The following is a 70,148-nucleotide window of genomic DNA, read 5'->3' on the forward strand; positions in this document are numbered from 1 at the left end:
TGTCCCTTCCTTAACTGCCTTAATCTTGGCAGCAACGAAAAAAAAATCATCCCCCATAAGTGCTGCTTTTGATTCTTTCAGAAACACTGAAAGCAGGAGAAAGAAAGAAAGAAAGAAAATCCCCCAGGATTTCTCTTTTTCCCCCCCAGTTAGTCCAGGTACAGCTCCTCTTTCAACTGACATGAAGGGGTTTTTCTCCAGGGAAACGGAGCAGCTCTGCCTCCCTCCCCCTGCTCAGGCCCTGGGAAATCATTCCCGGTAATGGGAATCCTCAGCAGGGACCTGTGGCTCCTCTTTCTGTGCTTCGCTGGCCCGGTTTGGAGGAGTTTTAATCACGGCAGAGCATTGCAAGGGGACGTGAATGGAACCAGCCGCTGGGAAATGAGGTTTTAGCCCAGGTGGGATCCAGGGCAAGGCACAGGAGTGATTTTTATCCCGCTGAATCCAGAACAAAAGCGCAGGAGAGGTTCTTACCCCCGTTTAAACACTGAAATATCCACAGGACTGATTCCTCCGTGTACGTGTCTGGGGCAGGGAAATGTGAGGGATAAACTTCAGGGACAAACTCCGTTCCCAAGGGGAGGTTGGGATGATTTAAGTGCAGCACTCGGGGGTTGGAGATGATGGGAAATCAGAGAAGCAATCAAGGCCTGGGGCTGCCACAGTGCTGAGCACAGCAGAAGCACCTGGGAGAGCAGGGAGCAGGGATTCCTGTTAAAAGGTGGAAGCCGTCCGAGGTTTGGGGGTTTTTGTGGGTTTTTTTGGTTTTTTTGTTTTGGTTTGGGGTTGGGTTTTTTTTGCCTGAGGAAGCTGTTCCTGCTCCCCCAGCCTGAGGCAGCTGCTGATCCCACCCTGCACCCCCAGCAGCAGGGATGGGAAGGGATGCAGATGCCTTCCTCCTTTCTCCTTTAGTTTCCCAGTTTTTTCTGGGCTGGGAGAAGCCGATTCCATGGGGTGGAGGCAGTTTATATATTCCCAAAGCAGGGCAGTGTGGCATTCAGGGAGCAGCAGCGTTCCCTTGCTGATTCCAGCAGCTGGGAAGGGTGACAGGGATGGAAGGTGACAAGCCAGGGAAGGGATTTCAGCTGCTGCAGCCTGGCACAGCCCAGCTGGCAGCGCCCTGCTGTGCCACAGGTTTGTCACAGGGACAGGATCCGGCCGGGCATCAGCGCTGCTGCTCAAACTCATCTCCACTCCTCCACCTGGTGGAACTGATAAATGTGGAGATGCTTCATTTCAGAGAGCTCCCTGCAGGAACAGCTCCACTGGGCTGTCCTGGCCCTGTCCTGGCCCTGCTCCCTCTGCCCAGCCCGCCTGTGCTGGGATGAGCCCACACCGAGGGCCACATCCCCAGCCAGGGACAAGGTCCTGGCGAGGGGGGACAGGCCAGCTCAGCAGGGATTGCAGTTCGGGGCTCCCTGCTGGGGTGTGCTCTGCTGAATGTCAGGAGGCACTGCTGGGCCAAGGATTTGGGGCTGGAGTGGCTCCCAGGGCCGGGTTATGGGACAGTTGGGGCTCTCCTGCACCCCACGGCAAGGTTGGGGCTGTGCCACAGAAGAGGGGATGTCACTTCTGTCCCCTGCAGAGGGACAGGGGGTTCGTTTCTTTGTTAGCTCCAAGGTTCTCTCAGGGAAGGATGTGCAGGAACTGTGGAGTTCTGCTGGTCGGAGATTTTGGTTCTGCAAATGGCATGGGGACACCTGGGAGGTGCCCAAGGCCAGGTGACATCGCAGGCTGGCAGCAGGGACGGGCTGTGTCCGCTTTGCCCCCCTCGGCAGGGAATGAGGCGGGAGCAGGACGGGGCAGGCAGGGCGGGCAGTGAGGTGAGGTTCATCCTCGGTGCTGACGAGGTGCTGTGGCGGCGGGACGTGGCGAGGTGACAGCCGGGGGTGTGGGGGATGCTGTGACTGCTCGCTTGGACCTGGCGACCACTGGGGACACGCAGGGGTCCCCAAACCCGCGGGTCTGTGCGGGAGGGGTGCGGCCCTTGCGGGTCACACCGGGGTGAACTGCGCCGGCTCCCCTTGGTCCTGGCACGGCTCCTCTGTGTCCCCGCTCTGTCCCCGCCGTGTCCCCGCCGTGTCCCCGCTCTGTCCCCGCTACCACCGAGCGACCCCGGCCCGCAGCGCCGCCCGCAGCCGCCAGAGGGCGCCACAGCGCCGCAGCGGGGGAGCGGCGAGCCCCAAAATCCGCTCCTGCTCCCCAAAATCCGCTCCTGCCACACAAAATCCCTTCCACCTCCTCCTCCCCAAAATCCCTTCCTGCTCCTCAAATCCCCTCTTGCTCCCCAAAATCCCCTCCTGCCCCCCAAAATCCCTTCCTGCTCCTCCCCAAAATCCCTTCCTGCTCCCCAAAATCCGCTCCTGCTCCCCAAAATCCCCTCCTGCTCCTCCCCAATCTTCTCACTCTCCTCATTCCTCTCCCCCACCCAATTTATCTCCTCAAATCTTCTTCCCTCTCCCCAAACCTTTCCCTCCCCTCCCCACGCCTGTTTGCCTCTGCTCAATCTCTCCCCCTCTCCCCAAACCTTTTCTCCTTAATTCTTTTACCTCTCCCCAAACCTCTTCTCCGGAAACCTTTCCTCCCCAGTTCTTTCCCCTCTCTGCAAATCTTTCCTCCACAATCCTTCTCCCCAAATCTTTTTTTCCCCATTATTTTTTCTTTTCTTCCCTTCGCTCCCCTTTCCCCAAATCTTTTCTCCCCAAACCTATTCTCCGTATATCTTTTTTTTCCTCTCCTTCCCTCCACTTCCCTGTCCCCTAATCCTTCCTCCTCGTAATTTTTCTCCCCTCCTTCCCTTCTCTCCGCCTTCCCCAGACCTTTCCCCCCCCCCCCAGATCTTTCACCTCCAAACCTTCCATCCGCAAACCCTTTCTCCCCACACCTCCATCCCTCCCTCCACTCCCCTTTCCCCGAACCTCCCCTCCCACTCTCTTCTCCCCAAACCTTTCCTCCCCTATCTCCAACCCTCCCTCCCCCCTCTTTCCACCGGCTGTCCCCTCCCTCTCTCTCCCTCTCTCGCCCACCGCAGTGTCCCCGGCTGGTCGGGGCTGTGCCCGCCCCTCTCCCGGTTCCGTCCCGCCCCGGTTCCGCCTCCTGCAGCCGCTCGCTCCGGCTGGGGCGCGCCCGGCGGCGGCGGGCGCAGGGAGCCAGCCCGGCTCGGCTCCGGCTGCGGGGACAGCAGGGACAGCAGGGACAGCACAGCGGGCAGGGAGGAGGAGGAGGAGGAAGAAGGAGGGAGGAGGAAGGAGGACGATGGGCCGGCGGCGAGCGGCGGCGGCGGAGGGGCGGCTGGCGCAGCCCGAAGCCAGCGGCATGGAGCCCGGCGCCGGTGCAGAATGAAGGGTGCCTGCCGCCCCCCCCCGCAGACATGTCTGTGCCTTTACTCAAGATTGGAGTCGTCCTCAGCACCATGGCCATGATCACCAACTGGATGTCGCAGACGCTGCCCTCTCTCGTGGGGCTCAACACCACTAAACTCACCGCGGCCACGGGCGGCACCTTGGACCGCAGCACGGGAGTAAGTGCGGGGGGACACGGGGAGGGCTGCCCGGAGCATCCCGGAGCGTCCCCGGAGCATCCCGGAGCATTCCCGCATCCCGGAGCGTCCCTGCGGCTGCCTCCCGCCGCCGCCCAGTTCCTCCCCGCCCGGGTGTCCCCCGGGCTGTCACATCTCTCCTCGCCCAGGTGTCCCCGTGGCCGGCAGGGTGGCCGCCCCTCGGGGACATCGCGGCCAAGTGTCCCCGCGCTGCTACAGGAGCGGGGATGGGGCGCTGAGGGGACAGGGAGTGCTGGCAGAGGATGGGGGTGACGGTGCAGGGAGCGTCTCTCCCTCTCCCCTCCTCTCCTCTCGTCCAGCCGTCCCTCGTTCATGGCTGGGGACGATCCGGGTGTCCCCCCGCATGGTCCCTGCAGCCAAAGGGATGCGAAGTTTCCCTCGTGGCCGCTGCAAACCCCGCCGGGGAGCGGGTGCGGGTCCCGGGGGCTCCTCCGCTGCGCTCCCTCCCCGCTCCGTGCTCGTTGGGATGGGGATGGAGATGCAGCCGGGAAATCGCCGTGTGGGAGGCTGGACGTGCCCCGTCCCTGCTCTGCTGCAGGGCTGGGGCTGTGCCTGAGCTTCCCGCTTCGGGAATGGCTGGGAAAACCATTCCGGTCTGTCCGTCTGTCTGTCTGTGCTCCCCGAGCAGGGAAAAGCGGGCACCTTTCTGCAGGCTGCTCTCTCCTGCCTTCTGACGGAGCTCCGCTGTTGCAGCTCCGCTGTTCCCAGACTGTTCCGTGCGGTGCTTGTGCTGCTGAGCGAATGAAGCTGGGATTTTTATTTTTTTTTCCCCACGTTGTCAGACTTTATGAGATCCATTTATCATTATTACTTTTTCCCCCTCGGTTGTTTTAGCCAGGGAATCCAATTTTCGTGCGTTTGCCTGGGCATGTCTGCCAACGCGGGCATTTGCAAGGTGGTTTGTTCTGTGGCGAAGCCGTTGGAAAAGAACGTTTCCACTCTGCTTGGGGACACGGCGACAAAGTGCTCCGAGGCTGGGCTGGGATTAAATAACGGCTGATGCCGTGGGATCAAAGGGAAATGAAGAGCGGAGAGGTTTGGGGAGCACGGGGGGCGCAGGGGAATGCGCTGGGTTTGAGGCAGGGCTCCCTTCCCTGGCGTGTCCTGCGAGCTCAGGCGCTGCTGGTGCATCCCATCCCTGCTGGAATTCTGCACGGGGCTCGGCTCCGGGCTTTCCCTGCCTGAAATGGAGGGAACTGGTTGTGTGTGGGGAGGCTCCTGATCCCCGGGGAATCCGGCAGGGAAAAGGGGGGAGCGAAACTCGCCGTGTCCGTGCGCTCAGCAGGGTGATCTGCTGCCGGCTCCGGGAGGGCTCTGCAGAGCAGAGAGCAGTGCTCAGCCCTCGGCAGGACGCTGTGCCCTCCCTGGGGGCTCGGCCACGTCCCTGTCGCGGTGTTAAGGACAAGGCAAGCGCTCTGTCCCCTCAGCAGGGCAGGGGGTCCCCGCCCCGGTGTGCCCGGCGCTGCCCAGCGCTCGGAATTCTCGCTGCCGGCGCCTTTCTGTGTCTCCACTCTTCCCTCTCTTCGTGTTTCCAGCTCTTGCTCTCCTTTTCAGACCCTTCTATGATTCGTCCCCGATCCATATTTTTGCATTCCGAGTGAAATTTCACCAGCTGGGCCCTCGGAGGAGCTTCCAGCTCAGCTCCCCTCTGCGCCACGTCCACCCTGCGCTCATTCCCCTCCACCTCCCACAGCCCCGCCGGGCCTCCCCTGCTTAATTAACCCACCTCTCCCTGTGTTAATTAGGTGTTGCCTACCAACCCAGAGGAAAGCTGGCAGGTGTACAGCTCTGCCCAGGACAGCGAGGGCCGTTGTATATGCACAGTGGTGGCACCTCAGCAGACGATGTGCTCGCGCGACGCCAGGACAAAGCAGCTGAGACAACTCCTAGAAAAGGTAAAAACGCTCGTGGCCTTGTGGCCGAAGTTTGGTTTGGTGAGGTGAAAAAACCTGAGCTGAGCCTTGGTTTTCAGGGAAAACCCCTTGGGAGGGCTTTGCCCTGCTGTAGTCTGTGTGTGTAGTGGGGAATGATCAGCTGCAGGCAGGAGGAGAAAGCTCTTCAATGTTTCCTGAGAGGAAAGCCTGGCCTAAGGTCGAGGGAAAACTGCTGAGATCAAAGCACCACTATTGAACTGCATCTCCAAAAACAAAAAATTAAAAAAAAAAAATTAAAAATCCCCTTTTTTCATTCTGTTGGCACAAGCAGTTTCAAAGCAGACTCAGCAACAGGAGAGGGGAGAGAATTAAAAGCCCAAAGTCAAGCTTTCCTGGGCAAGGTGGGATTCAAAAGGTCAAGTAAAACCCTGCAAAGCTGTCTCCAGCAGGTAGCACAGAGATGACACCCAGTGGTTTTCCTCCTAACGCTGACATCCCCTTGATGAGTTTTTAATAGTCTGCTGTCCAAAAAGATCAAAGAATCTCATTAGGGAAACATCCCCAATAACAAGAAATTTTCCAGATAATAGATTTCAGCAAAGTAATGCTGTTTCATGTGAAATTGTGCTCTTCCCTTGCAAATACGAGCTGGCTCCTGTGCTGGATATATAATTAAACCCCATCCCCTAATGCAAGATTGGCCTGTGCCGTGCATGACAAAAGAATTTTCCTCCTGCTGCTTTGGGGGAAGCTGCTGTATTAATTCACTCTAACAATATTAAACCTCCACTTAACTGATTTCCCCGTGTGCTGAGGACAACAAAGCCAGCCAGGAGCACGTTCAGCCCCTAAAACAATCCTTTGGGTTGTCAGAGGCTGCTAGAAATAATCCCAACTCCAGCTTTTCTCTCTCGCAGCCGTAACGCCCTGGGTGCGTTTGCTCCTGAGAGGCGGCAGGATTTATGAACAGCTCAGGAAGTGTTCCCAGAACTCTTCATGCACTCTAAACAGCCAGGGGTTGACCCAATGCCCTCTGCTGATGGGCAGGAGTCGGGAATGGGAGACCTGGGATAACACCAGGAGGGTGGAAAGTGTTCAGTGGGGGATTTTTTTGGGTTTTTTTTTTTTTTTTTTTTTTTAATGCAGCTCTCTGGCTGCCAATGGATAAAAAGTGAGGGAGGAGCAGGATTTCTGGGCATGTGTTGTGGGAGATGTTACCTGCCTGCTAATCTGGCTGCATCTCACTCCCACGCTAACCTATATGAAGAAAAAAAAAAACCAAAATAAGGAATAGGCTCTTAGTGCCAGACATCTGATCTTGATGGAGGCTGAACTGATAATCCCTGGAGGTGAGAAACAACTGCAGGGCAGAGCTCCCAGCCTCCCAGGAAGGATTTCCATCCTGAGAACTCCTTCCCTCGGCTGGCATTCTAACCCCAGCTTTGTGATGGGGGGAAAAAAAAATGCAGCTCCTGGTTCCTCCCTGGCAGCAGAGGAATGTGTCAGGGAGGTAATTGTGTGTTTGGGTTTTCCAAGGAGCGGGCGTGGAATTCACCTGTGGAAACGATGAGGTGTTGGCAAGGCATCAGCTGCGTTTGTGTGTACACAGAGCAATTGCAGCCTCTTCAGGGGAAATCAATCTTCTCCGTGCGGAATCTTTTGGAATTTTTTGAGGTTGGGAGCTGCCATCCATCCGTGCTCAGCTCATGGGGACGAGGATCTGTGTAGGAACTGTGGCAGGGGATGAGTGCTGGGAGTCCTGACAGGTTAAAGAGGGGAGGGGAGGGCAGCCAGGGCTGCACAGGGTGTTCAGCCCGTGGTTTGACCCTCGAGGTGTCTGAGCTCATCCTTGGCCGGGGTACACGGAGTCCTTCCAGCCTCACATGTGTGCTGAGCCCAGAGCTTGGACTGCACCCAAACCAAGACATCACCTCAGCCCTGCTCATCGTCGGATCGTGTTTGATCTCCAAACAGATTTTTATTTATTTATTTGTTCTGGCCCTGTTATCGGGGACGACTTCCTCCTCCGATGGCGAAACCGTTTCCTGGTTTCCTGCCAATCCTTCCTCTCAGCCAGCGCTGATTTCCAGATATAACAGTTCCTTTTGTCCCTCTGATGGGCACTCCCCGGTGTGGACAGGGGCACAGTGACATCTCAGCCATCACTGCCTCCTCCTCCTCCTCATCAGATGAACTTTTCACATCCTGAACCATCAGCTGAGTCCATTTCTCTGCTGATTTTCCCCTCCCCAGACCTTGAAAATCTCCCTCGAGATTCCTCTTGCTGTTGCTCCATCAGTTTGTGGAGCCCCCCAAGGCTAAAGGTTCACCCCAAAGCTGGGCTCAGCGCAGCCCTTTTGGAGCTGGCCTGAAAGGCTGATGCACAGGGAAGCTTGAGCAGGGCTCCAACCCATGGATCTGACCTTATAAACCTCCCTGAGGTCATCAGGCCAGTACTGACTCCCCGTTGCTCTGGTTTTAATTGTGAATCACCTCGTCAAACAGGATGACAAGAGCAGCACTGCAAGCTTCATTTGTATTAATTTCCTATTTCAGCTGCTAAAAATAACTCTTTTTTTTCCCCCCGGACAGCCACAGGTATCTGTCTCACATTATCTTGGTGGAAATGAGGTTTCGGGCTGAGAGAGAGGAGGCAAAGAGCGTTTCCAGGCGATGTTTGAGGACTGCAGCTGATGGATGGAGCTGAGGGAATTTAAGAGGCACTAGCCTTGGGCCCGAGTTCATTAGAGCACTTCTGTACATGCTTCAGCCCCAGCTCCAACAGGCTCATTGAAACCTAATCATGTGCCAAAGTACTTTGCTTTGGATCAAGGGCATAATATGCTAATGAGGGGAAACAAGCAGCTCCTCAAGCAGCTGCTGGAGCACACGGGGCTGTCAGGGCTCTCAGGCTCATTCCCTGCAAAATCTGGCCCGGATCTCGCCCGCTGGAAAACAGCACGGGCAACAAATACCCACTCTGGGCTTGTAAACCCCACCCCAGAATAGCACAGCAGCTAATTTTAGGCATCTCTGTGCACAGGCACGTGAGGAGGTTCTTTTCCTCTGCTTCAGGGAGGAGCAGAAACCTTCCAGGGGTGTTTGAGGGCAGCAGCCTGAGCGAGATGCTGTGAGAGCAGAGTGTGCCTCTCTCCCTTCCCACCAGCTGAGAAAGAGCCTAAGGAGCCCCCCAAAATCTTCCTCGGCACGCTCAGATATTGGTCTGTCGTTACAGAAAAGCTCTTTTCTGGTTATTTGCAGCTGGGGTTAGGCACTAGAGGGATAAATGGGATTAATTTTGCATGAGCCCTACGAGTCATCCCTCCCTCTGCTCCTTGGAGCGATTCTCTGCTCCACTCGAAGGATAACGGGAATAAAAGTGGCTTGGCAGCCCAGCCATGCTTGTCTAAGGCTTCCCTTCTCCTGCCTCAGGGCACGGAGAGGTCTCCAGACTCCTCCACATCCAGCCCAGGTGAATTAACACCCACTGAGAGCTCGCGTTCCCTGCGGGAGGAGCAGCTTAATGGGAGCTGACCAGGCTGGGGCTGAGCTCAGGTTTGCTCTTTTCTCCTGCAAACCTTGTGCTGCACTTCCCCGCTCCTCACACCTCCCCGAGCAGCTCCTGGAGGGGGTCAGGGTGATGCTGGTTCATCTCTGACGCTCGGAGACTGCAAATAGCTTCACCTTTGCCGAGGAACACTCTGGCGCCCGGAGCGCTTGTACAGAACGCTCCGAAGCCTGTTGGCCTTTGCCATCCAGGTCATCCATCCATTTTTAACAGATCCCTGCAATAGTTTCGGTGCCATCCTGCAGGAGCAGCAGGCACTGTGATGGTTTTTCCAAGCTGCAGCTCCCACGGTTGGCATTTGCCTGGCGCAGGTGTCCTGCCGTGCCCTGGCTCTGCCACTCCAGGTAAGTCCCAGTCCCCACAGGGGTGATGGAACAGAGACTGGACTGAGCTGGAGAATAAAGCAGGTTTTTATTGAAAGGCCTCCAGGATCCACCTTGGGCAGGACAAGAGCCTGGCCAGGGCTACACCCAAGGTGGACGCAAAATGGGCACAAAATGGAAAAACAGTCCCGAGATCTTATATTTTTATAAGTTTGGGTCCATTGGCATATTGGGGTTTAATTGTCCAGTTCCAGCTCCAGGCTGTGAGGTCCCATCCTTGTCCCTCCCTCCAGCCCACCCTTGTTTGCGCTTTTGGGCCTGAAAGTTGTCCTTGGTGTGCAGCAGGAGAAGGATTTGTTTTGTGTCCCTGCTGTGTGCAGAGCTGAGTGACACTGAGTGTGAGCTCAGAGCTGCACCCCTGGGCAGCACAGAACCTGAAATACACGAAAGATAAAACTTCAGGCATCAGTGGGGTTTGCCAGAGGAAATGCGGCACTTGGAGCACTCCTTCCTTCCCCGTGCCAGCCTTGGGGACACAGCCAGGAGGGGACCTGGCACCCAGGGAGCGGATCCATGGGGACAGGGCTGGCTCCTGCTGGGGCTTGGCTCAGCCACCCTCAGCTGAGCAGGCTGGGAGCTGCTCCAGGCTGGCCCTGACGCAGCAGCAGCAGCAGCAGCAGCAGGCTGGATGCCTGATTCACTTTCCCCACGGACGTCATCGCGGCGGTGGCAGGAGCGGCGCCCGTGGGCTGAGCCCCGTCACATCCCCGCCGTGGGACAGACACGTCCGGCCCCACCGCTGAGCCCTCAGAGACGGCTCAGTGCTAAAGAGGGGCTGACGTCAGAGCTCCCTTCTTCCCCCCACTTCTCTCCAGCCTGGAAAACAGGAGGGAATATCTTAATAAATCAGATGGCAGCCAACCTTCAAAAATCAGGTCAGCCTCGCTGGCATTTCCCTCCCCTCCTCACACCTCCAGCTCGTTTTCTCACTGTGAGCCCAGCCAAAGCTCCTTGCATCATTCCCCTGGCGAGGCCAGATGGGCTGGGAGCGGGAGGAGCAGGAATGCAGCACGGCTCGGCTCCGGGAGCTGAACCTCCCGAGCAGGAGGGCACCAGTGGGGTACCAACCATGCCCCGGTGCTTCCCGGCTCCGGGCTGCCCTCCCCGCTGCTGGATTCCTTGTGGGAGGTGCTGTGTGAGCAGGGCTGGGTGGATAATGAAGTTCTGCTGGCGGGGAGCGAGGTTTGAGCTCACGAGGAGGTGGAAATGCCTGGGCAGAAGCTTTTCCTCCCGGCCAGGTGTGCTGCTGTCACCTTTGAGCTCTCCCCGTCTGTGCCTGTCACAGAGGCCAGCCTGGGTGACGCGTTTTAACCTCACCTCCACCCCTCATTTCCATGGCAGGCTACTGAATTCTTTCTCCGCAGCCCAGCAGGGAAAAAAAAAAAAAAATCGTTTACAAAACCGTTTTTGCTGTGTTTTAGAGCACGGGGTCGTAATCTGGGAGCTGCTGTTGATGAAGCAGTAAATAATGCATGGGCTGATTGCCCTTTAGCTGTGCTGAGCCTGTGGAAAAGGTCAGCCTTGGGATGCAAGGGGGGCTGCCTCCCTGCTGGCAGCACCTTCTTAATGAGCCCCTTCTCATCTGACAGGTGCAAAACATGTCCCAGTCGATAGAGGTGTTGGACAGGAGGACTCAGAGAGACCTACAGTACGTGGAGAAGATGGAAAACCAGATGAGGGGACTGGAATCCAAATTTAAGCAAGTGGAAGAAAGCCACAAGCAGCACCTGGCAAGGCAGTTTAAGGTAGGTGTGATTTCCCAGCTGCTGTGGGAGCTTTTTGGCCGGGGAATTGTCGGGATGGGCACGGCACCGTGGCCCTGGTTGCCATCAGGGCACCAGCTGTGGGGTCTTTCCTGTCCCAAGCACAGCCAGATCCAGGTTGTGGCCTCAAATCCTCAGCCCTGCATCTTGTCATAGGGTAAAAGCACCAATCCCTGTGTTCCCACACCCGCATGGGTGCCCTAAATGGGGCAGTGCAGGGTGAATCCATCAGGGGGGTCTGCAGGGAGACACCTGAGCTCTGGGTGAGCCCTGGGTGAGCTCTGGGTGAGGTGGGTTCCCCTCTGTGGCCAGGCAGCTTCTCCATGCCATGCCCAGCACCCATTTCTTGGGGAAAACCCAGGGATTGGGGATCCCTTTCCACTCCTGCAGCACGTGGCAAACCACAGCGGGCAGTCACCAAACCGCATCTCCCCTCAGGGTGGCTGGAGAAAGGAGCTCATCCATCAAACATCACCTTCCTTTGAAAAAAAAAACCCAAAAATGCAATTATTCCAGCCGTCCTCAGGCTGGCAAACTGCACACCTGCAGGATTTTGTCCAGTTTCGGGTGTTGGCAGCAGAGGCAGCACCTGGTGCTGGGTTTTGTGGGGTGTCCTGGTGCTGGGCAGAGGGGCAGTGGAGCTGCAGCCTCTGGAATGCAGCTGCCACTGGCAGCAGTGGCCAAACCCTCAGGAAGGTGCTTGAGGATGGACGGAATTGCCAAAAATTGCCAAAAAGGGGTTCTGAGCAATGCTGGGATCTTAAATTTCAGCCGCGCTGTGGGTTAATAGATATAAAAAAAAAAAATCAAAGGGAAAAGATTTCTGGTGGAATTTGGGGGCTTTTCTGATCAGCCACCCAGCTGATTCCCACCCTCGTTTGCAGGCAGCTGGCTGGTATTTTAAAGATGATTTTTTTTTTTTTATGCTAAATACCGAAATACCACGATTACCTCATAAAAAGCTGGGAAGACGGCTCCTAAAACTTTTCACCAACTCCACCTCCTCCGCTCCCCATCTCCAGTTACTGCAGGACCCTAAATTTAGCTCTGCAGTCTGGATGGAAAGACTTGAGCATAAGTTTCTTTTATTTAATTATTTCTTTATTTCAGTTATTATTGGGTTTTTCCCACCCCCCACCACCACCGTTCTGAGGAGTTCGACCCTCCCCATTGCCTGCCAGGGAACTTTAAATGAAATAAAATTAAAGCATTCCCCACATGCAAAGCACAGGAGGGGAAAAAACAAACCACATGGTGGCTGAAATAGGAGGGGATGGATGGGAAGGTGGCTGAGGAGGATTCCCTGATCCTGTTCAGCCCCAAAAAAGCTTCAGGACACAGGCAGATGTCACAGCCCTGGGTGCTGGGAGCTTGGCCACTGTGATTTGAGCAGCACCAGGGATTTTTGGGTGTTCTAACACGCTTCATTAACGGTTAGGTGCATGCATATTAATGTCTATACTCATTAGCTGCTGGAGCAAAGCATCTGCAACAAAATGCTGCATTCTGAGCCTTTAAATGAGCAAAAAAACCAAACCAAAAAAAATTTAATTAAAAAAAAGGCAAAAAAAAAATTCATTTCTGCACAATCCATCTGATAATGAATTTTATTTTTCTCGTTTTGAAACCAGTGAGGAAATTTTTGTCTAATTTGCTGCCAAAGCAGCATTTGAAAGAACAGCCACAGCATTTTGTTCCTGCTAATGCCAGCATTAAACTGTGAGTGCTTTGCAGCTCTTGTGTTGGTTTTTTTTTTTTTCTCTCTCTCTTTAGTGCCGTAAGAGTATTTGTCTATGAATGGCTATCTATATATAAGGCAGGTTAGTGAGCTAGATCCTCAACAGTATTTCATTTTCTTGCTTACAGGGCTAACTAAAAAGCAAGTTTTTTCAATGCTGCAGTGACTGAAGAAGCAGTTCACTCCCATGTAACCATGAAAAGAGGGCCACAGAGCATTTTGCACCATGCATTGATTTTTTTTCTTTTTTTTTTTTCCTTCTTTGATCATTTTCCAAATTAGCACCATATCTCACTAAGGAACCTTGAACCACACAACCAAGATCTTCCTTTGCATGCAATTGTAGATGCATTTCATGAATAGTTTGAAACCCTTGTCAATGCATATATATCTTATTTTCTTTTATTTTTTTTTTTTTGAAAGAAAAAAAAAGAAAAAAAAAACAACAACAACAACTCTTTGTGTATGTGAATCTGAAGCATGTAACCCTAAGATGTTGCATTCTAAAAATGACAAATAAAGGCCTTTCCCAAATATTTTGGTGTTCTGCAGCCTGTTTAATATGTTCTTGCCAAGACATCATTCGGACCAAAAAAAAAAAAAAAAAAAAAAAAAAGAATAATTGAGCTAATTTTAATGCTAATAATTGTGGGATATGTGAACATTTCGCTCCCATAGGAAGCACCCAGGTCAAGGCAGAGTGTTGCAGATTTTTGCACGCATAGCACTGAACCGAGCTTATTTTAACCTTGCAGGCAATAAAAGCGAAAATGGAGGAACTTAGGCCTTTGATACCAGTGTTGGAAGAGTACAAAGCCGATGCCAAATTGGTATTGCAGTTTAAAGAGGAGGTCCAGAATCTGACGTCAGTTCTAAACGAACTCCAGGAGGAGATTGGCGCCTATGACTACGAAGAGCTTCAGAACAGAGTGTCAAATCTTGAAGAAAGGCTTCGTGCATGCATGCAAAAATTAGGTAGGCTCAGAACCCGCCATGGTGGGCCTGGCTCCGGCGCCGCCGGTCACTCCTCCCGGCCGGAGGCAGAGATGCCCCGCTGGACATCTGGTGCCGCGCTCCATCCGTGCAGCCAGGGGCGATCCTGCCAAGGGTTCTGTCACCAGGAGCGTTCCTCCCGCCGGTAGTCCTGCCCAGGATTACTGGCAGGAGCAATGCTGCTGGTGGTGGGAGCGCTTCAGGATCCTTCCCCACCTGGGCCAGGGCGGAGCGGGCGTGTGGGCGGCGCTTGCATAAGTGGGCAGCTCACGCTTATGCAAAGCCAACACTTTGCACCCCCTTTTTTTGCTTCTGCATCCCCGGACCTGGCCCGTCAGCCAAAAAGGGCTCTGCTCGTGGTGGGGGGTGTGGGGCCGTGCCTCGGTTTCCCTCGGTTTTCTTTTCTTCTTCTTCTTTTTTTTTTTTTTTTTTTTTTATTTTTTGTTGTTGTTGCATCTTGCCGATCCCCCCGGAGCAGAGCGTGACGGTGCGCGGCGTGGTCCTGCCCCTGTGCGGGGTGTGAATCCTCCCTGCCCCGTCCCCCTGAGGGAGCAGGGGAGCCATTCCCATCAGGCTGCTGCTAAAACCACCAGGGATTCGTCTCTGACCTCGTCCAGAGGGTTTGAATTGACTGGAGCTCGTGGGGCCGATGTGGGGAGGCTCAGCAGTCGCCAAACCCAACGCGTGACCCCAAAGCCAGGGGGAAGGAGGAGGGCGCTGCCTTCCACGGCTCCAAGGACTCTCTGCACCATTTGTTGGGCCAGCTCTGGCTTGATTTAATTTCTCCTTCCATTATTGACTTTCTTGCCACGCCATTTAGATAATCCAAACACATTAACTGCTCTGCAGTCTATTTTGGTAGCACATACGAAATTACACTCTCAGGTAACTTCATGGAAGATCAGATCTGTTCTGAGCATTTTAAATCCTTGGCAAGGTAACGCTTTGTTCCTCTCTTGGCCCTGCTGCTGGGGTTGCTTTTGCTTGTTTCCAGATGCCTCCACCCTGTGAGCAGCCACCTCCCCTCCGTTCCCTCTGCATTTCCATCCTCTGGTCCCTTGGACATCCCTTGTAGGCTCCATCTCACTCAGAGGGTAAAATTCCCATTTAAATGTGGATGCTCAGAGTATTTGAACAAGTCGGTCACCAAGGTGCCCTCGGGGCAGGAAAAACCCCCCTGGCCAAGAGAGATCAGAGTTTGATTTCTCCTGAATTAATGAGTGCTGGTGGCCCAAGTTTGGTTTGAGGGCAGGACAGGCTGGGGCTCTCTGCCCCTTTCTGTTGTCCCTCCCCTCACCCCGTGGTGGTCACAGGGAGGGGAATTCTGACCTTGCCCTCACCCTCTTGAACTTCCCCCTGGAAGCCCAAATGGGGACAGGAATGAGCAGGGCTGGGATCACTTGGTCCCTGATTCCTGGAGCTTTCTCAGGTGCAGGGGGAAGAAAAGGAAGGATGAAGAGATAAGAAAAGAAGATAAGAACGGAGAACAGGCCCAGGAAGGTGGGGCGGACCGAGGGCACACAGAGACCTCCTGGCAGCCCCACATGCCCAGCAAGGGCAGCTCTGCCCTGGGAATAGACCCCTCATCCCTCCCCTGCTGAAGGCAGAGGAGAAAGTCCCCAAGGAGAGATCTCCTTGCTGCACCCAGAGCCTTCAGCCCATCCCTTGAGGATGAGGAGGAGCTGTGGGTCACAGGGAGAGGGCACAGCAGCAGGAGCAGGGGTTTCAGACTTTAAACTCGGGGACAATTCTTTCGACAAAGCCATCCTGGCCCCCACAGCCCCTCTCCAACCATGGAAGCTGGGACAACCCTCCCACTGACCCTGGGCAGGTTTAAGGAGTAGCTCCCAAACCATTCAGGACTCCAAAAAAACCCTAGAATTTGCTCTTGGACCATTAACCCTTTCTACTCATCCTATCCCCTCGCGCTCAGGCCCAGCTGGGAGCAGTAGCCCAGGTAAGAAGGAGGCAGGTAGGGATGCTGAGCTCTTGCAGGTAACCTGGTCTATAAACTTTTTGGGTGTTTTTTTAAGTCTTTTTGAGTCTTTAGCTGGGTTTTTGGTTCTTCCTACCCTTACTCTCTCTCTGGGGTCAGGGCAGCCCTTTTTTTGCAGCCCTGGGTGCTCACAGAGATGGATTTTGTGCCTCCCAAAGGTTCACCCCGGAGGATTTGCTGCTCACTCAGGAGGGTGATTTATTTGGTCACTTAAAAGCAACAGCACGGATTGAATTTCCAACGCTGTTTATCTCTCTGCCGTGTAAACCACTGGAAATGGTTGTTAATTGAGTTAACTTCAGATAACAGCCTTACAAATGCTTTGCTGCCGCACAATGAGGCCCTGATTGCTGAGGATTTCACTTTTCTGCTCAGTTGGCCTCGCTGATGTCTCGAGGAGAACGTTTTAGCTGGGATGTGCTGCTCCCCTGGAGTGTGGGTGCCCCAAACAGGGTCAGGGAGCTGCTGCAACCAGCCCAGGCCAAGGGGAGGGGAGGGATGTGCCACATTCCCAGGCAATTCACCTCTCCCAGGAAGCTCTGAGCCTTGACAGCCTTTCCCTCGGCCTGTTTTGCATTTCGGGTTTCCTAAGCATTATTGATGGATCGATAGTGAAAACACTCCCTGACCCTGGCATGTGTGTGCAGGGGGAAAAAAAGAAATCAATAATGGCAGCTTCAATCTGTGTTTCTGTTTACACTCCCAAAGATCCCTGTTTATACAGGGATTTTAGCCTTCCCTTTAATGTTCCTGAGAGGAAGTGCAGGGCTTGTCATTCCTTGGATCAAGGGGGGAATTTAACTCAGGCAGGACAAGATTTCCTTGGGGAAAAACCCTGGTGTAGGAACGGGGATGGAGCCCCATCCCTGATGGTTTTGGGATGCTCCAGGGAAGATCCAGGCCCAGCTCAGCTGCCACAGCCCCATCCCTGCCGTAGAGGGCTGGGATTGGCGTGGGGGGATCAATCCTTGGCTCCCTGGGAAGCAGGAGCAGGGAAAGATCCCAGCTGCAGCAGCAGAGCCCAGAAGGAGCTGGTGGCTGTGCGTTGGTGGAGGAGCTGCCGGGAGCTGCCAAGCAGGACTTGTGGGCAGGATCCGAGATCTGGAGCGGAGGTGCTGGCATCCTGGGAGGAGGGGAGCACCCGGCCCTGCTGGAAAATTCCTGGTGCAGCTGAAGGAAGGGGCTGAGTGGGGATGCATTTCGTGGCAGGGGTGCAGGGCAGAGGCAGGTGGATGGAGAGACCCTTGGGAAGAGGCTGATTTGTGTCCTGGAAAAAGGACCTGAGCAGCCCTGGGCAAAGAGGAGTGACAGCAGCTCCTCTGCGAGGCCCTAAAATCTGCTCCTCACAGGTTCCCCCTGTTCAGGCCTCCTGGGTGAGCACCAGGATGTGGCACGTTTGTCCCTGAGTGACCTGGAATGCCCACAGCATCCCAAACTCCTGCCATCCCAACAGGAACGGGGGTTTGCCAAAGGCTCAGCCGCTGATATTCCCAGCGTGGTGTGGATCCTCAGGTGGGTGAGGATCCCAGGGACTGGAGTTGTCCATGTCTGGGTGGCAAAGCTAACTCGGGATCCTAAAGAATCCGTGTTAAATTCCCCCCAGCAGCTGAGAGCCTGGGATGGGTTTACACCAGGAGAGAGAACACGCTGCCCTGTGTGAGAACAACCCTCTTGCATTGCTGAGCGTGCCTCTAGCTAAACGTGTAGGAGATGTTGCAAACAACACTGGGTTTACCCTTATCAGCTGCTGCTGCTTGCTTTTTTTTTTTTTTTTAAACTGTTTTTCTTAAATCAATGAGCTTTTTTAGCACGCTCCTCTCCAGGGAAAAGGGAGGAAGAGATAAAGTGACAGCAATGTAGGGCTGTGATAATGGAAGGCAGCGCCGAGCAGATCTGGGATTAGGGGAAGGCTGGACCCCTGCAAAGCATTAAAATTTGTTATTTTAACCCATTGCATCTCTTTTCCAGCACTTTGCTGTCCCCCTGAGCTGAAAGGTTTGGAGTGCAGCAAGGCAGGAGGGCGAATTCCTGTGTCTCAGGAAAGCTCTGCTTGTTGGTGGCATCTCTCTTTATCTGCCCGGGTGTGGAGGCTGTGGGGGCACTGACGGTGCCCTTGGTCATGTCCTGCACATCAGGGATATCTCCCTCTGTTTCCTGTCCCGGGCCAAGGGGATCCCTTTGGCCACAGCTCCGAGCTGAGGCAGGTGGACGTGTCTGACCAGGAATTAAAATGCAGGTGAGAACAGGCCAAGGAGAGAGACAGCTGAGAGGGATTGCAGAGTTCTGGAAATGCTCAGGGTGTCAAATCCACCTTTCTATGAAGGTCAGGTTGGACAGAGCTCTGAGCAACCCGATCTGGCTGAAGACATCCCTGCTCATTGCCGGGGGGGGGGCTGGACTAAACGACCTTTGATGGTCCCTAATAACAAACCACCCTATGATTTCCCGCGGTGGTTTGGAGCAGGGTGACCTTGTCCTGAGCTGCCAGAGCTCTGCCTGTGCTCCAGCAGCACCTGCAGGGACTCCCACCTGCAGCCCAGCCCCGGGTACCGCTGAGCGGGCGCTGCAGCAATGCAGCTCCAACGCAGCACCCAGAGCAGCTCCTCCACCCCAGCGCTGCCACCCTCACCTTTCCCAGCCTGCCAGAGCCCCCCACATCGAAAAGGAGAACTCAGGAAACACCTCCTGAGCTTCAGGTGTGGCTGCCCCCCATCTGCCCTGGATGTGTCTGGGTTTTAAACGAGCTCTCCCTGCCCGACAGGACTTCCCCCACCAGCCCCAAATCCCTCCTGAGGCGCCTTCACCTCCTCACCTGTCACTCCTCGCTGCACACACGTTAAAATGTTGGCGAGGCAGGGAAGCAGAGCAGCAGCTTCGCCAAAACTTGGAGATATTGTTGGGAAAAGGAACTTGGATGTCCATGGAGGGGCTGGGGATGGAGCCAGGGGTGGGAAATGAGCTGGAGGAGAGGTGCTGCTGCTTCCCCTCATGTTTAGGGCTTTGGAAGCCGGCAAGGGGCCGAACTGGCTCCCTGAATTCAGCAGGCTTGGAGCATCTGAGTGTCTCTCAAGGCTGCCTGGCAGCGCTGTGCCCGTGCCCACCATCCCTGTGCTGGGCAGGATTCCCGGGGCAGCTCCTGAGGGATCCTCGGGACGCTCCCACCTTCATCCTGCTGCCTTTGGGTTCCTGTCCCAGAAAGGCTGGTGGATCCATCAGTGTCTCCTGAGTGCGAAACACGAGAGGGAACAGGGAAAAGCGGCTGGTAAATGATCTTGGCAGGGAGGAGATTTACATCGTGTGCCATTTTCCACCTTCCTCTTTTTTCTCCTCTGCACAACCCGTAACAAACGCGCGTTTCCAGCAGGGCTGGAATAGCCACGGCCGCCTTTTTATCTTGGCTGCAGCCGCTGGATCAGAGCAGCCCTTCGGCTCCTTCCTCCACCTGGCTGCTGCTCTCGTTCTCAATTCCGTGACATCCGCAGCCCGGCTGCCTCAGCAAAGCTCCTTTTCTCGGGGACAGCGATAAGGACAATTGTCATTCCGAGGTGTGAAGCAAACAAAAGCATCCGACACTTGTTCCTGCCCTAATTCCCCGTAATTAAAGCGACCCTCAGCAGGGCAGGGCGGCGGGCGGGGAGGGGCGGGTGGGACACTGGTGCCGCGGTGCTCACCAGCCTTCCCCTCTTTTCCAGCCTGCGGGAAGCTGACGGGAATAAGTGACCCGATCACAATTAAAACCTCGGGGTCCCGCTTTGGGTCGTGGATGACGGATCCTCTGGCTCCTGAGGGAGAAAACAAGGTAAGAGTGTGACGGCATCGTCCCTGTGTCCCGGCAGCGTGGCTGAGGACAGGAATATTCATCACAGCTCAGGGAAAAACTGGGAAACCTGGGGAATGTTCCCATTCACCCCACAGGGCTCTGCTGGCAGCGGGACGGGGCTGAGCATCCCCCGGGGAGGGAGGATGAGGAGGAGTTGAGCAGCTCCTGCACTGCTCCCTTTCCTGGGCAGGTGAAACTCCTCGCAGTGAGGAGGGTCCATGGGCCCAGAATTGTCACCACGAGGTCTGAGTGGGGAAAAAAACCCCAAATATTGGGTTTCTAATCTGCGTTTGGCAGCCAGGAGGGAGCTGGGGCTGAGCAGAGGGACCCGTGGTCCTGCTGCTCTGCTGCTGCCAGCACCTCTGATAATGTCATCTGCCTGCCTTTGCCCTCCATCCTCCACCTCCATTGTTGTGAGGAATTAACTGACTGCAGCCAGAGAGAGAGATTTGGTTTGCTTTGTTTTGGCCTCTTTTTTTTTTTTTTTTTTTTTTTTTTTACTCCCTTTTCCCATTCCAACCATTCAATTTTGATCCCAAGGAGGTAGGAGGCCAATAACTGGCTGAAAATCAATCCCGGCTCCCCATGACTGATGGAATGGAAAATATCTCGAGTGTTTGCCGAGGATTTGCAGGCGGCAAAACAAAACAAAAAGAGCACAAAGCTTGGCTGCCTGTAATTCCCTCCTGCACGCAGCATCCTTCAAAGGATAAAGGCACCAGCAAGGGCTGGATCGGGGCACCTATTTTGGGATCTGTGCCCTGGCACCAGCTCTGCAGCTCAGAGAGGACAAGGGATGCTCTGGAGAAGTCACCTCTGGGTGGTTTCTTTGAAGGTGACTCGAGTTGTCAGGCTCTTTCCCTCCAGCAGCCAGCTGGTTGGCACTGGTTCCCCAGTTCAACACCTCCATGTTTTACAGTTATTAAGCAAAATCTCACCTCCAGCCCCAATAAAACCCAGTTTGGAGGTGAGACGGGAAGTTTTTACCCACATCACATCTCGTTTTGCTCAAGAGAGGGGTCAGAATTGTCCCCTTCAGGCTGTGTTTGCTGCCGCCCTTGGCACTGAGGCAATTTTCAGCTGAAGTGGGTGGTTCAGATGCTAAAGATCCCCCCGCATCTTCAGAGACTTTTGTCTCAAACCGCTATTTTTTGGTATTTTTTTTTAGCCATGCCTTTTTCTGTAGTATATTTTTATTGTACAAGTAGCCTGCAAACTGGAGCTGGAGCTTCCCGAGCCTCTCTGTGTATTTAATATAGAAAACCTGCTGGGAGTTTTATTAGGAACACACCATTAAGTGAACTTCATTGGCTGCTCAGCGGAGTGGCAAAGTGAGGACGGGCAGTTTATCATCCCCAGCTCCTGTCCCCCGGCCCCAGGAGGGGTTTGGTGCTCGTGTGATCATTTGTTCATGTCATGAAACCACGGAACACAGCCGGGGGAGATTTGTGAGTCCTGTGGGAGCAGCAGGTGGATGCTGAGAGCTGGGATTGCTGTGGAGGGACAGGACGAGGTGTCTCAGAGCCAGCTGCTGTGGTGGGACATCGTTCATCCATCAATATCTGCTTTTCCAGAATGGAAATGCTGGAAATTTGGAATGTTGTTGGGTCCTGCAGTCCCAGCATGGTGACACAGGGCTCTGCTGGGCTTTAAAAACTGAGCACAACGCATTTGCATGTTGAAATTTTAATACCAGATAATGAAATGGGAGCAGCGAAGAGAGAGTCGTGTTTTGGATGTTTTTCCCCCTATAATTTCCCAAACTGGTTCAGATGAAAGCTTCATTTCCAGCTCTGGGTGTTCTCTGATGCTTTTTCAGCCACCCCCAAGCCCACCAAGGTTTGGGGCTGAGGGTCAGAGCCATTCGCCACACGTTCCTTCCCCACATCTGCAGGATTTCCAGGGACGTAACGCTGGGAGACTGAAATTCCCTCCAAAGTTTTTGGAGACCCCGGTTGACTCCCCAAAGGCAGCAGCCAAATGCTGGGCTGCCCTTCTCAAAGACTGATGATCACACTCCAGGCACAGAGCTGTCAGCTTTTGCAAGGGGTTTGCAGAAGAAATCTGCACTACATCATCCAAATCTGCAGCCTTAAAGGCTTCCCTCTTGCTAAATTTACCTTCTCTCCTTCCTAAATTTACCTTTTCTCCTTCCTAAATTTGCTTTTTCTCCTTCCTAAATTTACCTTTTCTCCTTCCTAAATGGCTCTCACAGAAAGCAGCTCTCTCATTTTCAGGCAGCAACTGCATCCAGAATGTCAGTGGCTGGCTGGATATTTCTTGTTGATATTAACTGCACAGCTTGGTCATTTGCCTCGGAATTGGTTTCATATAACAAAAGCTCTTTTTTTTCTCTCTTTTTTTTTTTTTAAGGAGTCTAGACAGTGTCCCCAGTGAACTGGCACTTAAATGATGATCTAAAATCTCTCCCCAATCTACCCAGAGCAAGATTTAGTTGTGTTCTTTGCCTCTTGTATTTCAGCAGCCTCGCTTTAAAGCTTTTGATGCAGCAGCGTATGATTTTTAAACCAATATGGACTTTTTGCCTGAATTTGCCTGACAATGAGTGATTGCATCCCTCGCTCCCGCATTCCAAATTAATGGAGTTGTGCACAGCAGCTGCTGTAATTTACTGAGTGCCACCGCGGGAAGCAAAAGCAGCAGCGACAGAAAATGCTGGCTTTAGCCGGGGAAAAGCTGCTAATTGCCCTCGGGGAGGGAGGGTGTTGCCAGCCACGCAGCATTCCCGGGGGAGCACTCAAGCCGAGGAGATAGCAGGTTATCCCCCCAGGGACGTTGATTTCTCGGCTGATTTTGGGGGTCCGGAAATTGGGGTTGTTTTTCTGGATGTAGGTGACAGATGTTGGCTGGGTTCAAGGCCAGGTTGGACGGGATTTGGAGCAGCCTGGTCTGGTGGAAGGTGTCCTTGGCAGGGATGAGTTTTAAGCTCCATCCCAAACCCTTTTGTGACAATTCCACCATCCCTTGGTTTCTCTCCCAGCCCAGTTCCTGAGGCGATCCCTTGCAGGAGAACTGGACATCTGTGGGACCAACCAACGTGATTGAGCAGAAGCCAAATTTATTGTTTGAGCTGCAGTTATAGACTCTAAGCTGCTTGTTCATGTATTCACACAGTTTGATTGTTTCCCTCGCCTTATCCACGTGGTGAGCGCACATCCTTCAGCCCATCATCACACTCTGCCTCCTTTTATCCAAGTTTTGCATCCTTGGTAGCCACTTTCTCAGGCTCTTCTTCTCTTATTTTAGCCCTGTTCTTCTCAGCAACCTCGACGAATTCCTGAGGGCTCTGATAACAAAACCGCAGGTGGTTTGATGGGATTGGTTACAAAGAGTTTGGCTGGTACAGGGAATGGACCAAGTTACATATCAGTACAATTCAGGACGGCTGAGGAACACACCTCTTGACAGTCTTCTTACAAGTAAACAACAAGTTAGAAAAACATGAGGTGTCAGGAGTGTTTACAAAGATTGTTTTGGGTTCCTCCTTATGATTTCCCAGGCCAGACTTAGAGAGTTCTGTTCTTGGTTTTCCCACATGCTTCAAGGCACTGCCTGGAGCCTCAGAATCCATGTTCTGACCGCTGTCAGTTCCCACAGATGTCACGACAAGACACGAAATAAAGATGCTTGACTCCAGTCGGGAGGCAGTAGAAATCAGAGGGTTTTATTTACAATTCATTCAGCCCTTTTATAACACGCTGCGCTAAAAGGGACGTTATTGGTCCATAGGGCTGACACCTCTCCCATTGGCTCAGTAACAGAAATAGCAAACAACTCCTGTTATTATGGGAAAGGAATATTGTTTACACAAAGTTGTTTGGGGAAAAAGAAAACTGTTGAGAAGTTTCTCTTGAGAAGAGCTAGCTCAAAAAAGATTGAGCCCAGACACAAACACATGGCCACAACCCCTAACCCCTCCACGTTTTTGCCCGTGCAGGTTTGGTACATGGACAGCTACCACAACAACCGCTTCGTCCGCGAGTACAAATCCATGGCGGACTTCATGAACACCGACAACTTCACCTCGCACCGCCTGCCCCACCCGTGGTCGGGCACGGGCCAGGTGGTCTACAATGGCTCCATCTACTTCAACAAATACCAAAGCCACATCATCATCAGGTTCGATTTGAAGACGGAGACCATCCTCAAGACGCGCAGCCTGGACTACGCCGGCTACAACAACATGTACCACTACGCCTGGGGCGGCCACTCGGACATCGACCTGATGGTGGACGAGAACGGGCTCTGGGCCGTCTACGCCACCAACCAGAACGCCGGCAACATCGTCATCAGCAAGTTGGACCCCAACACCCTGCAGAGCCTGCAGACCTGGAACACCAGCTACCCGAAACGCAGCGCCGGCGAGGCCTTCATCATCTGCGGCACGCTCTACGTCACCAACGGCTACTCGGGAGGCACCAAGGTGCACTACGCCTACCAGACCAACGCCTCCACCTATGAGTACATCGACATCCCCTTCCAGAACAAGTACTCCCACATCTCCATGTTGGACTACAACCCCAAGGATCGGGCTCTCTACGCCTGGAACAACGGGCACCAGATCCTGTACAACGTCACCCTCTTCCACGTCATCCGCTCCGACGAGTTGTAGCCCGGGCCTTGGTTAGAAAACTTGGTTTAAGGGGTGGGGGGGGTGGGAAATAAATAAATGAATGAATGAATGAATAAATAAATAAATAAAAGCAAAAATTAAAAAAAAAAAAAAGAGGAAAAAGGAGAAAAAAGGGAGAAACTAATTTAAAAAAATGCTAATAAGGAAACATACTCTAAATAAGTAAACGTATAAACAGCTGCCAAAACTAAGACCAATGTCATGGAGGATTATTCAGCATAAATCTGACAGATCAGCATTACCTCTACGTTTCTAGAAGTCTGGCCCTGTGTTATAGACTCACGAGCAACCGTGTACTTGCAGCTGGAACTGCACTCCGAGAACCACTTCAGTTTGGGGTTTTGTTTCGTTTCTGTTCTGATAGCCAACCTAGAGAACATCCTCAAGCAGTAAGGCAATGACTGTTGGAAGTTCACCCTCGGGAGCCTCGCTCTCCTCCGTGTGTGGGTTGCATGGACATTCCCCCGGCGTCGCGGGCAGCTGTGATGGATGAGTGGAGAGGAAAAGCAGGAGAAGCTGACCCGTGAGGAGCTCTGGCTGTCTCGACAAGACCTACCACAGGTTAGTTTTCTTTGCCTTCCATTGCAGCTACTGTCTCTCTCAACTGTGTTCCTGTCACTTAGATTAACTGTGCTGAGACCCGAAGTAGCTCATGGATCTGTGTCTTAGTAACTTATTAAACACGATGGTTTAAGTATGTATTATGAACAAGTTGTTGTACCCATATTGTTTGAACTTATGTATTCAGCAACTATATTGTATAATGTATGTCTGTTATTTACCAGAGGTGGCGAAAACTTTGTATGTCCAGTTTATGCAATGAATGTTGTAAATGCAATGATGTAGTTTGGATTTAATAAATGATGGTTTTTTTCGTTTCTAAAAAGGCAAAAAAAAAAATAATAATAATAAAAAAAGGTCAGTGTTCACCCTTATACACAGGTAACCAATTTCATGTTGATAATTACAGGAATATTCTCTTACTGTTATACTATCTACATAGCATTATGGTGGTTGGAAATCGCTTCCGTGGAGATTCTGTGGCAGCAGATTCCCACGGGAAGCTTTGTTTATGGAAGTGTGAAGGTAATTAATTTTTTTTTAAGAGGAAAACTTTGTACTATCCACAGTTATCTAAGGAACAATAAAACTATTAGGAGACTTCCCTGCTCTGTTTGTTGTCTTGTCTGTGTGAGCGAGCGAGGGCAGGGGAGGGACAACAGGAATTTTGGGGGGTAAATGCTGAGCAGCCATCCTGAGTTTCCTTCCAGGGAATACTTCCTGATGTGTAGCTGGGGCTGGGAGGGTGGAGGGTTGGCTCCCTGCTCTGCAGGGATTCCCATTCCCATTCCCATTCTCATTTGGAGAAGGCACTGCTTCAAGGAGACAAAAACAGGGGGAAATCTCAACATCTGCCACCTTTATTGGAGCTGCAGACACTGCTTCACAACTCTGAGGGCAACTGGATCCCATTCCCTCTTGGATTCTTGGAGTGCTCCCCACCCTGAGTTTGCTTCAGCCTTGTGCAAGTAAAAATCTCCTTTATTTGACTTGTACTAAAGGGTGACTGTCATGATCAGCCCTCCTGGTTCTGCCAAAGCGGGGCCCTCACAGGGGTGCAGGATGCTCATCTCCCCCTGGTGTGAGATGTGGGGTCTCATCTCACTCTGCTGTGACATTTGGGGGTCCTGTCTAACTCTGGTGTGAGACATGAGCTCCTCTCTCTCTGGTGTGAGATGTGAGGTCCCATTTCCCTCTGCTGTGAGATTTGGGGTCCATGTCTCTGTTCTGTGAGATGTGAAGTCCCATCTCTCTCTGGTGTGAAATTTGGGCTCCCATCTCTCTCTCTGTGCAAGGTTTGGGGTCCCATCTCTCTCTGTGTGAGGTTTGGGGTCTCATCTCTTTCTCTGTGTGAGATTTGGGGTCTCATCTCTCTCTCTGTTAGATTTGAGGTCCCATGTCTCTCTGCTGTGAGATGTGGGGTCCCATCTCTCCCCTGCACCCCCAGAAGAACAATATTTAGCAATTCCCACTCCAGTCAGCTCCGGGTGAAGGGACAGCACCTTTTCCACCCATCCAGGGAGCCCCCAGAGCTGGATCTGGAGGGCAGCTGGGGCATGGTCAGAGGGCTCACTTTGGGGTGGCATGAGGTCTTTGTTGCCTCTTTCCCCGCAGATTGGCCCCATTTAGCACCACCAGGAATGACAATTTTCCAGCCAAGCAGCCCAGCGAGGCTCAGCCTTTGGGCTCAGCAGACGGATGGTTTAGGGCCCTGGGAAGGAGCAGGGCTCGCCAAGGTCAGCAAATTGAATATCAGCAATCGGGTGTTTGCTGCAAGCTGCACACACGGATTCAACCTCTCAGCCTTCGCTGCAGTTCCCTGCTGGGCTCTTCAAGAGGAGGAGGGAAAAGAATAAAAAAAAAAATAAAAAAATAAAAAAAAAAAAAAAAAAAAAAAAAAAAAAAAAAAACCCGAAACAAAACAGTGTAATGTGGTTTCTCAGAGCTGGATTAAACCACAAGCACAGAGCAATCCTCCCCGTGAAGATGTTCCAGGCTGAGGCTGCCCTGTGTCAGCACTGCTGCTCTCGCTGAAGCCTTGGCTGGATGCAGAATGGGGACAGCTCTCTGAGGACTCATTCCACTACTGCACTCCGTGATTCCAGCTCTCTGGACTGCCAGCTTTGTGGAGAACTTCGCTATTTAGCAGTGGCTTTCCCTCCAAGAAGCTCAAGAAGGGGGGCTGGAGACCCACAGTGTGATTGGCAGCTGTATTGATCCTCAGTGCGCAGGAGAAATCTGTTAAGCCAAAAAGCAGGAAGGCACCTGCAGTCATTTCTGCTTAATTCATGCATTTCTTCAGGGCAAACTCACTGAAGGGCAGCACACTGTTGTTGTAAGGGCTAGAGCTGGGTGCAGGGGTGCTGCCATCGATGGGGCAGAGGCTGATGATGGCACCAGGGCTGGGCTGTGCACTGGAACTGCTCCTGCCCAGCTCCTCAAGGGATTCAGGGTGGAAAAGTGGGTGGGAATCCTGGCTGTACCACGTGCTGGATTGCTTTGTGGTGGGGTTTATCATGCCAGCAGCCAGCCTTTGTCTACTCCATCCTAAAGGATGTTCTAATGAGGAGGTGGGTCCTCTCCAAGACTTCAGAGACACAGCAGAGAGAGATGGGACCCCAAATCTCACATCAGAGAGAAATGAGACCCCAAACCTCACAACAGAGAGAGATCGGGCGCTAAATCTCACATCAGAGAGAGATGGGACCCCAAACCTCACAGAGAGAGTGGTGGGACCCCAAACCTCACAGAGAGAGAGGTGGGACCCCAAACCTCACAGAGAGAGTGGTGGGACCCCAAACCTCACAGAACAGAGAGGTGAGACCCCAAATCTCACAGCAGAGAGAGATGGGACCCCAAACCTCACACAGAGAGTGATGGAACCCCAAACCTCACAAGAGAGAGAGATAGGATCCCAAACCTCACAGAGAGAGAGATGGGACTCCAGACCTCACAGCAGAGGGAAATGGGACCTCCCATCTTACAGCAAGACCTCTGCAGGTGTTGACAGAGTTTGTCCCAGCCAAAGGGCCCATTTTTGGGGAGAGGTCCCAAACAGAGCACAGCACATGGCAGGGCACCACTGAAACCTGCCCAGCCCACCCGGCCACACCAGCACCACCCCGCAGTCGGCGTGCTCATTAGGCAGGAGGGGAGGACAAAAGAACACGCCTGCCTCAGAACATCGATCCGCAAAAATAAATCGAATTACAGAAAGGCAAAACAACGCTGTTTGCTTTGGGGCACGGCTACATTTAGATTCTAATTTTCCGAGTGCAATTCATTTAAGACAAAGGCTCCAGAGCACAAAATGTCCTTGAGCTCCACCAGAGCAGGAGCAGCTCCTGTGTAACATGTACCCAAAGTTAATGAGATGAGAGGAGTGCTTTGAGGGGTGTACCTTTGTCCTGTTTGCCTGTAGTGCAATATTCTATAAATGGATGCCATATGGCTGTACACTTAATGGTATGGATTAGATTGGAAGTGGATGAGCCACTCAGAGACAAGAACGTCCCAGAGGATTGCTTTCTATAGCCTGTGACTTAATTATTTGATGCACGAGGCTCGTTGGTCCAAATTTAGTCCTGGGAGTCAGTGAGCTGCTTCAGAGGAACATCTGACCAGAGTTCTCTGTGTGTGTTTATGTGTTGTATTCCTTGGGAAGCCCTGCTCCAGGGATTTTGGTGGGCTTGGTGCAGAACCCAAGCTGCTCCAAGTCCCAGCTCCATAGCTGGGACAGACTTGATGGAAAAGGAGTTTTTCTGATTGAGAAGATGAGGGGCAACGGCTTAAACTGAAATAAGGGAGAGTTAGATGACATATTAGGGAGAAATTTTTCATGTTGAGGATGGTCAGGCCCTGGCACAGGGTGCCCAGAGAAGCTGTGGCTGCCCCTGGAAGTGTCCAAGGCCAGGCTGGATGGGGCTTGGAGCAGCCTGGGATAGTGGAAGGTGTCCCTGTGAAATGCAGCTCTGGGCTCTGAAATACAGCTTTGGGCTTTGAACTGTATCTTTGGGCTATGAAATGCAGCTTTGGGCTGTGAAATGCTCTCCAGCCTGTCCCAGGAATTAAATGAAGCTCACTCAGCCCCTGGCCCAGAAGCCAGGCAGACACCCTGGCTGTTGTTCAGCATCATCACAGCTCCGAGAGCTAAAAATCTCCCTTTCTTCCTCTGCTTTTACTTCCCTGACCTTCATTAGTTCTGCGAGCACCGAGAGCTGAGCCCATATGGAGACAGTTATCATAAAAAACTGAATCCTGGCCCCTTAATTAGCTCCTCATTATCGGAGAGCTCCATATTGAAGCATTAAGAACTTGCGAAGCAATTTGTTGAGTTTCCAATTAAAACTTTATTTTTTTTTGAATTGTTGAGCCTTTTAATACTTCGGTGTTTACAAATTGCCTTGGACCCACACCAACACTCGCATTTCCTTCACTGGGGAAATACACCGAGGAAATGCAACTCGTTATTTATATGAAACCCCGGGTTTTAATAAAGTCATAAACCATGTCAGTGAGGCCGCTCTTTTCATACCTGATACAATAGAGATGACTCCGAGTGAGTGCAGAGGAGTTAGAATCATTAAGAGGGCAATTAGTGGCTGATTTCCTAATCACTCCACTTTCACAGCACTGTGAAAACAAATGTACACATCCCTCTTTATATGAATTTACCTTGGCTGCGCTCCTGCCTGCTGACAGCTCCTGAGCCCCTCCTCTGTTCCAGCACATCGCAGCCTCAGGACCATCAGGAATAAATAAAAGCCAGCTGGACATGGATTGTAGTCAGTGGATGACACAAACTGGGAGCTGGAGGAGTGCAGCTGCAAACACAGGAGGGGAAATTGAGTCCCCTGCGAGGCACAGATGGGTCCATGACCGGGTTCACCATGGTGGCCAAAAATTTGGGGAGGTGAGTGACCACTTGTCAATGGCAGGGATGAGCTGTTCCTAAAATCTGCAGAGAAGGGGAGCAGCAGTGACTCTGCTGACCTGGAGAGGGATGGAGGGACGTGCTGAAATCCTCCCAAACGTGGTTCCCAAGCCTTTTGGAAGGGATGGACACATTCCCACCACCTCCACGAGGACAAAGGAGGGACGCAGCAGGACAGGCAGCAGCCCTCAGGGATTTAACCCACCCCAAACTATTCCTTCCTCCGGAAAAACAGACCCAGGAAGGAGAAATTCACGGCTGTTAGTGGTCTGTTGTGTAACCAGCACAGGAGGACACGGGAGGAGTGGCTTTGGGGTGTGGCAGGACTGTGACAGCCCCAGGAGCCCCAGCCTGAGCTGGGCTTTTCTCCTCAGCCCTGGTGATAACACAGCGCTCATCTTCTCTGGGACGTTGGAAAGGCAGCAGCTGAGCTGGATTGAACATGTCATTTGTATTCCCACGCCGGTTTTGAAGCAAATCTGTCAAATCAAACCCAAAAAAAAAAAAAAAAAAAAAAAAAAAAATAAAAAGAAAGAAAAAGGAACAAAAAGAGGAGTGATTGCATGAGGAATTGTCTGGGCAGGCAGCCGTGGTCACTGATGGCTCTGTGGGTTTGGTGTCCTCAGAAAGGAGGTAAAAGTGACCCTCAAGAACAGGACTGGGACAGAGTGCGGCATTCCAGACCAGCTGGAGCCCCACAGGAGCTCAGGAGTGATCTCCACAGGCTTGTCCAGAGTCTGCTGCCTCCCTGCTGGCCTCCCAGCTTTGGGAATGAATCAGCTCAGACAAGGGCTGAGCTTTCCCTCACCCTCCTTCTGCCTTTCTGATCCGGCTTTTAGAGAACCCCCTCACCTCGAGGAGAATTTTCCCATTTATCTCGTGCTGGCACTTCCTGAGCTGCCAGAAAAAGGCAGAGCAGCACCGTGGGCCCTTCCTCAAACACCCACTGCTGGAATTCTGGGCACTGAGGATTCCAGGCTTTCTGTGCTGAGGGGCACTGACCCCCGAGTAAACACTGCATTTGACCTGAGGCCGTGGCACAGGCTCCTGAAATTGGGTGACGGCACTGGGGTTATGGGTGTGGAGTTTGAATAGTATTGTGTGATCTCACAGGGTGAAAAACTTAGAATTTGGGGGTTTAGTATATAGTAATGTATATGGGACAGTATGGAGGATTTAAGGCGTTGTCTAAGTCCTTCTCCTTCACCTTCTTCTTCTTGGTTTCAGGTGGTTTTTTCTAATGGAGTGAAAGGGTCTGCATTGTGGGCCTTGGGTGGTCAATTATTGGGTTAAAAGTATAAATAATATAAGTGTCATCTCATTATTGGGTAATTAGCACTTAAATACCCTTGGAAAGAGTTCGGGGCACCTGCATTCGCTAGTTAGAGCTCACCACTCGTGAGGCTGGGCTATAGGCAAGAATAAACAAACATCCAAGTCCGAACAAAAAACCTGCGACTCCCGTGCGTTAATCCCGGCTCTAACACGAAGAGAAGGAGATAAGAACCTCACAACCTCACCCCAGCACCAGAGGCCTTGGGGAGAGGAAACACAAATCTGCCATCTGTGGCAATCCAGCATTTACCAGCCGCGCTGCACCGGGGCCCTGTCACTGCGAATGAACGTCAGGGCTCTTCCTCTCCGTGAGCTCTCTCCCTTTCCCATCAAATTGGCCCTGGCATCCCATAATAAAACAGACACCCCGTGGCTGCAAAGGGTCACCCCGAGGGGCTGGCACCGGCCCAGGGAGGTCCCCTCTGCGAGGAGGAGCTCAATTAAAGTTTTATTGCGGCTCGGAGGAGGGGGAGGCTCGGTGGCTGTGCTGGGATTTCAAATGAGCAGCTGGGCAGGAACTTGCCAGGGATGCTGGCTGGGAGGAGCAGGCAGGCAGCTGTGCTCTGCCGTGGGAGCAAAATCCAGGGAAAACACGCTGGATGAGCGAGGAATGGCACGGGATCAGCTGGCAGCAAATATTGGAGGGGGAAAGGACAAGATGTGCCGTGGTGAGAGGGGCACTGGTGGCCCTGGGAGCTTTGAGGAGTGAGGGTTGGGCGTGTCCTGCCATCCAGGGGGAATTTTCATGGAGAAAAGGTGGTAGGTGAGGCGCACCACCTTCAAAAACAAATGTTTGTGCTCTCAAATAAAATATCCCCTTGCAAAGCCCAGCTGAGGGGTGGCAGCAGCGGAGAAACGCTCCCGGACATCCACGTTTCCTCTCATTTCTGTCATTTCCCCTGAAACACCTGCAAAAATCAACACAGATCAGAGCAGTGGCCAGAGGGTGTTTGGGATTTGCAGGGGCTGGGATGCTCAGGGTGGCACTGGTGATGATGATGAGGATGAGGACGATGGTGACACCAGGCCGGGTGTGTGCACCCCTGTCTCCTCACTGGACACATGAGGATGCTGGCTCTCCTCTGAGGATTTTAGGATTTCTTATCCCTGGGAAGGGAACCAGCCGCTGGAAACAGAGGAGGTTGTACAGGGGGAGATCCCAAATTCCTGCTGAGCATCCCCCAGTCTGTGACACGGCCCAGGTGCAAGTGTTTGCAGATGTTTGGGGTGGTTTTGCAGGTGTTTGCAGGTGTTTATGGCATGTTTGGGGTGGTTTTGCAGGTCTGTGCAGGTGTTTGGTGTGTTTGGAGTGGTTTTTTGGGTGTTAGCAGGTGCTTGGCGTGTTTGGAGAGTGTTTGGGGTGGTTTTGCAGGTGGTTTGCAGCTGTTTCCTGCATTCCCGGCACAGAGGAGGGTGAAGCACTACAAACCAGCAGGGCTCCGTGCCCAGATCCCAGCCACAACACTTGCTTTGGAGAACTCGATAAACCAGAGGATTTTTTTGCACTGGGGAAAAAAAACCAAAGAAAAACCCCACCTGTCAGCCGTTTTAACTCCCAGCCCTCTGTTTAATTACCATCCCTCATTACCAGGTTACCGTAACGAAAGGTGTTCACATCCCGTCTCCTTCCAGCAGCCACGGGCTCAGCTCTGCCCGGCCTCAGAGGGGAACCGGGGCTGGGAATCCCTGCCCCAGGCACTCACAAAGCCGGGATAAGGAGCTGGAAAATGCTCCATCCCTCCGTGTAAAAACATCCCCGTGCAGCTGGAGCAGATGGGAGAGAACCCGCGGCGGGGCAACGGGCGAAGGGTCAGCAGGAAATCCGTCCTGGGGGTGACGGTGTCTAATGGGCTGTGTGAGGAGATGAAATGCTCTGCTGGAAATGCTGCTGGAAAGGGGCCACCGAGCTCTGCACAGCCACGCTCTGGTGAGGTTTATTTAAATAATGAATGGAGTGTGAGCGCCGGGGTTGGTTAAGGCAGGGGTTTTGTGAGTGCTCTGAGAGGTGGTGCAGGTTCTCCGACAGGTCAAGCACCCACCTTGAGCACTGCAGACAGTCCTGGTTTGGGTTGGGGGTGGGTTCATGGACTCCTGGATTGGTTCGGGTTGGAGGGGACCTTAAATCTCATCTCCTTCCACCCCAGAGAGTTTTGCCTGGCCCAGCTTCACAGAATCCCAGAATCACTGGGTTGGAAAATACCTTTGAGATCATGGAGCCCAACCCAGCCCTAACACCTCAACTAAACCCTGGCACCGAGTGCCACATGCAATTTTTTTAAAACACATCCAGGGACGGTGACTCCACCACCTCCCTGGGCAGGCCAGTTGCTCCAAGCCCGGCAGAAACTCCATGAGAGCATCAAAGTGTGGTGAGTAATTAATTACCTCTCTCCCTGACGAAGGGAAGAAAGAAGGACACTCCCTGAGAACACCCCCAAAAACGTCCTTGCACGAGGAACAAGAACTGCCTGGAAAGTAAAAAGTACAAGCCCAAGGAACTGGGAGCACTTCATCCCATAGCAACAAGCCCGTTCAACAGGAGGAGCGAGTTCACAGCAGAGCCCTAAAAAAGGAGCTGTTAAAATAAACATTGGCATATCTCACACCTCCCTCTTCCCTGAAGGATGCTCCCTGGAAACGCACGTGGACAAACTAGGGAAGGGAAGGAGAACAGGGATGAAGGGGGAGATGAGAGGTATTCTAATTAAGTGCTGAAATTAATCTCTGTTGTCTTTCAGTATCTAATAAGTTTAATGATTTGGTGTCTCTGTTGTTCACTGACGAATCCGGAGTCTCTCACAGAGCATCTGGTCATGTTCTCCCTTTGCTTTTTATATCCTAAAATGCTCCAGTTCTCTGGAGCTTTTGCCCTACATTTCACATTTTGGGGAGGTGACAGAGGTGACAGAGGCCCTGTAACCTCTCTGTGAGCATCCTTCAAGCTTCAAGTTCCAGGGAGGTTTCCCTGCTTTATTTGTGTTGCTGTGCTATGTGGAGGGATAAAAAAAAAAAATTCCCATTTTTCTTTTATGAACTGCAATAAAACTCCTGGAGGCTTTACAACCCTGTGCTGGCCCTGTTGGGGTGTCCTAAAGTGGTACTTTGAGCAGCAAAGGCCTCTGCTCTGGGAAATCTATTTTCATTGTGGGAAATCCACTTCCCCTCACTCTGGGAAATCCATTTCCCCTCACTTTGGGAAATCCACCTCCTCTCACTCTGGGAAATCCATCTCCCCTCACTCTGGGCACGCAGCCCCTCACAGGCACAGCTGGGAGGTCACAGATGCTTTTTGGAAATCCCAAAAGTTTCCCACCTGCACGCAGGTATCGCCCACGGTCTCCAGTGGCACCCCAGACAAACAGAGTCGTGTTTGCACGGGCTGATCTCCCAGGAAAAGCCAGGGTAATGGGATTTCGGTGTTAATATCACACTTACACTTCCATCCCTTCCTCTTTCCCCTCTTTTTGCTTTTATCTTTGGATCAGGGCAGGCCCAAACACCAACGTGTCGCCGTCAGGGCAGAGCCGCTGGAAATGTGACGTGATCAGAGAGCAGGGCAGTAATGAGACAGCTCATCTTCCCTCCACACGCAGCACTGGGGGAACCACTGGGAAATAAAAAAGCTCCAGTAAATCAAATTGTCGCTGCTGCAGAAGCAATAACAGCAGCAGGTGGAGGGGGAAGTTTGCTCCGACTCCCGTCGGAGCTGGGCTTGGGAATGTGGGAGACAGCCAGGCCTGGGAAGCCTCGCTCCTACAGGATTCACTCCTGTGCTGAAGTGTGGGCTGTTATCCACACCTTTGGGATATCCACACTTTTAGGATATTTCCCTTTTACCCTGGGGATGGGTTTGACTCTGTAATGGGGTTGTTGGGGAAGGCTGATTTAAGCAGGATTCAGTGGGCAGCAGGAACAGCCAGGTTTTCCTTGCTTATCCATCGTTTCCCATAGAAAACACAGGTGCTCAGAGACTTTCTCCAAGCCCTCAATCCAACAGCTTTTGGAGGAGCACCAAGCTGGGCTTGAACGAGGAGATGGGAGCAGGTTTGTCACCTCCACCCTGGGGAAGGTCACCAGGTGCCACCACTGATGCCTTGGGAAGGCTGAGCTGGGACAGAGACTGGACAGAGCTGGAGAATAGTGCAGATATTTATTAAAAGGCCTTTAAGGACACACCTTGGGCAGGACAAGAGCCTGGCCAGGGCTACACCCAAGGTGGACACAAAATGGGCACAAAATGGACACAAAATGGACACAAAATGGACTAAGAATGGTCACACAATGTACAACCAGTCACGAGGTCTCACACTTTTATAAATTTTGGTCCATTTGCATATTGAGGTTTAATTGTCCAATTCCAGCTCCAGGCTGTGAGGTCCCATCCTTCTTGTTCCTCCCTCCAGCCCACCCTTGTTTGTGCTTTTGGGCTGAAAGTTGTCCTTGGTGTGCAGCAGGAGAAGGATTTGTTTTGTGGAGAGCTGAGTGACACTGAGTGTGAGCTCAGAGCTGCACCCCTGGGCAGCACAGAACCTGAAATACATGGGAGATAAAACTCAAGGCAGAGCCCTCCCTGCCCTCCAGCCCTGCAGGGCGGGTTGTGGACACTCCACCTCCCCTTTGCATAATCACCGGGCTGAGAGGGGGGAAAAAAAAAAAGCACCTGATAAAAAAACTTCCCACTCACACGTCCAACCCACCCCAAATGGCTCCTGGCTCGGGGTGGAACACAAGATTGTGAGACTGCCAGGGAGAGGTGGCAATCAAATAATGAATGCTGCAGCCCACTCCCATCTGCCAGAGAAAAATCCTTCCCCGGGAGAGAGCCGGCAGGGACGGCCTCATCCTGCATCCTCCACCCTCCCCCGGGCAGCAGCACCTGCTCCGTTCCCCACCTTCCACACCTCCAGCAGGGTGGGCAGAGCTTTTCCCCCGAGCCAGGAGGGATTGCTGGTTGCAGATGGAAGTGCTGGAATGCAGACATCTGGCTGACACAATACGATGTTGGCAGTGTTGTGTGAAAACATTGGTGGGGAACCAAGCCAGACACTGGGGGGGGGAAATAACGTGTAAAACTTTGGAATTCATTCTTGCGTTGCTTTGAACGTGACCGAGTGGGTTTGGAGTATAAAACAGCAAGGGATGTGTTCTGCTGGTGGAAAAATCGGCAAAAAAATCAATGTATAAATCAGGGCTCCTTCGCAGCAGCTGCACTGACACGGCTGTGGCTGCCCCAGTGGGTGTGGGACCACCCTCAGGTCCTGTTTTGGGGCAGATCAAAACCTCTCAGGACTCAAATGTCCCCAGGCTGCCTCTTGCCCAGGTCCTTGGGGTGGCTTTGCTGTGGCCTGGGTGGGGCTGGGATGAGCAAACCCCCGGATCTGCAGGTGCTCCTGTGGGTTTGTTCAAGGGGGGTTGGATAAACGACTTCAGCTCTCCATCAGCCATCCCAGAGGTGGACATCCCATCCACCTGACTTGGACTGGAAGGTGAGAGCGATCCCATGGGATTTGGGATGGTGTGCAGGGCTGGGTTTAACCCCCAGAGGCAGGAAAAAAACCCACTAAACCACAGAAATCTTTTCCACCAGCTGATTTTGTCTCCTGTGCCTGACAAGTCAGAGCAACACAAGCTCCAGGTGATTTATGGTGGATTCTCCAGGAGAGAGGGAGAGGCAGGAGCAGCTCCAGTTGTACTGCCACTCCCTGCCCTGGGTGAGTCCACCATTCCTGGGAATGTGATAATTCCTGGGAATATCATCATTCCTGGGGATTTCTTTACCCCTTAAAGCGTTTCCCTTGCTTTTAACCTCTGTGGTTGTGTTATCGAAGGAAAAATGTTTTTTGGGAAAAATGCAGCACTGGGAGCTTCGGGTCAGGGCAAACACAGCCCCCCTTGCCCTGCCAGGGTTTTTTTGGGAATGTGAGTTTCCCAGGAGCTGGTCCTGAGCAGAGACCTTGCATGTGTACAGAGAGTGCTGATTCATCTGCCTGCCACCGGAGACAAAAGAACATCTAATTAAGTCACCCGTGTATAAATAAACGTACAAGGTACAAGCTCGGGAGCACAGAGCAGCGCTGGAAAAATCTCAGAAATGCACAATATGCTTTTCCTCTCTCTGGCAGGGCCGGAGCTCACCTCTGGGACCACTCTTTTGTTTAGAAATAAGAAAGAACAGGATTTTTTTTAGTCTTTATCTGTTGCAGTATTAGTTTTTTACATCAAAATTCAGTAATTTCCCCTTTCCCTGCCGTTCAGCTGAGTCTCAGGTGCACCAAGGCTTTGATAACCCTCCAAATACTCCGAGCGGGGTTCACTCCCCAGCTCCGTCCAAAGGTGTGTGGGGTGTGCAACCCATTTTTGGCAGAGAGGGAAAAACAAGAGCAAGACCAAGAAAAACAGAGAGCAATTAACCGCTGCCCTAATTGCGACACCGATGGCCAGGCTGATGTGCCGCTATCACTCTGTGTATTAATTAACCTCATTAAAGCCCTTTGCATTTGGTTCAGAAAGGGGTGAGACCCTGCATATTCCGGAGTGGGAGTTGGGAATTATTTGGGTTTTTTTGTCCCTGAAATCCCCAACTTTGTGGTGTGGCCGTGGGGGTTCCCCCTGCACATCCCTCTGTCCCAGGATTTTCCAGGTTGCCTGACATTTTCCCATCCTGAGCTGAGTTTTTCCGGCCTCTGCATCAAATCCTCCCAGTGAAAATCTCCCCCATAAACCTGTTCATCTTTATTTTTACGGCCTTTTCTTCCCTCGCGGAGCCCTGGCTGTTTAACGCGCCGGGAGAGAGGCCTTTGTTGTGTTTTGAGGCAATTAGTTTTGATGGCATAACGAGGCTGATGAATTACCACCTTGGCCAGGAGCTTTGGGTGTTTGTGAGGAGAGAAATCCCTCGGTGTCTTCCTTCTGCCGCGCTCCTGGGTTTTATTTTTTATGGTGCCACCAGGGTGGCAGCGGGAAAATCACGGGAGGTGTCCCTGTCCAGGGCAGGGGGTGGGAGGGAGATGATTTTTAAGGTCCTTTCCAACCCAAAGCAGCCTGGGATGTTAGAAATGTTATTATAATATAATATAATATAATATAATATAATATAATATAATATAATATAATATAATATAATATAATATAATATAATATAATATAATATAATATAATATAATATAATATAATATAATATAATATAATATAATATATGTTTTATATACATTATATATATGTTATATATTTATGTTATAGATATGTGTTACATGTATATTATATATATAACATATATATGTTATCTATATGTTGCATATATTTATGACACATGTATATGTTATCTATATATGTTATCTGTATGTTAGATGTATATATTATATTGTTGGCTTTTCCCAAGTATTAAGAAGAATCTTATATGTCTAATGTTGAAATGGCTTTGCTGTATAGATATAATTTTTTTTTATTTTTGCAATTAGGAAAAATTTGGCATTGTATTAATAGTTAATATATGTATAATATATTAATAATGTATAATATATTATATATATATTATATTAATAGTTAATATGTGTATGAATAAGTATGCTTAAACTGTCTGCTTAGCTAGATAACATCCAGTGAACAAATCCATACAATAAAGACCCTGCTGCTGACAAGCCAGCTACCAAACACCCACCATCGATAAAAATATAGACCAAAGCCCAAACTGGAAGTGATGAGAAAAACAGATTAAAACCACAGCCAAGAAACGCACACGCGCCGAAAAGACAGACCCGAAGAGTGGCCATGCTAAATAGTTCCTGGAATATGGAAATTAGTTTGTAAAAAAGCGTGACTATACATAGTGGTCTACAAACATACAACAGGTTAATGCAATAGAAAAAGTATTTAAGGGTTATTTCCAAAGATAGGTGTGCTCTTGGCTGAATGCCAAGCACCCAGCTGTTAACCCTCTTTTTATTTCTGTCTCCCATCGTCTTTTTTATTAAACTCCTTAAATTTTACTGATGAAGTCAAGCTCGTTTTTCACAGGGATAATGGGAGGAATCCTTGCCCATCCTGCTGCCCTTGGTGGCCGTGCCCAGGAGGAGGTGGCTGTCCCTTGCTGGAGGCAGGGAATTAAAAGCTGGATGACTTTTTTTTAAAGCCAAGGACCTTTTCCTATTGAGGCAGCAAAGCATAAATCATCTCCAGGAGTTGGACTGATTAAAAGTGAGAAGATCTGAAAGTTCTTGCGAGTGAGTGATAATAATAATAATAATCATCATCACCTCTCCCTCTGGCTGCTCCAAATGGTGGGCTGGGAGATTATAATTAAACCCATAATCTATGCACACCCCCTGCTGCTTTTTGGGGGTGATGCTGCTCCAGCCCACGTCCCACGCTGGCTGTGCAGGAATTGTCACAGTCCCAGGCTCACAGGCAGCTGCTTAATTGCACCAGCAACGGGAATTTTTTTTTAATTTTTCCTCCATATGATAAGGTCAAGCCCACCTTGAGGACAGCTGCTCCGCTGTCTTTTCCTCTTTGGGCCCCACGGAGGATGCAGCTGCTCTGACCTTTCAGATAAACCTCCTTAAAGGTGACCAAGAAATGCACAAAATGTATCTCCCAGAGCAGCTTGGAGGGAGTGGTTTGGGTGTATTTTATTTGTCGTCCCAAAGGGTCACTCACGGAGTGCAGGGCTCTGATTGCTTTTCATGGAAAATTTAAGGTAATTAAGGGATAGGCAACCTGCAGGAAGAACATCCCTGGCTAAAATTGGAATTTTATGGCTAGAAAAGGAAAGACAGAAACAGCAACCAGCCCGCTCTGGGCTCTTCAGCAAGGCTGGTTTTTCCTCCTATTTATTATCTTTCACATTGGGGCTGACTCTGCTGAAGGAATGTAAAATTAAGCCGGATTTTCCAACGTGTCCTTGCGAGGCCATTGCTGCGACCTGCTGGAGACTCCCAAGGGCTTGGCCATGGCTCAGCTGTGAGGCTGAGAGCTCCAAAACTCCCCTGGGATGTCCTGCCTCAGCATCACCCGTCTGCTGGTGCAAACCAAGGCCACCAACACCAACACCACCAGCTCAGAGCCTGCTCTTCAAGGCAGCAACAAGATTTGGGGCCTGGTGGCTGCGCAGAGCTACACTGACCCATTTTCCTCTGGCTGATGGATACAGGCACTGGGAAAAGCTCCATAGCAACTGGATGTGCACAGTTTAATTATGAAATCCCCACAGTGCTCCCTTGTAAAGATAAATGGATCCGGGATATTTCCCACCCCCCCCGCAGCCATTAGGAAAAGGTCTATATTTAGAAGGTCTTGTCCCACTTTGCCAACCAGCAGCACAGTCTGGGGAAGGGCAACGAGGAGGATGAGCATGTCCAGGTCAACTCATGGAACATCCTTCCAGGAAGTTTTGGGAGCCTGAGGAAACCTGGTGGTTATGCCATGGGGTTTTAGGTGGGCGTTTTTTACCTGCCAAAACCAGTGCCGGGCACTCCTGATGGCGAGGGTGGCACTTCACACCCTCTTGACCTGTGCAAGCTACACCAGGTGTAACAGGCAACCCAACAACCCCCCAAAAAGAACAGAAAAAAAAAAGGGATGGGGCAGACCCAGCAGTGCTGTTGGATCCCTATCACCCCTGGAAGACCTCAGAAAAAACCAGGCAGCAGCAGCAGCAGAACTGTGTTAGTGAAGATATTTCGGGTTCTTTCCTGGTTGTCTTTTTTTTTTTTTTTTTTTTTTTTAAGCCCTCCACAACAGTTCAGGTCAGCTCTTATTACCTTCAGCTGTCCCTCCTGTCCCCTGGCGCAGAGCTCTGAGACACAGACAGTGAGAAACTTTGAGATGGCAGGATAAATAAAAGAGATGCTATTATTGCAGCCCTCTCCTGTTTGCTGCTGCCATGGTATCTCTTCTCTTGTCTGACTTATTGCTGATGTCTCCTGTCAGCCCAGCTCGCCTCTCTCCTGGAGATGTGATTTATGGGCCGGGGAGGCAGAGCGGGAACAAGGCAAAAATTGCAAATGAGGGTGCTGGGAGGAGCACGGAGGGGGGAAAGACAAGGAGCGGCTGTGATGAGGATGTGCAAATGGGTCCTTGTCCCAGCGCTCGGTGACAGGGGATGGGGCTGGGGACAGCGTGCTCAGACAACCGAGCAGCCTCGCTCCAGGGCTCCAGCTCAGCACCTCCGAGCTGGGAGCAGCAAAACCTGGAGCAGGGACACAATCCCCGCCGCTCCCCACTCCCCTTCAGTGCGGGAATGACTCCATCAGGGGCTGGCACCTGCTCCAAACGCTCCGGGCAGCATCCAGCACTGCCCGGACCCAGCAGGAGCCTCAGCTGCTGCAAATTCTCCTTGTTCCTTCAGCTTCCAGGAGTTTGTCCTCTCTCATCCCCGTTTCTCTGCAGCCAAGGTGGGTCTGGAGGCGGGCAGGACACGCAGGAGAGGAACCACAGCTTTGGGAAGCTGTCCTTGCTGGCAGCCCCTGCAGGATGATGCTATTTTCATCCCCGGGGCTGAGGCTCGTGATAATTGAAAGCTGTTCCCTCTCGGTCCTGCAGCCTCCTCAGGCTCCAGGCGCCTCTCACGAGTCCAGCCCAAAGCCTGGGAGCAGCGTGGAAGTGCCAAGCAAAAAAATCCCTGATTTTTGCTGGGTTTCATTGCACCCTCCAGGAGAGGGGGACTCGTGTGTGTCCTCCGTGTCACCCTGCAGAGCAAGCCCAGGAGTGTGAGTGAGTAACTGCATGGGAAGGAGAGAGAAAGGCCAAAAACATTGCCTGTAACCCTCCCCAAAACCCAGGGGGAAGATGAGAAAGGAGGATTTGCTTTAGAAATGAAAATTAAACCCGTGCACGGTTTCATTTCCTCGCACTGAGCAGCGCAGGAATTCCAGAGGCTGCTCCCAGGCAGATGCTGCAGCTTTAATCCGCTCTTTTGGCCAGTTGTGCACACATGTACCAGCCCTGCTTGGATTACACTTCCCAAGGATTACAGCTCAAATCCAGCAGGGCTTTTTAATGCCTGGGATGGGGCAGAGCAGCTGACATCAGTATATTCCAGGAGTGCAAACCCAGCCGGCGCTGGGCTCGTCGTTACAAAGTCTGATGGAGGATTATAATTCAACTTGGAGGAATCAGCCACGCTGCTGCATCCTCAGCATGGGGAGGACATTTCCTTGCCTTTCATTCCATCTCTCCTGCCTTGGGAGGGGTTAAATCTCTCCTGCCGAGGCTTGTTCCTCATCCCATGTGGAGAGGGTGCTAATTGAACTGCAAGGCCCGGGGATTAGCAGGAGAAGCAGGCGAAAATTAATTGAGAAATGAGGAAAGGGATAATTGGCTCCCACGTGCCCAAAGCCATGGATTCCCCCCGGGGTGAGCAGCACCTTCCTCGTGGTGGGGTTTGGGCAGGAAGCTGCAGCTGAGCCTGGGACCAAATTTGGGACAGTGTGAACCGGACAGAGGAATCCTCGGGAGAGCACATCCCAACACAATTTCCTGGGAGCAGCTCCAGCGCTGTGGGAACACAAGAAGTCCTGTCTGGAGGGATCCTCAGCACTCCCTCTCCACAGCCTGGGTCTGGAGGCTGTTCCAGGGAACAAACTGGACATCCCTGAAGTTCATCCATCCTTCTGCCTGGTGTTGTGACAAGGGAGAGGCGAGTGTCGCCTCCTCAGTGGTGACATTCCAGTCACTGCTGTGGTTAGAGGAGGGACACACCAGCAGGGAAGGGTCAGACTGATGTTAAAATCAGCCTGGGAAGGATTTTGAGATGAATTGGGGCGAGCTCAGTGAAGCTGTAACTCCTGTATTTGCTTGAGCGCCTCCTCTGAAGCAACAATTGTTGAGTGGTCAGTTGAATATTCATTCGAATTCAGGTTTGCCCAGGGAAGTGCTGGAATCACCACCCTTGGAAGGGCTCAAACATCAATGGATGTGGCCCTTGGGGACATGGTTTCAATGACCTTAGAGGTCTTTTCCAGCCTGGACGATGCTGTGACTCCGTGTCTGCAGTGCCAGAAGTGACAGCCCAGCCTGGATATTAAAGTCACTTTTAATTTCGATGTGGTTATAATTATAAATATTTTACCTCTTGCTCAGGACAGGGGATCGGGCAGCAGCTGCAGTGACGTGTTTTTCTCTGAGGCTGCTGGTTTTCCAGGGGCTCTCTAGGACACTGGGGAGCCCTCAGGAGTGAGGCTGCCAGAGAGGTCACCGATTTTTTTTTCTTTCCTTGGCTGGGCTGTGGGATGCACAAGGATTTGTGGCATGAGGATACCTGGCAGAGCTTCAGCAGCTCCGTGGCTGTGGCCAGGCACTGGCAGGGACGAGCTGAGCTCAGCTGAGTCCTCTGAGAGCAGAATCCTTTAATCCCATCTCCGTCTGAAGGTAGAGAGAGCTCAGGATGGCTCTGCCGCTGCAGAGGTGAGTTCAGTTGAGGACTTCGGCTTGAGTCATCTTGGCTGAAAATCACTCTGGGTAAACTTTCCATTCCAGTAGGCTGAGGAAAGGCAGAAATGAAGCTGCTTTGGGGATTTTCGGTGGTGGCAGAGGCTGATAAAATATTGAAGAGGCAGGCCATCTGTAACTGCTGCATGGGCTGGGGAGCACAAACACCGGCTGGGCAGGAGCACGAGGGGCTCCAGGAAAAGTGGATCCTCCAGGAAAAGTGGCCAGGGTGACAGATGGCACGGTTTTCTGGGAAATACATCCCTTTCCCCCCGTTTTTTGCCACTATCACAGCCAATAACGCGCAGAGGAGAGCTGGGAACGCCCAGCGCTGGCTCCGCTGCATCGCTGTAACTTTATTTAAATAGACCATCGTTACACTCTTAATTAAAGCAAAGAAGCGAAGGAAAGGGTTTCCCTGTGGATTTGGTGCTGATGTGGGACAAAGGAAGGAGCTGTAATGAGATTTCCATCTCGGGATGCTGCAATCCCGTCCTCAAGGACTGTGTTGAGTAACCAACGTCTCCTCGCTCCGACCTTTCCCGGGAGGACACAGGACACCGGGAATGCTCTTGGGTCCTTCTAGTGGAACAATTAGCCCCGAGCAACATGAGAAGCCGTCTACAAATTAAGTCCTTAATTGCCATTTCAGCCTGGCCATGAGCTGGTTCTCCCCAGTTTTGCCAAAGAACGAACTAAAGTTGGGTGGGTGCAATGCAAGCGAAAAGCGATGAAGTTCCGATTTTGGAAGTTCCAATTTTGGAAGTTCCGATTTTCACATGCAAAGTGGAGAATCCTTGGAATAATTTGACTCCTTGTTCCTTCTTCTTCTTAGGACAATTTGGCTTCTGGTTCCTGCTTCTCCTTGGGAGAATTTTGGCTCCTTGTTCCTTCTTCTCCTTGGGAGAATTTGGCTCCTTGTTCCTTCTTCTCCTTGGGACAATTTGGCTTCTGGTTCCTTCTTCTCCTTGGGAGAATTTGGCTCCTTGTTGCTGCCCGGCTCCAGCTGCGGACGGAGTGGAAGGAGCGGCACAATTTGCGGCACAATTTGCAGCACAAAGAGAACTCTCAGGTTGTGTTTTCCTCCTGCAGAAGTTGGGCCCGTAAAGGCTCTTATGTGTTAAAGATGTTCAGTGGGTAACGAAAGGAGGAAGGAAAAACAACACACATTCGCAGCTGGGAGCTCCTAAAGGCAGGTCTGATGCTGCAGGGAGGTTCAGTGGTTGGAGCGAATTCCCCTGGTCCTCAGCTGGGATGTGGGATAGAGGGAAGGACAGCAGGGATGCTGGAATTAGGTAAAGGAACTTCCCTCTGGGATGGAATCTTGACCGATAGGGCAAGGCTCCAGCAGAACATTTTGGGGTTCAAGTGTGATTTAAAAGTTTTTAAGGCGATGCTTTTTGATGTAGAAAGCAAAATGCTTCTCCCAGACTCCTGCTTGGGGATTTTGGGAATCTTGGAGGAGCCCAGGTGGGTGAGAGATTGCCCTGCCCTGGTCTTTCTTGGCAGCATCCCTACCAGCTTGGATGCAAGGACAGGTGGGAAGGAGCTCGGGAGAAATTCTAATCCCAAATCTCATATTTTCGTCTTCCCCTGCTTTTGTCGCCCTGTTTGCACCTTGCCAAATAAGAGCTTTGCCTTCTGCTTTGCTGGGACTCCCGCTGAGTCTTGCTCAGCCTAAAGTCAGTCTGGGTCTAGAAAAGAAAAAATCCTGAAGTGGTCTTGGACTCTCCTTGAGAAATTTGGTTCAAATACCCACCCCATGTTTGCAGGCAGCCTGCACGATTTGGGATCTCCCAGGTGAGACTTTGCTTTGGTGACCCTCTGGGACCTTCCATCACCTGGGACACGCCAGGATTCCAAAGGTCCACACCTTTGAAGCGCTGGCTTCAAAGGAAAAAGGACTTTCAAAAGGATTTCTTTGGGGTTTAAAGGTTCTTCTTTGGTCTTTATCTCTTTGCTCAAAGAGAATTTCCACAACCATCCCTGGCAGAGTCTGTCCAAGGTCAGGCTGGATGGGAATTGGAGAAACCTGGGATAATGGGAGGTGTCCCCATGGCAGGGGGTGGAACTGGATGATTTTTAAGCTCCCTCCCAATCCAAAAGCAGCCTGTGATTCCAGGATTTTCCTGCACAGGATGGAATGAATGAAAAGAGGAAAAAAAATCGATGCACCAAACGCACTGGGGTGTGGCTGGTGCCGATGTGGGATTTTCCCCTCACAGGAGCCGAGGTTTGGAGCTTTGGAGGTTTCCGGTTTGTGAAAACCTTTCCCAGGCCTTTCCTCTGCCTCCCTTCCAGCCAATCTCTGATAAATTCTGAGCTTTTCCCCTTCTTCTCCCCAAGTATTTTGTTTTCCTGCCCAGCCTGCCACGGGTGAGGCGTCTCCAGAACAAGTCTGGCAGGGGGGAAAATTCCAGCTTTGCCTCCGGAATGACACATTTGCACTTCCCTGTGTTTCCCAAACATCTTTTAGACTTTCTTTAACCTTTTCAAACTCCTCACTAGTAGGGCTCGCTCTGTTATTTCCACATCGAGTTGGCATTTTCACAGGAAAACAGCCTTCCCATAAAAATCGGCAATTTTCAGCGGCAACCATGGATTTATCGAGGGAAAAAAAAAATGGATTTTTCCATTGGAGGGAATGGGAATATTGGCTGCCCAGCCAGGTGGGCACCTTGAAGCTGTAAACTGCTTCCCTCCAAAGAGATTTAATTATTCTGGAATGATTTTTTGGGGGTTGTTTTTGTTGGTTTTGTTTTGTTTTTTCCTGTAAAACATTCCACCCTTTTTTATTTTCTCTTCCAATTTCGAGTCAACAAACACAAAATAAATCAACTCCCAATTATTTCCCCCCAACTGCTTCCCCCCCCCCGGGGCTGTGCTGCGATTACGTGGAGATAAATAAATTTGGTTAAACAATGGTAAATTGTCCTGAGCTGCCTTTTATTATCAGGAAGTTGCTTTGGCAACTGGATAATTTGCTGATTTTTTTTTTTTACGTGATCTCAGTCCCTTGCATCTATTCATGAGATTATTCCGAATGTTATATCGGTGCATTTAAATTAAGCATGAAAGTCTTTTAGGGCTTTTTGCAATGATTGCTTATTTATTTTATTATCAATAATAAATTTCAACCCCAAGCTTGAGGCTTCCACTTTCAAGGACAGTAAAAAGGCAGGAGAGAAGCAGCTGGTGGCACATAAAGAGCAGCTCTTACAAAACAGGCCTGGGGTTGTGGGGAGGCTGTAAAGAAACTGAGATTTCTGCATTCTTCTCCCAAATTCTTCCCCTTTTTGAAGGGAAATTTGTCTTCTCTGGGCTCCAGAGCTGCTCCAAAGGAAAGGATTTTCTTGATGTTAGGATGACGTTGCTGTGCTGTGAGGGGAAATGCTTTTGGTAGGACTGGTTGGAAGTGTGGCTCTGTTGTTATATTTAATGGCAAAATTTTGATTTTCACAGAGTCACAGGAGGGTTTGGGTTGGAGGGGACCTCAAAGCCCATCCAGTGCCACCCCCTGCCATGGGCAGGGACACCTCCCACTGTCCCAGGTGCTCCAAGCCCTGTCCAGCCTGGCCTGGGACACTGCCAGGGATCACAGCCACAGCTGCTCTGGGCACCCTGTGCCAGGGTCTCCTGCAGAGAGCAGATTCCAGCCACTGCTCTCCTTCCTCTGATATTTTTAATAGTTCTTAATTAATCACATTTATGTCAGAGTATTTTTTCTGTGTATTTAATTGGTTTAATTTTCCATCCAGGGGGAGAGGCAAACCCCCCCGCTCCCCCGTCCACTTCAGTTCTGCCTGGTTTAGGGTTGGAAAATATTCCTTTCCCCAGGTAAACCAAAATCCTCACAGAGCTGCCGCCTGGAGACTCGAACAGTGCAGGTGGAGCAGGCCTTGAGCTCACTCTGCACTTCCCAACACTCATCAGCGGGCTGGTTAATTGGGAAATTGATTAAATTGATTAATTGACCGGCGAGATAGCGGCCCCTCTTCCTGCACGGCTTCATTAGACTCTGGTCCTGCAATAGAAATTCCAGCACAGGAACCTCAGAGCTGCACTGGCCTCGAAGGAAAAGGACTTTTCATAGGATTCCTTTGGGGTTTATAGGATTGCTCAAAGAGAATTTGCAGAACCATCCATGGCAGTGTCCAAGTTGGATGGGAATTGGAGTGGGAGGTGTCCCCATGGCAGGAGATGGAGCTGGAGGATTTTTAAGCTCCCTCCCAACCCAAAAGCAGCCTGTGATTCCAGGATTTTCCTGCACAAGATGAATGAGAAGAGGAAAAAAATTTAAAATCAATGTACAAAACACTCTGGGATGCGGCTGGTGCCGATGTGGGTGTGGGATTTTCCCCCCACGGGCGCCGAGGCCAATCCTCCTGCCAGGTGTTTCATCCCAGCAGAACAACTTTGACACAAACCTTATTTCCCTGGAATATTCTGCCCCTTTAGGTCTTCCCTTCCCGGATCTGGCTTTTCCTGGTGCTTCCAGCTCAGGCAGGATGTGGAATGAAACCCTTAATGGGTTATGACAAGCAAACGGCTCCGCAGCCTGGTGCTTAACGCTCTCTTTCTTTGGGATGTGTGCCCGAGAGATCCTCTGCTGGTTTGGTTTTCAATCACCAGGTACAGTTTTAGTGACAAGGACGCCGTTCCCAGCGTTTGGTAACAGAATCTTTATTATAATAATTATTTAAAATTAGAGGGTGAATGGAAATGCTGCTGACAGTGAGGGATTATTAGTGCTGATTAAAGCCACTGGCAGTGCAGGCAGGTATTAATAGACTGTTCCCTGCACATTTTTCTCCCAGTCTCTCTCCTGGCTTTTTACATTTTGTTTTTAGCGGCGCTGCTTTCCAGGGCGTTTAACAGCAGTGTCAGGACCGAGGTGTGGGATTATTCCAAAGGAGAAAGCATCGAACTGGGCAATATTTTTCCTGCGAGGTGCTGGGCTGTGCTGGTGCTGTGGGACAGCCCCAGCAGGCACAGAAGCTGCTGCTCTGAGGGCCAGGTGAGGGATGTTTTTGTGGAACCAAATTGGTCTGTACTGGGGCATTGCAGTGCTCACTTTGGAGTTCTGTGGGATTAATTTTTTTTTTCTTGTGAGATTTCCCCGTGATCCCACAGAGCCACCACAGCCACTTTTCCCATGCAGCCACTTCCCTCCCCTCGCTCTTGCCTGATTTGAAAATGAAATCCCAGAACTGGCAGGTCTGGACACAGGTTTGTGAACGTCATTTGCTGCTTTGTTGGTGTTCTGAAGCAAACTCCTGGCTTTGTTTGGAACCATGGACTATTCTGAGCTGGAATAGGATCATCAAATCCAACTCCTGGCCCTGCACAGGACCCCTAAAAATCATCCCCTGTCCCTGAGAGCCTTGTCCAAGTGATTCTTGAATTCTGGCAGCTTCTCCCTGACTCGCAGCGCACTTTAAATCCTGTGTACTATGGCTCGGTCTGATCTACTGCCACTTTCTCCTGGTGCCATCAGCGGTTTTTTTCCCAGGACAGGAAAAGAGGCTCCTTCATTTCACAGAGGAAAAGGCTTAACCCTGTCAGAGGAGACAGCAGAGGGACAATCCTTCGGGGGACAGGAGGAAATAAATAACACAGCCACCACTAAAAGCGGCTCTGAATAAAGACCAGGAGGCTGAATCACCTTGGGGCAGTGGGGAAGGGAGAGACAAAACCCCAAAAGTGCCTGAGTGCCCTGCGGGGCTGAAGGGTGGGTGGAGCAGGCAGGGAGAGCTCAGGGAAAACTGGCTATGGGGTCAGCAGGGAGGGAAGGGTCAGGGAAAGATGGATATGGGGTCAGCAGGGAGGGAAGGATGAGGGAAAGATGGATATGGGGTGAGCAGGGAGGGAAGGATGAGGGAAAGATGGATATGGGGTGAGCAGGGAGGGAAGGGTCAGGGAAAGATGGATATGGGGTGAGCAGGGAGGGAAGGATGAGGGAAAGATGGATATGGGGTGAGCAGGGAGGGAAGGGTCAGGGAAAGATGGATATGGGGTGAGCAGGGAGGGAAGGATGAGGGAAAGATGGATATGGGGTGAGCAGGGAGGGAAGGATGAGGGAAAGATGGATATGGGGTGAGCAGGGAGGGAAGGATGAGGGAAAGATGGATATAGGGTGAGCAGGGAGGGAAGGATGAGGGAAAGATGGATATGGGGTGAGCAGGGAGGGAAGGATGAGGGAAAGATGGATATGGGGTGAGCAGGGAGGGAAGGGTCAGGGAAAGATGGATATGGGGTGAGCAGGGAGGGAAGGATGAGGGAAAGATGGATATGGGGTGAGCAGGGAGGGAAGGATGAGGGAAAGATGGATATGGGGTGAGCAGGGAGGGAAGGATGAGGGAAAGATGGATATGGGGTGAGCAGGGAGGGAAGGATGAGGGAAAGATGGATGGGGTCAGGGAAAGCTGGATGTGGGGTGAACAGCGAGGGAAGGGTCAGGGAAAGCTGGATATGGGGTCAGGGAAAGCTGGATATGGGGTGAGCATCAAGCTGCTCCTGCTGGGCTGAGGGTGACTTTTCCCCGAGGTAGGCTGGCTCCCGTTCCCAGTGTCAGGCTGATTTATTCTCCTCGGAGACAAAGCAGGGCTGGATTCTCTCGGTATGAGAGGCACGTGAGCTTGGCCCATCCCAAGCTGGCAGCCAAACTCTTCATCTTGCAGGGCCTGTCCTCCTGCCGTGCCCTCGGGGCTTTCCTAAATCTCCTTGGCTTGTCTGGTAGCTAAAATAAAAAATTAAAAAATAAAATAGAAAAAAAAAAAAAAAAAAAAAAAAAAAGAGCAGAGCTGACAGCAGAGGTCTTCCTGGAGGCTTTCTGAAATCTGAATTAATGATGTCATCTGCGACGGTGCAGAGCCCTCCCTCCAACACCTGGGAAAAAGTAAAGGTTGAAAAGAAAAAAAAAAAAAGACTTAAAAAATAAAGAATTTGGGGTCTGTGGTTGCACTCTCTGCTGCTGTTAATGTGGGATAATCCCCACATTGGACAATTAAACCCAATATACAAATGGACGAAAACTTATAAAAATGCAAGCTCTCATGACCAATTTGCCATTTTGTGACCATTTGGGGTTCATTTTGTGTCCATTTCTTGACCATTTTGTGCCCATTTTGGGTCCACCTTGGGTGTAGCCCTGGCCAGGCTCTTGTCCTGCCCAAGGTGTATCCTTAAAGGCCTTTTAATAAATTATTTTCATTAATAATTTATTAAAATCTTTATTAAAATTATGGTTATATTTAACTATAATTATTTCTTTAAATGATAAAAATTCTTTTTATCTCTAAATTATTTTCTTGTCCAGTCTCTGTTCCAGCTCAGCTTTCCCGAAGCATCAGAATCCATGTGGAAAAGGCTTTGGGAGCCTCCCTGCCCGGGTCAGGACGCTGCTGTTCCCTGCTGAGCTCAGCCTTGGTGTCAGCACTTCCCTCCCGGCACCTTTATCCTCCTTTTCCCGCAGCTCCAGCCCCTCTCCTCCTCCCGGGATGGAGCGGCGCTGCCGCCCAGCTCCGGCCGTCGGGGATAATATTCCCCACCTGCAGGAACAAAAGCAGGAGTCAGCTCCTTCTCCCGGCGAGATTTCCACCAGGAATGGCAGGAGATCAGGAGCCATTAAAGGCAGGAAAAAAAAAAACCACCAAACCAGCAGCTCTTGTGCATTTTTGGCAGCTGAAATGAAGTTTTGGGTGGGTGCTGTCCCCAGGTCTGCTCCAAGGCTTCAGCCCCTCCTTTGGGATGCAGTTGGTCATTTGTGTCCCTCTCTCCTTTTAGAAAATATAAATATTAATATAAAATATATATCTTCTATATAAATTTTATGATATATCTCCTTGTAAAATCAGCCAGGAGCATCCAAGGCACGCAGCTGGATTAGGAACGGGGTGGAAGAAAGCAGGAGCAGGGTGAAGGGCCCAGTGATCAACCTGGGCAGAAGAGAACAGCAAGAACCGTGCAGAAGCAAAGATAATTCTGGTTATTCGCGTTTTCCACGGAGAGGAAGAGCCTGCAGCAGTTTTTGTTTTACCATTTCACCGCTCTTGTGAAGAGAAATAATGGGATTAAAATTAAAAATGGGATTAAAAAGCAGAAGAAATTGTGGGGGAGAGATGAGGCAAACTTGTGTCAGGAGAGGGTTTGGCCCAGCTGATCTGGCCTGGAGGGTGGGGAAATGAGCTCAGTAATTTCTCAAGGTCCTTCCAGCCTGTCCCCTGTGACTCTGCAGCCCTTCCCTTCTCTCCTGCCCTCCTGTTCTCTCTTTTGAGGCGCTCAAGGTCTTCACGGAAGCTTTTTAGTCGGAAGGCTCCGGTTTGGAAGTGTGAAACGTCCCCAGAATTCTTGGCAGCCTCACTTCGCCCATCATAAAGGAGCAATTCCTTGGGGTCAGGTGAAGCCCTGCCTCCCACTCCAGGCGCAGGAGATTTGATTTTACCAACATCCACAGGGATGGAGACTCTTCCTTTTTTTATCTGTGCCGCATCTCTGGCTTCCCCTGGGGTTATCTTGGTGGTGAGGGCAGAGAGGAACCTGCAGGGTGGAGGCTGGGCTGCTCTAAACCTGGGGCCAGAGGCCAATTAAAGAGCAGCTGGCCTGAAACCCCGGGCCAAGTGGCACCTTGTCCGTTTGTTCTGCTGTTTCATCAGCAGAACGCCCTGCAAGGTTAATGGAAGTGCCAGGCAGGCTCAGCCAGAGAGAGGCCAGATGACAAAAACAGGAGCTGACACTTCCCAACAAGCTCAAGAGTGAGAATTTGTTTAAATGTAATTAGTTGATCGGGGGAAAAAAAAAAAAAAAAAGAAAAAGAAAAAAAGAGAAGAGAACAGAAGAATCCCTCTGGAGCCCAGGCCCTGTGAGCATTTGCTGTGCCTTTAGATTGAGCCAATACATCTTCCTGCACTTAGGAAAAAAATCTCTCTCCTCGGAGAGGGATGAGGAGCTGGTGCTGCTGCTGGTGGCTCAATCGGAGGGTCACAGCAGCACCAACCAGCCCCTGGGGTGCCATTCCCAGTGTCAGCCTGGCTCCGAGCCCTGGAGCTGCCCTGACCCAGGGCTTGTCTGACCTCCAGCTCAGACACAACCCCTCCATCCATCCCTTCCTGTGCCCCTCCAAGTGAAGGGATCCACCTCAATTCTTCTTTTCCCACCTTTCTGAGAGCGCCAGGGAGAAGGTCCCGGAGCTGCTGGGCTGCCCGGGGTCCGTGTGTGACAGTCACACAAACGAACGGCTCTGTCAGAGCAGGTGACAAAGCCCGGGAGCAGGTGGCACCGTCCTTCCTCTCACTGATTTTATTCCCTCCGGAAGGGAGAAAAGCAAAGGCTGCAGGGGCAGAGCCAGCGCTGCTCAGGAGGGGTTGGGCTCCCCCTGGACTTTGGGAAGAAGGGATCAGGGCTGGCAGGACTCCGAGGGGTGAGGGGACGTGGGTGTCCCCTTGGACGGGAAGGGCTGGGAGAACAAAAAGCTGGGAGGACGCTGGGAGGTGGGGGCAGTGAGGAGTGGCACCCCCAAAGACCCCAAGGAAAAGCCCAGTGGATCCATCTGTCCTGGGTTTAGAGGGGCCGAGGGATGCCCTGCACAGCCCCCACAGCCCCTTCAGCTTTTATCAAACACTCCAATTCCCCCTCCTCTCTCCATCCCTCCCCTCCCCAACCCAGCAAATTGCACATTCTGGCCCGAAATTAAAACAAACCTCTGGCTGAAGCCTTTCATCATTAAATGTTCATCACTTCGGAGCCTCTCCTAAGGTCAGGAGTGTTTTTTCCAGAGCCGTTCATCAGCCCAGCTCTTGGTGCATTCTGCAGGGCTGTCCCTCAGGAGCCAAGGTCGGGCAGAAATCCCCCGGTGAGGTGACCTGCTCATTACTCTGGGAAACAGCTTTCCTTTTTTTTTGTCAATGAATGGCCCTCGAGTGAGCATTTAATTTGGATTTAATAAGGCATCTAATGTTTGCTTAAAAGGACACCGTACCTTCAAGGTGTTTGTGGTAATTGGATGGAGGATATTTACCCGCAGTGTTTATTAATAAACCCCTCAGAAGATGGAAATTGAAAGCAACTCCTTTTAATGTCTTTGGTACCCAGAGGGATGGTGGGTGAAATTAGAGGAATCCCAGCTCCCAGGGAACTGGGAATGCTGGAATTGCACGAGGCCTGGCTGTGATTTTTGTCGCCTGTGCGCAGAGATGGGGACACACAGAGGGATGGGGACAACCCACGTATATGGGCACCCACATCCACAGGCTGGGAACGAATCACCCTCAGCCTGAGCCTGTAGGATCTGCCCTGGAAGGAGAAGGAGAAAGAAAAAAAAAAAAAAAAGGGAAAGCCCTGAGTTTATTTTTGGCATCTCTCCTTCCACACCTCTTTGGAGGTGTCTGCGCCGGGGAGCTGAGGCGCCTCTGCCCCCATTCCAGGGCTGGTGGTGATAACTTGAGTTTTAACTTTCATATTTTCAGGTTCTGTGCTGCCCAGGGGTGCAGCTCTGAGCTCACACTCAGTGTCACTCAGCTCTGCACACAGCAGGGACACAAAACAAATCCTTCTCCTGCTGCACACCAAGGACAACTTTCAGGTCCAAAAGCACAAACAAGGGTGGGCTGGAGGGAGGAACAAGGATGGGACCTCACAGCCTGCAGCTGGAATTGGATAATTAAACCCCAAAATGCAAATGGACCAAAACTTATAAAAATGTGAGCGCTCCTGACCAGTTGTCTATTTTGTGTCCATTTTGGGTCCACCTTGGGTGTAGCCCTGGCCAGGCTCTTGTCCTGCCCAAGGTGCATCCTAAAGGCCTTTCAATCAGTATCTCCTTTATTCTCCAGCTCTGCCCAGTCTCTGTTCCAGCTCAGCCTCCCCAAGGCATCAGTGGTGGCACCACGAAGAATCCCACGATGGTCAAGGTGTGCTGCAGGTTGCAAAACATGGGAATATCCATTTGGGAATGGCTGAGGAACCAGCCCTGCACCTATCCCACACCTCAGGAGGGGAAAAAACCCAAAATCCATCTCCCAAATTAGAACTACTTTCCACCAAGACCCACCAGCCCGGGGTGCTTATGGTGGCAGAGCAACAAAACGTGCGATCCTCCCCCGATAATTCACTTTATTTTATCCACTGCTAAGTGAAGAACCCCTTCTGTGCCATCAACACACACACACACAAAAAAAGAATCATAATAAACGAGCTGATATTTAACTCCAAAACGACGTTGCCAAATCGCAGAGATTCATTCCGAGGATCATTAGGAAGAGTCTTAAAACAAGGCAGACTAATTTCAGGCTGTGTTGTTTGGGAAGCCCTGACAGAGGGAGATGGATGCCGTGGGAAACCAGTAGGAATGGCAATTCATTTTTAATCCCATTACCCTGCCACACATCAGTTTTTAAATCAAGGGCTGCACCTTTTCCAGATAATTCCTGCTGTTATTAGGCGCCGTCTCTTGCTCAAGGGGTGGCGGTGGAGGGGGGGAGAGAACAGGTAGAATTAATTCTAAATACGTGCCGTAATGTTAGATTGATTCCTTTATTAGCACCTTTTATAGTCAATTCTCTCTTTGGAAAGGCTCTGTCATATCTCCTGCCGACAGGAAAAGATGGCCGGGACGGCTCCAAATGAAGCCAATAAAAAAAAGGAGGAATTTGTGGATGCGGGGTATTTAACAGCAAATCGTTATGGATGGGCCACCAGATCGGGGGAGCAGGGACTGGATTAAGGCTCCGGAGATGTGACATCTTATTTGCAAGATAAAAAGCAGGCCCCGGCTTGGGGGAGCGATGAATAATTTGGAGGTTTTAGCTGCGGTTTCTAATGGTCCCTTCAGTGGTTGGGTCGCTTTGTTCTAAGGTGATGAATCACCCCGGGTTTCATTGTGTCCTCCCAGCACCGTCCCCAGTTTTATCCTTTCTCCTCCACCCCGCTCCGGCAAAGCACAACCGAAATTATCTCGCAGATCAGCTTGTATCCATCCCAAGCCCCAAGGGCCACGGAAGCAGCTACAATTTATTAGCAGCATCAGTGTATTTTACTGCTCATCTAAGAATATCATTAATATTCTTTCATCACCTTCTCCACGGCTTTAAAACCTCCTTCATAACATCGAGCTCACGCCTGCTGAGGAGTGAGCGAAATTTCAATTTTTTTTTTTTTTGATCGCTCAGAAAATCCCTGTGTTTTCACATTTTGCCGTTGTGTCATAACATCTCGGAGGATGGGATGTAAAAATATCCCAAAACCAGATTTCAGGCGCCCTGGAACATTTCATTTGCGATTTTTTTTTTGTTTCCCCTCGCTAGCACATTTTCTTACTCCAAAGGTGAAATTATTTGGAGCTGGTTGATTCAATTATCCCACTGTCACCGGATTCTGAGTCACTTCAAGATTGGTTTAATATTGAAAAATAATATTTCCTTCCATCAGCACCTTCCTGCTGAGGGTGGTGCCCGGGACCTCAAGGCTTTCGTCATCCCTGTGCCTGCCTTAAAACCCTTTTCTCCCTGGTTTTACTTGGGGATTTTTTTTGTGTGTGTGGTTTTGTGTTGTTTTTTTTTTTTTGGTGCAGGAAAATGACAATTCGCATGGGAATGTTGTTCCATGCCCTGGATGCTGATGTGTAGGGATTTATTCCTGCAATGGGAGCTCCTCAGCAGGACCCACAGGAGGAAGGGATGCAGGGATGCAGGGATGGAGTGATGCAGGGATGCAGGGCAGGCAGCTCATGGCCAGGATTTTCACCTTCCTCCCCTATTTTCTCCTATCCCACTTGGAGCCAACTTTCCTAATTGTTTTGCCCCCCACTTTGGGCTCAAAGGGGATTTTTTTTTAGGTGGGGATCTGTCCCCATCCTGCAGGAATTGGGCTGCTGGTGGCTCTGGGGTCTATTTGGGGCTCAGCAATTCCGGTTCAGGATGATCCACCGAGGAATCACGAGGCCTCCCATCTTCCCCACAAGCATCTCTCAGGATCTCAGGGCTGTCCCTGATGAGCAAATCCCCTCAGACACCCCCTGGGCTCCCCCAAACTCACCCCAGTTCCCTCGGGGGAAGCTTTCCCTCACATGCCAAGGGGGATTTGGGGGGTTTAGGTGGGATTCCTAAAGGGGACAGAAAAGGGCAACTCTCCAAAGGGCAGAGCAGCTCTGCACTCCAGCAGGAATGCGGGGAGCTGGGATCTGTGTACTTGTCATGTAAATGAGTGTCCTCAGCGAGCTGCAACACGAATCCCGGTTTTAATTCCAGAACTCAGCAGGAAAGGGCATCCATCATCCTGAGTAATGGATTTCCTCCCACTAATAGACCTGCTCTTGCATTTTCCAAGGGCAACGCCTTCACTGCCCCTCCTCTGCCTTCCTCCCTGGAGGCTCTCCAGGGAAGAGAGAGCTTCCCATGGAGAGGGAGACGTGGCTGGGATTCCTCCTGGGAGTGCGGGAACTGCAGCCAAGCTCCCTGTGCTGCCCTGAGGGACAAGGGGGAAGAGTTTCCTCATGTTCCTCGTGTCTTTCTGAGGGACACGGGAATGGGGGAAGAATTTCCTTGTGTCCCTTGTGTCCCTCTGAGGGACATGGGAGCAGGGGAAGAGTTTTCTTGTGTTCCTTGGGTCCTTCTGATGGATAAGGGAATGCGGGAAGAGTTTCCTCGTGTCCTTCTGAGGGACCAGGGAATGGGGAAAGAGTTTCCTCATGTCCTTCTGAGGGACAAGGGAACAAGGGAAGAGTTTCCCTGTGGGGATCCCTGGGATCCGATGGATGGGGTCGGGAAGAGCCACAGCAGCAGGGAGGAGGGTTCCAGCAGGAGCTGGGTGTGATTTCTGCAGTACAAACATCTCTCCGTTAGAGCTGGGCACCTCCTCCAACCCCACACGGGGTGGGAAGAAGCTCTGGCACCTCCCCGGGGTGGGAATCGCCAGCTCCTCCATCCCACGGGGCTCTGCCTGTCCCCTCCATCCCGGCAGGAATTGGATCTGGGATCCGCTGCCCCAGCAGAGCTTGAGGGAGGAGGTTCCAGCACTGGCACCAGCAGCAGTGGGGATTTTATGGATGACCCAGGCAGAGAACCAGGAGCCCCAGGAACTCCGAGGCTGGGATTTATCCACAACCCATTTTTCCACACCCCATTTATGCCCAGCTCAATCCCATTCCCTGTAAAACCCAGGGATGCTGGTGCTCCTGGGCTTTGCAAGACACGCGGCAAGTGCTGCAGGTGCTCCGGGTGAAAGGGAACAGTTGTAATTGCAAAGCAAAGCCATTAAGTGGCAAATTGGATGAAACCTTTTCCCTAAATGAACCATGTCTCAAAACACGGCCCTTGCAGAGGCTGTTCCTGCGTAAAACGAATTTACTTTTTAATGTTTTTCCCCCTTTAATCTCGGTTCTTAAGGAAGATTTACAGTCTCATCAAGTCCTGAGAGTCAACGTTAAATTATTGTAATTTATTCCACATTATGTTGCGTTAGTTTTTGCCACATATGGTATGTTACATTAATTTAGCTAATGTATGCTAATTTTGAGCTAAATTTAAGTCACACTACCCAAATAGTGCGGAGATTGATGGCTCAGAAATTAATGTCATAATAGGAATAATTAATAGTAATAATATGGAGACTTTGGCATGGCTGCCTTGGAATCCCGAGCCTTCCAGCTGAGTTTATTGTGTCTTTTGCAGCGTGACTCGCTGACTACTCCGAGAGGGAAGAAAGAGGCCTTGTCTCTCCTTTATGGGGCCATCCATCAGCCCCATAAAACACAACCCCGATCCTTGATGGCCCCTCCGCAGCAGCAGGAATTGTTGGTCCCCGTGGCAAAGGGACCTCCGAGCTCAATAATCTTTTATGCCTCTAAACTCCACAACAGCTGGACATTAAATCTCGGGGTTAATTCAACAAGTTTCTGCATTTCTCTCCATCCAGACTTTTTTTTTATTATTATTATTTTATTCCCCTAGGGAATATTTCGTGGCAGGGCAGGGCTGTGGCTCTCTCCATGCCCTGCTGGCACTCTCATGGTGTCAGCGTTTCTTTCCACCCTGTTCCAGGTGGGATTTTCCATCTTCTCCACCGTGGCAGCTCCCGAGGGGGTTGTGGAGGGGTAAAACCCCCACCCAGGCCCCTTTTCCCTTTTTCCTGGCATTCCTCACTCACCAAATCAGCTGGAATTTCTGCTCGGGAAGGGTTTAACTGGCCCATTGTGGTGCAGCAGCCTGGTGGCTCTTCAGAAAGCCCCAAACCACCCCAAACTCCATTTCCTGGTTGAAATTCCACTTGTGCAGACTCTTCCCGTTCAACCTGCCCTGAGTTTCCAGAGTCATTAGCGTACACGTTAATTACAGCAGGCTTTGATTAAAGGCAGGGACCGGAAAAGCAGATTAACGTCCTCCTGGTTTTAAGCTTCTACGTGAAACCAGCTCAGAAAAAAAAAAAAAAAAAAAAAAAAAAAAAAAAAAAAAAGTTCTCTTGGGACAAATAAATCCTGCACCTTGCTGTGGGCAGAGCCTGAGCCACCCTGTAATCCCGTGTGTCTCTTGGCCGTGCGGAGATTAAGGCACCTCTGGAGGATTCCCTCCGTTGCCCTTTAAGCCTTTTTGGTGTTATTATTTAAGAATGTTTAATCTCGAGGACGACGGGGAAATCTGAAGTCGTCGTTTGTCCCACTTTGGTGGCCACGGTGCTGTTATTGCCGGGGAGGGAGGAGGGAGGTTGGGGCAGGGGGTGGAAAGAGGCAGATCCATGGCCGAGGGAGAGGGGCTGGAGAGGGCACAGCCCCTCCTGTGTGCAGCAGGGGTGAGGAACAGGGGGGGTTTCAGGTGTCCAGGTGTTTCAGGTGTTCCCCTGAACAGAAAACGCTCTGAGCTGAGCGTGGAGCTCTCTGGAACATCAGCCTGGTTGTGCCAGGGAGGAAGGAGCTCATCCCTCTGCCCTCCCTCTCCCCTGGGCACCTCCATCAGGAGCCATCCCTGGCCCAGCCTGGGGAAGTCGTGGCTTTGGGGCGAACCACAGATCTGTTCTTTGATATTTGTAACTCCAGGGCAGCCTCTAGGCTGGTTCAGAGGCATTTTTGGGGCTCTGTACAGGCTTTTTTTGAGGCATTCTTTCACCTCTCTGCATGATCCCAGAGCATCCAGAGCTCAGCTCCGGGATCTCCACTGGCTCCTCTGCCACACGGAAAACCCACAGGGCAGCAAAATCCCTCCTCAGCCTCTCAGCAGGAACCTGCTGAAGCCTCCAACACACATCCCTTTGTTGTTTGGGTTTTTTTCCCCTCTGCAGAGGGGGAATGGCTTTTGTTCCAAATATGATATTTGCAAACTATTGGAAACCTGTTCCCTGGAAGCCCAGGGCTGAGGTGAATAATGGGTTTTGAAAATCCGGTGCAGGCAACCCAAGCCCGAGGACGAGGGGAGAAGATGAAGGGAGCAATAAAACTTGGCCTGAGGCCCGGGTCTCGGTGGCCCTGCAGGAACTTGCCTGGTGACAATGACAGAGATTTTATAAATGGATCTATTTGTTATTGGCAGGCACCAGCAGGAGCAGGAAAACCAGGCTCCCAGCAGACACAGCCCTGTCTGTCGTGCAAAATATTGCGTGAAATATGCGCGTGGACATGGAGCAGCTTGTGGAGAGAGGGCCTCGTCTGAGCTGCCTTTTTGGGGACTAAAAATCACTTTAAATATCCAGTGTGGGCCTGGTTTCTCCCTTCCCCAGGTGCTGGGTCTGCACTGGGATGTTGGGATTTGCTCCTCGCCCTCAGATCCCCGTTATTGATGAGCGTGAGCCCCAATGAGCCGTTTTTTACAATTACACACCAGAAGAAAGGACCGGGTGGGAATAACTGGATTTTCCAAGCCTTGGCCGATTCTCCAGCCTGTGGGGAGATAAAGGCCCCTCTGGGTTTGCTTTTTGCTGCAGATTTAGGCAATGACAGCACGGGCTCCAGCAAAGCCTCCTGCCTGCCCAGGCAGCAGGAGCCTGAGGGAAAAACCAGCTCCCACCTTGCCTTTCTCCCTCCTCCTGGCAAAGCCTCGGATGGAAATGGATTTCAGCTCCTGCTGCCAGATGGTGAAGTGAACCACGGGCTGCAGACAGAGATCGCCTCCAGGCTGAATTGGAAATGCCTCAGTACGTTTTTATTTTTGTCCAGGACGGCTCCTGAGGGCTGGGCTCAGCCATCCCAGAGCAGTCCCCGGGATGAGCAGGGAGCTCTTCCTTCCCACAGAGGTTTTTCCCTGCTGCAGCCATCAGTGGTGGCTTTTATTCCCTCAGATGGCTCCAACTCCCCCCAGATGACTTCTCAGGCTCCTGATTTATCAGGAGAGCTTTTCCCCTCTCCTGGGGAGCAGGGCTTGGCCTCCAACCCCTGGATTCCCACCCGGTGCTGCCAAGAAAATCTATTAAAAAAAAAAAAATCCTTTATCCCTTTGGGATGATTGACAATCCCCTGACTCGTGCAGCTCTGCAGCCCCTGGGAAGGGGTCAGAACCTGCCGAACCACTTCTCCAAATTCTTCCTCCTCCCACCAGCCCGTGGGATGCCTCGGAAAGGGCTGTTCGCCCTCAGCAGAGGGAAAAGGGATTTATGGAAAGCTGTTCTCTGCTGTCCCCTCAGTTTCCCACGTTTCCCTCTCCCCTGCAGGACGTTTGCTCTGGGGCAGAGGTTCCTCCTGAGCTCGGGTGCTGCCATGAAGTCATGTCCTCACATTTATGACATCAGCGGGTTGCCATGGCGGCAGCGTGGAGGGGAAAAAAAAAAATGCTTCTTTTTTTATTGTTGTTTAAAGGGAATTATTCAGTGCGTCCCAGATCAAAAAGCACCGGGATCTTGGGATGTGCCTCTGAGGAGCAGAGAAACTCAAACAGAGCCCAAAAATAGCAATATTTGGATAAGCTGGGTGACAGCCAGACTGTCCTGTGCTCATTTCCCTGTCTGCATTATTCAGGGCCCTTTTTTTTGGAGCGGCAGGGAGCTAATTCAGGGGATGAGAGGCTCATCTTCCCAGGAGTTTTCCATGAGTTTTCCAGGGGTTTTGGCATTGGGCCACCTCTGCATGGCCCAGGCTGGCTCCAACCTTCACCTGCCCCTCTGCCAGCACCACTGGATTCAAGGAGAGTCATTTTCCTGCAGAAGCGGTCCCCAAATATTGCTGAGAGCAGCACCCGGGCTGTGACAGAGGGCAGGAAACTCCTGGAAAACTCATCCCTGGGATGTCCCAGACCAGGCTGGACGGGGCTTGGAGCAGCCTGGGATGGTGGAAGGTGTCCCTGCACTGGGTGATCCTTCCAAGCCAAACCAGGCTGGAATTCCGTGGATCTCCATGGTCCTGGATGGGCTCTGAGATCCTCAGCAGCTCCAAATCCAGATATTTTGCTGCTGGGAGCCTGGACCCCAGACTGGGTTCAACAGGTGCTGGGAAAACCAATCCCAGCTCCCAGCCCTTCCCTCCCACCTCTCCCCCATGGAGCCACCGGAATTTCCATGATTTCCCTGGAGGTCTCTTCAAAACGTGCTGCTGCTGCTGCTGAGGATAAATCCTCCTGCCAGGAATGGGATGCCCGGCACCATCCACATCCAACAGGCTGTGGAGGTGTCCTGCTTCCAAACCTGCTGGAAATCCGATTTTCCAAATGGTTTTGATCCCATGGAAAAGTCACCTGGACTTCCCAAGCCTCTGCTGGAGTCAATCCCCAGGGCTGGGTGTTGTGGTTTCACATTCTCCAATTTCTATTTTTCCTTTTCCTTTTTCCCTTTTTTTCTATTTAAATCCCATCAAGACACGCAGGGGCAGAATCTGTTTCCTCTTCAATTAAAACCCAAGCTGTGTTAACCCACGAAAGAAATGAATGTTCCCTTCTCCCCCATCTCCCCACATTGTCACCCTGGGCCACCTCTGCAGGAAATTCCATCCCGTGTTCCCTATCAGGAAGGCAGATGCCAACGGGATGGATATCCCACAGCTTTCCCAACCCATCAATGCCATCTGAATTTTATATTTTATATCAAAAACGACCCCTTCCCTCCCCCCCAAAAAAAACACCAAACCTGGGGCATTTCAGCAACACAAAACCACCCATCACTGTGGCTCAGCAGGGATTTTCTTTCTTCAAGTAATCAGATTTCACTTTTGTGCCATAAATGAAGGGTAATTTCTTGCTAAAGTAAATCCTTTCCATTAGGAAAATATAAAGCGTGGAAGGATGGGAGGGTTTGTGTGCGCGCCGGGGCCTTTTTTTCTTTTTCTTTTTTTTTTTTTTTTTTTTGAGGAGAAACGTTGGAATTACTCCTCATCATCAAAAAAATAGAGCTGCCGGGAGGCCGTGGGCGAGGAAATTGCCAAGCTCTTATTGAATCTCTTATTTACTTGCAACGTAAAGGAGGAGGCAAATCAGGAGCTCTGCGAAATATCTGCATCCCCGGCAATTTCCTTGTGGGCAGTCACGGCCCCCACCCACGGGCTCTGCAGCAAATTGGAATCCCAGGCCTTGCCTTCCTCTCCCCTCCCCGACATCCATTACTCTTTGGCTCAGCAATTTTGACTTCCACCCACTTTCCTAGGTGGAAAGAGCAGGGAATGAATTAAAAACAAAAAAAAACCAAAAACCCAAACAAACAAACACAAACCAACAAAACGCCGCTGCGTTTTCAGCAGGACAAATTACAGCCCCGTGTTTTATTTCCAGGCTGGAGCGTTCAGTGATAAATAAATGTTTGTGTTTGTTTGTGTCTCCAGTGGGTGTCTGGGTGTTTTATCTCAGGTTTCCCTGCACGAGGCTTGTGGTTTTTTCCTCGAGCGAGACGGAGTTCAAATCCTGACTTTTCTACTTAAAACCTCTTTATAAAGGGTTGGGGTTTTTTCTGCTTAAAACCTTCCTCCTGTCCAAATCCATCAGCTCTCTGATGGTCCAGCTGTTTTCCTCCCTTCCACAAGCCTGCTTCAGGTCTGGAGAAGGCACTGAGCATGATTTGAAGATGGGCAAGTGATGGAGCCTTGGCTGGCTTGAAACCTCAGCGAACTCAGCCTCGCCTTCACTCCTTTCCTTCCATTTTCCCCATATTTCTGTGTTTCTGGATGGACCCTCAGCCCAGGTTGTTCCATCAGGCCCCCCAAATCCAACACCTCAGCAGCTCCTCATGTGAGCCCAGCCTCCCCGGGTCTCATTTGCAGCTCTGTTAAAGTTGGTCAGATTAAAGTTTGCTGGGGAAAAAAAAAAAAAATGATAGGCAGAAACTTGGAGGGATCAGAGGAAGTTTAAATTGAAATCTCGTGTAAAACCTGTGCTAATCCTCCCCCACTGACAAATTTTAATTACCCGAAGATATTAAGGGAAGGCCCTGGTTGGTGCCTGCAGTCTTTAATTATGATTTTAGGCTTCTTTAAAGGGACAGACCCAGAGGGAGCAGGTGAAATCAGCACTCTGGGAAGGAAACACACTTCCTGTCCCATCCTTCTCCTCACCTGTCTTGCTTGGATTTGTCTTCAGGAGGATTCCCCTCGCCATTGGAGCAGACCCTCAAAACCCATCCAGGCAATGAAAACACCGCCAGGAATGAAAATAGCGGAGAAATTCTCAGAGTTTGCACAATAAATTTTCCTTTTGGGCTCCAAACCCGTAATTTCCTTCGTGTTTGCTCCCAGGTGACCCAAGCAAGGCCCTGCTGTCCCCTCTCCCAGTGCTGCTGGTGGGATTTGGCTGGTGCCAGCCTGGCCTGGCACCTTCTGCTCCCAAAACATCCCCAGAGGGACGGGCAGAGCCAAGGAGGCAACACCCAGGAGCGTGTGGCTCCCTGACTCCCCATCCTGACCCTGTTTGGAGCTGCCTGAGAACCACTGGGAAGCTGCAGCTCCCATTCCGCAGATTTTTGGAGGTCGTCCAGCACATCACTCACTCCCTGGAGCCACCTCCCTGCTTTGTTTATTGTGTGGAAGCCGCAGGAGGAACTCTCAGGAGCCATCAGAGCTGCTGACGGGGCTTTGCTCAGGGATTCACTGCACCCCGATCCCGGCAAAATCCCCACCGGCGCCCGTGGATGTGGCCCCATCTCATTAATTCGACGGTGGTGATGTTTGGAGGGAAGGGAAAAGGGAGGGGAAAAAAAATTGCTTTTTCCCCAAGTGTCGCTCTCCTGCACGCACGAGCAGCCCCGAAATTAAAGCGCTGCAGCTCGCTCTGCAAGGGCTCTTAGCTCCACATCCTAATTGCTTAATTAAGCTGTCTTGATCCAGGTAATAATTGCAAACTTTCTGTCTGAGGAAGGTTTGCCGAGTTAAGCAAGAATTGATGAAACATTTGGGGTTCTGGCGGAGCTGCCTGCTCTTTATCTCTTCCTGTTCTCTGGGAAAAGCCTCTGGGAGCCAAAGTCGGGTTTTCTTTCACCCAAACTGAGGTGTGGGGCCGATGTTGGTGCTGGAGGAGCCACAAAGTGCTCCTGGCACACCTGGGAGCAGGGACAGCAAACCCAGCCAGCTCTGCACTCACCTGAGAGTTTGGCACTTGAGCAGCAATAAAAATAGATTTTTCAATGGTATTAAAATGCCCAGAGAAACAGCGCAGGATAAATTTGTCTGCTGCTGCCCTCACTAATTAACCAGGCCCCTCTGTGTTCTCAATTTGTGTCAGAAAAAGGGAGAAATAAAAAAAAAAATCTCAAAGAAGCCGTTGCAGGGTCTGGGATGAGGTCAGAGAGCAGAGTAAAGAGCCCCTCTCCCCTCTCAGCTCCGTCCCTGCTCACCAGGACCCGGGAAAGGGTCCATGACAAGCACAGAAATTCCCACCTGGGCCATTTGGCTACTTCTCCTTTTGTTTTCTGCATCTGGTGGCTGCGGCAGAGCCGGGTGGTGTGGCTTTGTTTCAGTCCCTGGATAGGCAGAAGAGCCAAAATTCTGCCTGCCTGTGTAAATTCCAACCCGCTGAAATTAAGGCAGGAAGAGGGAAAGAACGGGGCCAGCAGTGACATCCCTCTTGTTTGCAGGTGGAGGGAAGGGCTGGCTGAAATGCATGCAGGAGCATGAAGGGAGCCTGCAGAATAAATATTGGCTCCTGCCCCTGCATGAAAAGGGAATTCGAGGCAGTGGAACGGGCTGCAAAACAAATCCAGCCCCTCCTGTCCCCCGCAGGGTGACAAACATCCTGCCCCCAGCCGTGCCGGGTGCTCCAAATGCCCCAATTGTCCCTCCTCTGGAAGGGAGAGAGTTGTGCTGAACACAGGACAGGGTTGGAGAGTCCTCCCGGGAGCATTTGTGAGCCTGGCAAGGGGCAGAGGCAGAGTTTGGGTATGAACAGAGCCAGGCAGACAAGAGAAGAGGCAGATTTCAGGGGCAGAGTTTGGGTACGAAAGGAATGACAGATTTGTCTTTCCAAACAAATTCTGGGTCTGCTGGTGGATAAAACCAGCACTGAGAGAGAAAAGAAGCGATGGGGAGGATCCCACTGATGGGTGAATGGAAATATTCATAGTTGCCTTTACAAACCAACTGTGGGTTGGCTGATAAATGAAATTGGATATTGAAGGATGAAAGGAACAACGGGGAAAACCCATAAATTCTGTAAGAATTAAAAATTAAAAGGGGGGTTATACATGAAAGGGGAATCTTAGGTATTGGGCACTCCGGGAAGTCTGGACCTCTCAAGTACCTCAGGCAGTGGGGAAAGAGAGAGGGAAATGGGGCCGGGAAATTGGGATAAATTGGAGGCTGCGTCTTCCAAAATTGGAGATACCCCAGGGAAAATGCCCCATGGCCTCTCCCTTTATTGGAATAAAGTTCCAGGACTCCTCTGTCTCCTTTTTGGACACAAACCTCTGGCGTTTGTGGATTAATTTTCCTAACAGGTATGAAAAGAGCCAAGCAGTCACGGGAGGAGGCAGATTTCAAGGGCAGAGACAAAATCAGCTCCAGCAGCACGCAGCAAAATCAGAATTATCTCAGCGGGTCCCTCCAGCAGCAGTGGGACCAGGCCAGCACCGGGCTCCTGCGGAGCCTGGCAAAGGGAAAGCTTTGCTAGTTTTCATTTCATTTGATTTTATTTTCCTCACAAAAGCCATTGAGCAGCCGGGGCAGAGGCAGCTTTAAGTGCTGGCCATAGATTTTCCCCCTTATTGATGGACCGAGGGAGGAGAGAGGTCTGTGACGAGCTGAGTTCAGTCAGGGCACGTTTAAAAACCAGTCATTGGCTGAAAAGGGAGGCACGGGTCAGGCAAAACCAGGCCACGGAACTCCAGAGTGCTCAGATCCGAGAGGAAAGCTGAGAAATCCCTGTCTTCCCACCCCAAATCAGGATTTCTCTTTAACCAGGGCAAGGTGGGGGTGGTTTTTCCCCATTAACAAAGGTGAGGAGATGCAGAGGCCCCATCCACCATGGCAGGGAGCAGCCCCCAGCCCCCGGGGTTCTGTTTTTATTCCCATCCTTCCCCTCCCTGAGCACCTCCCCTGTCCCCATCCCACAGCCAGCCCCGTTTTGGGGTGACAGGAAACTCTTCTTGTCACCGAAGCCACCGCCACCCTCAGGAGGCCGCTGGGGTGACGCAGGTTTAGGATCTTCCCACGAAGTCCGTGGAGAAGGGTTTTACACACAGCAGCTCCCTGCCATAAAACCCCCAGCAGGTACCGATGATTTTACACCTGATTTACACCCAGCAGCATTTTTGGGGAGGTTTAAGTCCTTTCGTCCCTCCGTGCGCTGCCCCAGAAACACGCCCAGGATAACTCAGAGCCATCCCCTGGGCTGTGGGGGGAAATTTTTCCAGCAGCTCCTTCTCACCGCACCACCTGAAGCACCATCTCCACCCTTTTCCCCCTTGAGAAGTCCCAAACCCATCACTGCCGCTGCTGTTCCCGGGGGAAAAATGCCAGGTACAACACCCCACCAGCTTCAGGGAGAAATTCCAGCCTCTGCACCCATTTCCTAAAGATTTTCTTCAGCTAAGAAGAAGAAAAAAAAATAAAAAAAAAAACACACAAAAAATTAAAAAAAAAAAAAAACCCAAAAAAAACCACCAGCATCTCTTCGCCAGTCGGGCGAGAAGTTCCCTTTAAAACCCAGCTGCTGTCAGGGATGAAATGCAAATAGGTGCACGCAGGGCAGCAAAGAAGTGATCTGATGCCTCTGATTGTTCCTGCCTGAGCCTCGTAAATCATCGCCGCCTCAATCCTGTGCCCTGCTTGCTAATTCCTGCCATTACTGCTCCATTTATCCACGAGCGTCGTTGGTTTGAATTCGAAATGTTGGTTTAATGTGGTGCTGATGAGACGGCAGGCGTTTACAAAAAGCACAGCAGCAAACCTGCTCTGGGGAGAATACAGATTTTTATTTTTTTCTTCTTTTTTCTTTTTTCCTTTTTTTTTTTTTTCCTCCCCCCACCTTCAAACCAGTAATAACACGAAAGGAAATCGCATCCCTGGCAGCAGTTTCAAAGGCAATTGGAACAATTTTGCGAAGGATTTTCTGCTGTCTGTAATCATGTATTTTATTCTTTTGATTCGCCCCGGCTCTGATGCTCGGAGCTCGTCACTGAAGGCCGTGCCTTGGGGGAACACGGCTCTTCACCTGATTTATGTGCCGAGATTGTCCCACACGGGATCGAGATCGCGTTTAAATCCTTCCCACACCTGCCTGGCTTCACTTCTGCGATGGGAGGGATGCTCAGGGTGTGGGACGGGCTTTGGGAATTCTGCCCCTCAGCTCTGGGCGTCACTCCTGGTGTCCCACAGCTGTGAGTGTCACCACCCCCAGTGCCACCAGGAGCCCTGGCACGGCAGAATTTACCTCGTGGGTGATGTGAGTGACGAAAAAAAAAAAAAAAAGAGCTCTGGGAGTCACATCCCAAGGCCACATCCCCTTTTTCCATCTCCCTCCCTGCCCCACGGCCCCGGTGCTGATGGAGCAGCTGCACCCGCTGCTCTTTTGGAGCAGGAGCCGTCTGCAGGCTGATGGAAAAGCCAAAAAAAAAAAAAAAAAAAAAAAAAAGCCAAATATCAAAGGGGCTGGAGGCAGCCGGGAGCCGATGAGTCCATCCCCCCGCAGCCCCTTCCTGCCGGAGCAATCGGGCCCAAAGCTCAGTTAATTTCCCATCGACCGCTGTCTCCCGGATTAAAGCCGGGCTTTTGATCCGGGCTGTTGTGAATCCCTCTCACGCAGCAGGGCCGGGGCTGCTTTCCCGGGATATCGATCCCGCTCCTGCCCGCGGGCAGCCTGGCCGCCACTGCCCCAGGGCAGGGGAGGGGGAACGAGCTGCTGAGCAGCACAGCCAGGTGAAATTCCAGCTTTTCCAAGGGGGAGCATCACTGCCAGGTGAAATTCCAGTTTTTCCAGCGGGGACAGTGTCACAGCCAGGTGAAATTCCATCTTTTGCAGCGGGGAGAGCATCACAGCCAGGTGTTATTCTGGTTTTTCAGGAGGTGAGCATCACAGCCAGATGTTATTCCAGTTTGCATCACAGCCAGGTGAAATTCCAGCTTTTCCAAGTGGGGAGCATCACAGCCAGGTGTTATTTCAGTTTTCCAAGGAAGAGTATCACAGCCAGGCGTAATCCTGGTTTTCCAAGAGGGAAGCATCACAGCCAGGTGTAATTCCAGCTTTTCCAAGGGGGAACATCACTGCCAGGTGTTATTCCAGTTTTCCAAGGGGAGAGCAGCACAGCCAGGTGTGATTCTGGTTTTTCAAGGGAGGAGCATCACAACCAGATGTTATCCCATCTTTTCCAAGGAGGAGCATCACAGCCAGGTGTTATTCTGTTTTTTCAGGAGGGGAGCATCACAGCCAGGTGTGATTCCAGCTTTTCCAAGGGAGGAGCATCACAGTCAGGTGTAATTCCAGCTTTTCCGGCAGGGACAGGGGTGGGAGGAGGTTCGGGAAGCAGCAGCACCTGACCCAGCCGCTCCGGCAGCGAGCAGCAGGCCGGGAGTGTTTCCAAACTGAAAGGAGATGAGTGTTCCTGCGGGGGCTCGGGGAGGCAATATTTACATCGGGCTGTGTCACCACCGTGGGCTGCTCATCCCTCCCTGCAGTGACAGCAGCCGCCTGTGACTCACCAGGCGGGATCCCGGTGTCCCTCCGATGTCACTTCAAAGGTGGGGTGACATTACAGAGGGGTTGGCACCTCGTACCCAACACTGCCGAGGATTTCCAAGCAAAGCCAAGGAGAGCTGGGGGCCTTACAAGCTGTTGTGTTTCATTTTCTTTTTTGCCAGGGTCGGGATTAAATGTGCAATCCGGTATTTTTTCTTTGGACTCAGATGTTTATTAATTTTTATTTATATCACAGTCTCACAAAACGTGAGATCTACAGCGCTTCGAGCTAACAAACTAAAAATGGCTTTTATTTCTCTCTCTCTACAAGGCCTTTTAAGGATAAACTGTCCAATTAAGAAATGGCACCCAAATTATTTTTACTTTTAATCCAATAACCAACCACCCGTGGCCCGCAATGCGGATTTTTTTATTTAATTACAAAATATTACTTAGACCTGTGAAGAAGAAGGTGAAAAAAGAAGGACTGGCCTACACCCTAAAACCTCCACCTTGTTTTATATATATTACTATATTTTAGAACTTCAAACTAA

The 70,148-nt window shown here is 51.3% G+C and overlaps 1 protein-coding gene across 1 annotated transcript; it reads left to right on the plus strand.

Moving 5' to 3' along the window:
* The first annotated feature begins 3,158 nt into the window (after positions 1 to 3,158).
* OLFM1 (olfactomedin 1) lies at positions 3,159 to 25,513 on the plus strand. Its single transcript, XM_066201044.1, has 6 exons — positions 3,159 to 3,520; positions 5,305 to 5,454; positions 10,974 to 11,129; positions 13,641 to 13,860; positions 19,567 to 19,673; positions 23,653 to 25,513. The coding sequence occupies exons 1-6, from the start codon at positions 3,371 to 3,373 to the stop codon at positions 24,325 to 24,327; spliced, it is 1,458 nt and encodes a 485-aa protein (XP_066057141.1). The 5' UTR covers positions 3,159 to 3,370; the 3' UTR covers positions 24,328 to 25,513.
* Positions 25,514 to 70,148: the final 44,635 nt, after the last annotated feature.

The sequence above is a fragment of the Chamaea fasciata genome, unplaced genomic scaffold, assembly GCF_029207755.1.
Source record: "Chamaea fasciata isolate MVZ Bird 193981 ecotype frontalis unplaced genomic scaffold, bChaFas1.0.hap1 SCAF_20, whole genome shotgun sequence".
In the NCBI taxonomy this organism is placed as follows: domain Eukaryota; kingdom Metazoa; phylum Chordata; class Aves; order Passeriformes; family Sylviidae; genus Chamaea; species Chamaea fasciata.

What these genes read in the sequence shown, in the direction of transcription:
- OLFM1 (XM_066201044.1), top strand. Translation starts at nt 3,371, where the DNA reads ATGTCTGTGCCTTTACTCAAGATTGGAGTCGTCCTCAGCACCATGGCC. An exon ending in TGAGACAACTCCTAGAAAAG is followed by an intron (nt 5,455 to 10,973) that starts GTAAAAACGCTC and finishes CTCATCTGACAG; the next exon opens with GTGCAAAACATGTCCCAGTC. An exon ending in CTCCTGAGGGAGAAAACAAG is followed by an intron (nt 19,674 to 23,652) that starts GTAAGAGTGTGA and finishes TTGCCCGTGCAG; the next exon opens with GTTTGGTACATGGACAGCTA.